The 72,089-nt window shown below is 40.0% G+C and overlaps 4 protein-coding genes, 1 long non-coding RNA gene and 2 pseudogenes across 5 annotated transcripts; 1 reads left to right on the top strand and 6 right to left on the bottom strand.

Moving 5' to 3' along the window:
- Positions 1-13,097: 13,097 nt before the first annotated feature.
- LOC107880752 (cocaine synthase-like) lies at positions 13,098-14,618 on the bottom strand. The gene has a single exon (XM_016792992.2). It carries the CDS (start codon positions 14,597-14,599, stop codon positions 13,286-13,288), a length of 1,314 nt encoding a protein of 437 aa, XP_016648478.2. The 5' UTR covers positions 14,600-14,618; the 3' UTR covers positions 13,098-13,285.
- Positions 14,619-23,759: 9,141 nt separating this feature from the next.
- On the bottom strand, positions 23,760-24,950 carry LOC148918708 (aspartate--tRNA ligase 2, cytoplasmic-like). Its single transcript, XM_089048683.1, has 6 exons — positions 24,945-24,950; positions 24,656-24,709; positions 24,438-24,517; positions 24,206-24,273; positions 23,986-24,100; positions 23,760-23,886 (listed from the first exon to the last, which is right to left on the bottom strand). The coding sequence occupies exons 1-6, from the start codon at positions 24,948-24,950 to the stop codon at positions 23,760-23,762; spliced, it is 450 nt and encodes a 149-aa protein (XP_088904809.1).
- LOC103325750 (aspartate--tRNA ligase 1, cytoplasmic-like) lies at positions 23,986-26,616 on the bottom strand. The gene is made up of 7 exons (XM_089048843.1): positions 25,949-26,616; positions 25,669-25,776; positions 25,424-25,537; positions 24,799-25,291; positions 24,656-24,709; positions 24,206-24,517; positions 23,986-24,100 (listed from the first exon to the last, which is right to left on the bottom strand). Exons 1-4 carry the CDS (start codon positions 26,099-26,101, stop codon positions 24,965-24,967), a joined length of 702 nt encoding a protein of 233 aa, XP_088904969.1. The 5' UTR covers positions 26,102-26,616; the 3' UTR covers positions 23,986-24,100; positions 24,206-24,517; positions 24,656-24,709; positions 24,799-24,964.
- Positions 26,617-27,802: 1,186 nt separating this feature from the next.
- On the top strand, positions 27,803-30,278 carry LOC148918707 (uncharacterized). Its single transcript, XR_016125407.1, has 3 exons — positions 27,803-28,547; positions 29,451-29,678; positions 29,757-30,278. It is a non-coding gene; the product is annotated as an uncharacterized LOC148918707 (long non-coding RNA).
- A 1,765-nt stretch (positions 30,279-32,043) lies between these two features.
- On the bottom strand, positions 32,044-33,407 carry LOC107880761 (akuammiline synthase 1 pseudogene; annotated as a pseudogene).
- A 13,127-nt stretch (positions 33,408-46,534) lies between these two features.
- LOC148918706 (akuammiline synthase 1 pseudogene) lies at positions 46,535-47,984 on the bottom strand (annotated as a pseudogene).
- A 9,924-nt stretch (positions 47,985-57,908) lies between these two features.
- Positions 57,909-59,474, bottom strand: LOC148918705 (akuammiline synthase 1-like). The gene has a single exon (XM_089048584.1). The coding sequence runs from the start codon at positions 59,463-59,465 to the stop codon at positions 58,116-58,118; it is 1,350 nt and encodes a 449-aa protein (XP_088904710.1). The 5' UTR covers positions 59,466-59,474; the 3' UTR covers positions 57,909-58,115.
- Positions 59,475-72,089: the final 12,615 nt, after the last annotated feature.

The raw sequence follows: 72,089 nt of genomic DNA, 5'->3' as shown, positions 1-72,089 counted from the left end.
AGTCCCAATCCCTGCATACTAGGTCGTATTATGTTTTTGGCCCCTATAGTTTGGGCAAAGTTCCACTTTAGTCTTATAGCTTACTATTTGCAATCCAATTTGTCTTAAATTTGCCTGCTGGATTGGAGGTTTTAGGTTTTTTGGACATGCGTAATTCTCTCCAGATCAAACAAATTTGTTTTTTTATTTGGTCACTAGAGATGTTGTACTCATATTTGACTTTGCGGCTATTCTGTACTTTTTATTGTGTTATCAATAAAATTACTATCTCTTATAATAAAAAAATTAGAACGTTTGGGACACATATGAGAGTAAAGACATTAATCACAATTAATTATTATAATGGATGCAATCTGAGCCATTGAATGTGCTTTAATCTAACAGCCTAAAATGTGTATGATAATGTGTATCAAAAATGTGTGTCCCCTGACCCTTACCCTATATATATTACTTCTAATTAAATGACAGTAATTCCGAGAAACATTGCTAGAAGCTTCTCATTGCTTTTAATTATTGCCATGTCTTCTTCTTTCAAAGTCATGGACGCTGCCTTCATTAAGAAAATAAAAATAAAAATAAATAAATAAAAAGGTCACGGGCGATTCTACGCCATCCCCATCTCTCAAATCCATCAACAGAACTGTATTCTTCACTGCATTACGAGTCTATGAGTACTCCCCAATCCACATTCGGTTCATCACTTTCCATGAGGTTACTAGACTCTTTAGCGGTTTGAAGTACATCCTTAGACCATCTCCAATCATGTTGGGGCTAAACTCAAATTTTCACCCTCCAAAATACAACTATTCATGTATTTTCAGGACTCAAAATGTTTTTTCCTCAAACCTTGTAGACTCATAATTTGAGTCCGCAACTTTATTAAATTGTTTAAGAATGATTAACTCCTAAATTTTATTTCTTGTTAATTTTTCTTGACATTATTTTTGTTTCAACACTCGTGATTTAATTTTCTAAACATTTTAACCTAAAAAAAATAAAATTCCAAAACATAATTGAATTTCACTTAAAAAATAAAAATAAGTACAATACCATACGTATGCCGGAATAATTCGAACTCTTCATTGAATTATGTAAGTGTGTTTAAATTATCTAAGCATTTTTAAATAAACGACAATCATTAAATTTTGCCGTTGAGATTGCTTAAAATTAATCATGATTATTGATTACAAATATAGTTGTTGGAATATTTAAAATAAAACAAAACAAAACAAAAAAAACAAAAACAAAAAAACAAACCAGCAATATCATATTTTGGGCACAAAGTTGCTGCCCAAACAGTGTAACCAAAACTGGGCCCAGCAAACATTGTGCAAAGCACATGGGCTTGATCGAAAAAAAAAATAAAAAAGCAGATTTTGGGCCTAAAATTATCAGTCAGAACAAAATGGACTGAAATTCCACCCAAGATTTGAGATTTCTCAAATTTCCACCCCCCAAAATACATGGGTTGGAGATGGTATTTGGAGGCTAAACTCAAAATTTGAGTTTCCACCCCAAGGGTTGGAGATGGTCTCACCAGTAACACCGTTCGGACTTTCCTTATATTCCTCAATGCCTTGCTGTTGATTTTTTTGGCCAAATTGGTACCCATAATATGGTGGGCTTTAAGTGAGTCATGTGAGCCCATGTTATGGGCTAGGTTTTCACCCACAATTTGGTGGCTTATTAAACACACCACTTTACTAGCTATATATACTAGAGGTGGTGTAATTTTTGTATGTTTTGGGTACACTAGCTGTCTGGTGCACCGTCCAATACACATGAAACATGTGAAAATATAGTCCAATACACATAGGATATAAAAATAAAATATTTTCAAATGAGTGTTGACACTACTTCAATGCGAGTTGGTTTGGCACCGTGGCACTAGCAGCTTTCTACTTGAGAGCAGTAATCTTTGAGGCGTCAAACACAAATCTTGGGGTGGGAAAAGAGAAGATGCACCACCAATTTCTACATGATCACTAGTACTTGCTGAGTCAAGTACAATTGTAGCCCAGCTTCTGATGAATGTTGTTTACACCATAATCAACCGAGCATATCCAGCATCAAAGCAACTAGCACCAAGAGCATCAACACCATGACACGTGTCACCACCACAACGACTTGCACAAAGTCCCACATCGGAAATCTACACAAACCTCCCACTTTCACCTCCCTATAAATAGGGACTTCTTCTCTCCACTTAGAGGAGGATCCGGGTCTCAAAGCTAGACCCTAGGGCCGGGGACTCTCTTCTAGATCCCTGACCTAGGCATCTCACTTGTCATCTTTATATTCGGGTCCAACCCAATGTACAAATGTAATCATACACTATTATAATGAGAACACATTTCTCCGTGGACGTAGCCCATTCATTAAGGGTGAACCACGTATATCTTGTCTTCTTTACATTTATCGCTTGCCCAAGTCTTTACATACATGCTTAAGGTCCTCACCTTCATCCATCATCCATCACACATCATCACTAAGTTGGACTCAATCTTGGCCCAACCATTTTGAGCATCAACAGTTTGGCGCCGTCTGTGGGAATTGATACAAAAGGCTTATGTCATTCTCCCCTTCCTCAGTGCCCTTCGGCACCCATACAATCTTCATCATATAACTTGTGCGATGCCTTGACCAGCCATCAATCAGCGCGCGCGATGCCTTAGGCACCCACCATCAACCGCGCTGCTGCTCGTGCCTAGCCACATCGCTTTGCGACATGCAAACTTTGTGTTGCCTTCAGCACCTTCGTGCCCAGCCACATTGCCTTGCGACATGCGAGCTTTGTGTTGCCTTCGGCACCCCTCGTGCCTAGCCACATCGCTTTGCGACATGCAAACTTTGTGTTGCCTTCAGCACCTTCGTGCCCAGCCACATTGCCTTGCGACATGCGAGCTTTGTATTGCCTTCGGCACCCCTCGTGCCTAGCCACATCGCTTTGCGACATGCAAACTTTGTGTTGCCTTCAGCACCTTCGTGCCCAGCCACATTGCCTTGCGACATGCGAGCTTTGTATTGCCTTCGGCACCCCTCGTGCCTAGCCACATCGCTGCGACATGCAAACTTTGTGTTGCCTTCAGCACCTTCGTGCCCAGCCACATTGCCTTGCGACATGCGAGCTTTGTGTTGCCTTCGGCACCCCTCGTGCCTAGCCACATCGCTTTGCGACATGCAAACTTTGTGTTGCCTTCAGCACCTTCGTGCCCAGCCACATTGCCTTGCGACATGCGAGCTTTGTGTTGCCTTCGGCACCCCTCTTGCCTAGCCACATCGCTTTGCGACATGCAAACTTTGTGTTGCCTTGGACCTTCGTGCTGACCACATCGTCTTACGACGCAAGCTTTATGCCTTCGGCACCCACGTGCTGGCCACATATTGTGTCACCTTCGCGACCCGGCAAACCTCTACGATATGAGCAATGCCCACGCACATCCTCACCGCAAGATAAGATTTTCTTCTTACATATAAATATCGCATACGAGCATGTGATATTTAAATAATTCATTGCACAATCCTATTCAACAATATGGTTCATGAATATTGCATATCAGTAAAGGCTGTCCGGGCCACTTTGAAGATGCTCCAATTTGGCAAGTGCCAAATATTCCAAGTCACCGACAGCATCACTTTGCAGGGCTAAGGAGGCCAACCACCATTTCAATCCAATGAGAAGCCCACGTGACAACTAGCTGAACGTCTGGGGCAATTTAGATGGCCGAGCCATACGGCACCCAGCCACTAAACTTATCAAAACACCCAAGGAACACATCAAGTTTAGCACATTGGCAAGGCCCATGAAAGCAATTTAAGGGCGACTTGCAAAAAGTCTTACGAAATAAAGGAGCCCACCTTCTACAGCGCTCCACGCTTGCGACGGTGCCCTCATGATCCAGCTTCAATGGCCTGGCCCCACAAAGTTATCAATGGCCGGCTACTTTAAAACGTTTAGCAGCGGGAAGGCCCGACTTTGATTCCCAATCTGCCGAACAGCCAGACCTCACTAATCTAGTAGCCCAGCCCTTGGATGAAGGCCAAGCCAGCTCACCTATCGAACGTGACCCAAGCTACACACCCGTGCACAAGAGGTCGGCTCGCTCAATCAACCAGCCTTGCCGACTCTCAAGGTCCAGGCTCAATATCACTCACCTCCGACTCTTAACAAGCACCCGACTCACAAAGTGAATACCACAAACAAAATTTTGAACTCACCCTTGCCCGGCAAGTGAGCAAAGAAAAAATGGCCTCAAAAATCTGATCAAGGCTTGCGAACAGCCCCAATGATAGCAAGGAGACCCGACTCCAAGTCTTCACGGCTTGCCAAAAGCAGGACCTAGCTACGAACTCAAAAACAAAGGACCATCTGCGAAGCGGAGCTCACGGAATTCGGTTCCGAGCCACGATATCAACTCGCCAAAGACCTAAGAAACCATCTTGAGTATACTCCAGATATATGGGAAGCTCACAACACAATAAAATCCTCAACCCACCCTTGCCGTTCGGCAAGGCTTGAGCAAGGACAAGGGGTGGGGATTCGGAAAAAACTTACCTAAGTACTTGCGAAATACCCGGCTCCAACTCTTCGCACGACTTGGTTCCAGACCACTCTGCGCGAAGAGAACTCGCCAAGCTTTAATGGCTCAAATCTCGAGCTCCGTGCCTACACAAAAGGCCCAAATGTGATGCAACCTCAAAGCTCACAATATACCTTCAGCATGCTTCTACCGATCAGCAAGACAATAGTAACATGCTCAGCTCCTCCTCCCGAACGCTGGCCATTTGATAACGGCCCAACCTTTGGAACCCGGCTCCAAATGCCTTACCAAAGCTCCATCAAGGCCTAGCTCCATGCAACCTTGCCGAAGCCAACTAGAGCCCAGCCCTTCATTTCGAAAGCCCCAATGGCCCAACCCCAATTACCAAAAGCATTGGAGGCCCATTGTGGCCAAGACCCTTGAATTCCAAGCCTAGCCTAAAGCTGTCTTGGCTTCCTTGCGAACGGCAACACCCATGAAACTTTTTGGGAAGGGTCACTTCTCCTCCAAAAAAACAAGAGGGCTTGGCTTCCTTGCCGAACGGCAAGGAGCATGAAAGTTTTGGGGAAGGCTCACGTAATTGCTAGGATACCTACCGAAGGTAACCATCATCAAGACCAAAAAAAAAAAACTTTGCATGGCTTGCATGGCTCACCACAATTCAAACTAGCCCAGCCTTGGCCAACCAAAAGCCCAGCTCCTTGTATAAAAATTCTGAGGCCTTAGGCTGCTCCAAACACTCCAACTTCTTATCTAAAACTTATGCAACCCGGCTCATACGGAGGACCCAGCTCACAGCTCCTGTGCCTCCACAAAAGGCCCAGCCTTTTTGACCCAGTCTTTGCCAATAACCAAAAACAACTTCCTAAGTCCCAGCTCCAGGCACAAGCTTAAAGAGCCCGGCTCCTTACTTTTCAAATGTTTCTCCCCAGCACACAAAACACCAGCCACCTATGGCTCAAAAACCACAGTAAGACCTCAAGCTCCAACCTCAATGCAAAAAGGCTCAAAGCACAACAGAAAACACCTTCAAAATTTATCAAGACACCCTTGTCGAGCGGCAAGGGTGGTGCTGAACCCGATCCCCACTTGGCTCAAGGGTGGTGCTGTTCGAGAATTCCAAACAGCCACAACACAACAAAGCGAAGACAAAAAAATTCGAATGGAACTGCTGAGCAGCGGCAGTTCCGTGAAATCAAGCGGAGGCTTCCCAAAAATCTCTCACCTTGTCCAAACTCCACGGTCTGGGTAAATCTTCCCAAAACTCCAAGCTCAATCAAGCTAAGACTCTGCCGAACCCAGCTCCACGGTTCCAGCTCCACTCTTGCCGAACCCGGCAGCTCTTTTTGCCCAAGCTCTCCAGCTACTTTTCCTAAGCCTCTTGCCAATCGGAAAAGGCCCCGCCAATTTTTTTGGTTTGAGACAACCAAACCTTGCCGAAACTCCGGCACCCGGTTCTGGACCAGCTCCAACTCCTAGCCAAACCGCCCCAATGGCAAGGAGAACCCAGCTCCAAGTCACGGCCAACTCACGAGATTCAGACCACCCAACTTTGGAAGCTCCAAAAATCCTTCAAACCACCCTTGCCGTTCGGCAAGGGCGCAAGGGTTGAGCGGAATGGAACGATGCCCAAAACAAATATATATATATATATATATATGCCTGCTTGCCGAAGGACCAGCTCAAGGTTACCTTTCTCCAAAGCTCAGATACCCAGCTTCTATTGACCCAGCCTTGCCGAATCTAGTTTGTGCAAAAGTTCAAATGCCTAGCCACCCTTGCCGAACGGCAGCGTTCAAAAACAAAAACTGAGACACACCCCTCTTTCTCAAAACCCTAGCCTTTATATCCAATCCTTGGACTCCTTACCGAAGGAGTAAAAGTCCTAGCTACAACAACACAAGGACTCAGCCCCAATGGCCTAGCTTTGTGACTCAGCCACTTACGCAGCTTCCTAGCCAAACCTCAGGCCCATATGGCTCAACTAAACCTGCCGAAGACCTAGCTCATGCCAAGTACCTGGTCCCTTTTGATTTCACCTTGCCGAACGGCAAGCATTGTGGGATTGTTTTTATACTCCCCTCAGTACCTAGCAACTTACTTGGTCAAGAAAGACTTGCGAAGCCCAGTCATTTTAAGCTAAACTTACGGCCCAGCTCTAACACCCAGCCACACTAATGTCTGCTGGAATAGAACCGGGCCCCATGCCATATTTTTCTTTTTCCTCCTTTAAACGCCCTTGCCAAAACTCATCGGGCCCAGACCCATGAGGCCTTGCCAAAGCCAATCCAGGGCCCAGCTCTTGCATACTGATTGGCCCAGGACACCATATGTACGGGGCTCATAAATTTCTCCAAAGCCCATACCACTTGGCCATTCACCAAAAAAAAAAAAAAAAAAGGGCCCGGAATGGCAAGGGGGCTAGGAAAATGGAAAAATGGAAGCCCATATTCTTTTCTCCTTCAAGCTTACTTTTCTTTTCAAGGTGCCCAGCTACCAACAATCACCGAGGCTAACACAGCTTTTATTATACCTTCCAAGTGTTAACGCAACTTCTAGCTTGACAACTTGGGGGACTAGGGACTGCCCTACGGCTCCCACTGAACCTGGAATGCTCGGTCATGATCACGCAAAAGCTTACAAGTTCTCAACCCAGAAGTCACTTCTTGACCGCGAACTTGGGGGACTACTGTTTACACCATAATCAACCGAGCATATCCAGCATCAAAGCAACTAGCACCAAGAGCATCAACACCATGACACGTGTCACCACCACAACGACTTGCACAAAGTCCCACATCGGAAATCTACACAAACCTCCCACTTTCACCTCCCTATAAATAGGGACTTCTTCTCTCCACTTAGAGGAGGATCCGGGTCTCAAAGCTAGACCCTAGGGCCGGGGACTCTCTTCTAGATCCCTGACCTAGGCATCTCACTTGTCATCTTTATATTCGGGTCCAACCCAATGTACAAATGTAATCATACACTATTATAATGAGAACACATTTCTCCGTGGACGTAGCCCATTCATTAAGGGTGAACCACGTATATCTTGTCTTCTTTACATTTATCGCTTGCCCAAGTCTTTACATACATGCTTAAGGTCCTCACCTTCATCCATCATCCATCACACATCATCACTAAGTTGGACTCAATCTTGGCCCAACCATTTTGAGCATCAACAAATGTACCAAGGGTAGAGGCATCGGTGACCTTATGTAGAAGTGTCTGATAGTGTGGATCCTATATCAGTTGGAAGCAATTGTTCTAGCCACCCAACATCTGGTTTGTCCAAAATCTTCGAGATGGGACAGTTGACATGGGCTTCAAGAAACGCAGCCCCAAGATCCTTGCAGGTGATCGAAACATTATATACGAATTCCAATGCAAAGAGGTAGAAATGAGTGAGAGCTTCAGATAATGATTTATTTAGAAGCTCGGAATTTTTCAACAAACAAAAAAAAATTAGGGGTTAGCATTATTACGAAAACCCGACCGAACCACCTAAACCGGACCGCCTAAGGTGGTTTGGTTCGTTTTACACTGAAAATTGAAGAACCGGTAAAAAACGGGCCGAACCGGCCATGAATCGGGTTGGACCGATTTTAATTGGCTACAAACCACCAAAAATCGGACCGGACCGAGTGTTTTAATTATATTATTAAAAAATAAGTAATACACGTGTCAAGTAATGATTCGTCGAGATTAAGCCATTTCCTATACTACGTTACACCGAATGGAGCGAAACCCTAAAACATTGCTTGATTTTTTTTTTTCCCATTTCGCCTCTTCTCCTCTCAGACTCACTCTCGCCGCTGCCTCTCTCAATCACTCTCTGCCTCTCTTAATCACTCTTGGCTCTGTCTTCTCTTCCTTCTCACCCGCTTTCTCTCTCTCTCTCTCTCTCAGCCGATTTTTCTCACCCGATATCTCAATCACTCTCTCTCTCACCCGCTCTGACTCTCGTCTCTCTCAACCACACACACACACACACTCTCTCTCTCTCTCTCTCTCTCTCTCTCTCTCTCTATTTGAGGGTTTGAGCTATTAATTAATATGTGTAAACCATAATTAAAAATGTTAGGGATTTGGCAATTTTTGTTAATTCTATTTATCTAATTTGACTCTGTTGTGATTTTTGGTGGACAGAATTGACTTTGGGATCATAGAAAATGATTGGCTTGCTCTAGGTAATTTCTCTTATCTGACTCTGTTGTTGTTTGATTTATTTCTGGTGTTGTTGTGATTTCTAGTAATATCTAGGATCATAGAATTGATTTTGGGATAGAAGTGATTTTTTGTTGCTGTTTGATTTATTTATGTTTTTCAGTTGTTGTTTTATTTGTTATTTTTGGTGGTAGTTTTATTTGTTATTTGTGATTTCATTTCGGATTTTGGAAAATTGCATAATTCAATAATGTGATTTGGCTGATATTGAGTAATAATTTAAGTTCTATGATTATTGTAATGTCACACTAAATTTGGCACCAATTCACATAGGCTAAAGGCATAAATAAGAGGGTAGAAAAGTGGAATTATTAAATAATGTGATATTTGTATTTTGGTTGCTGCTTTGGCAGATATGCAATATTGATTACATGCTTATTGTTTGGTTATTGAAGCACCAAATATTTGTATATTTGTAGCGGATTAATTTATATGTTTACTAACTGTTTTTTCTTTCTTTGTGCAGAGGTGCAAATTTGATTTGAATATGAAACAACTCATGGAATTGTATGTGTATATGTAATGGAAATTTATTTGTTTTTATTTGGATTTTATTTTGAACTTTGCAAATATGCAAATTGTGATTGAGATTACTCTCACAATTTGCTATGGACTGTAATAATAATTTCTGTATTTAGACATGTGTGGTGGATGATGATTTGCTATGGTTTTAAGGTTTTTTGAAGTATTTGTGACAAGACCCGCCTTTCCCTGAAACCGGGCGGACCCGTCTTAGTGCCGACATCACACCGATGTCGGGCCCACTACTAAAAATCCAAGACATCCTACCAAAATTTTGGCAGAGTCTCCCCTGTAAAATGCTCAAACCCAACAATATTCAACCTGCATAATTTACATAATATATATCCCAACTGCCAGCATGCTTTTAACATACAACAATCCAACATAAAATAACCTCCGGCCTCAAGTAGCAACCTAACACGGGCGATATCAGAGCATCTAACAGAATTTGTTTACAACAAACAGTTGAGTAGAAGGAATTTACAGACCCTATCTACGATGAAAAGTTTGGAGCTACATAACTTTTCGAACACTTCCAAAAGCAACTCTTGCTGGGGGTGCAGAACAGAAATATGTGAGTGGACAAAAATAAAGTTTGCATTTTAAATCAACATAATAACCCCACCATGTAAAAATAGTGCTCTAGCATGCAGTTTCACAATTCATAAACCAAATACTTAAAACACATTATCCCGAATCCAATAAATCTCCAAATCTCAAAACCACAACTCTACTCCCAAAGATATGCAACTCTCAACAACCCGTAATCACATATTTATATATATATAACTATAACTATAATATAATATATACTTCTCTCCATACTACTGTGGGGAAACAATCCAGGGGATTGTTAGGTGGTATGCAGGATTTCGAACACTAACCCGCGTCTAGGGATGAGTAGTCAGCAGGGACGGAACTCCATAACTCACTGCGCCGGCACGCCAATGACACGTGTAGCTCACAAATCTCATAACAAGTTCTACACGCGCAGATAGTATCATCACCCCACCGGCCTGCCAGCGGCGTGTGTGATAATACTTAAGCAATATACATACTCTTCCCATCGCCGGCACTGCCAGCGACACGTATGGGAAGTGTCTCCTACACACCGCACCTGCGACATGTGTGAGACCCGCAATCTCATGGCCTTCCCACCCCACCACTGCCAATGACGTGTGTGGGAAGCCTAGTAACTAGGGAATGGTACTCACCTAACATACTCGTACATCTCACAACCATCTCTCAAACTCATATCTTTCCACAATCTCACCACAACAACCTCTCATACACTATTCATAGACAATATAGATAGTCATCCCAAAATCCATATCAACATATTCATCATACTCAAATATATATATCCATACTCAAAATATATTGCCAATACGTATAAGAATATTCAAATCCATCAACCAGATAATTATTAAATCAAAATCACCATTTAAAATATATGCACAAATCTTTTATCAATAAAACCATGCATATGCTTAAAACAAAGTACACTCACAAATAATCCCAAATTGACCCGAGAGATCTGCTGCGAATGGTCGATCGAAGTACCTATTTCGTGATACGAACCCTTGATTAATATAACGCACTTCCAAAATAAAATTCACAAAAGGAAATACTTAAATCCCCAAGTTCCCGGTGCGTGTACGTCAGAAGGAATATCCTAAGGTCGGTTACTGATTTGGGAATCGCTTTCGATCGTACGGTTATCGCGATTTTCCTAAACTTCAAATTATTGAATCGGAACATCCGGGGCTCCGATTCACGATCCGCAAATTCCTATAGGTTTCTAAGAGTACCTAGATCAACATACTTTAGTTTGGAAATGATCCAAAGGTTAGAACTTATCGAACCGGATAACGCACAATATGCGAAATCCGTTCGATAGTCAAACGACATCCAAATTGAGATCCGTAAAATCCTGCGCACTCGTGACAACCTAAGGATCTCATCAAGATAAAAAGCAACTTCACCAGCCTTGCCCGCGCCGCCACCGCGGCAGCGCGTGGGTGTGTAGAGAAATTTCCGGCGACAGAAAATCTCCAAATCACGAGCCACCCTTCCAATCCTAGATACTACTCGACAAATGGAGCATCTTTTTCAACTACGGCCAAGTCCAATTCAGACGGCAAGTGGCCGGAATTTCACATTGAAAACCGGCCAAAACCTAACTTCCAAATTTGTGAATCTAAACTGCAAATCGATCAATTCCTATGCAATAGCCAGCTAGAACTCAGAAAATGGATGAGAAACCTCACCTTACCCATCGGAAATGGTGGTGGAGGAGAGAGATCGGCGGTGGAAGTTCTGTCAATTCGGCAGCGTTTACTGCGTTTTCCGGTGGGTTCGACGGTTCCGGGTGTCTTTGGCGGGAAAGAGAGAGAGGAGGTGGCGGTTCGAGTGGACCCTTCCGTCGGACGGGGTGGTCGGAAGTGATGGCAGCGTGGTGGTTTCTGTTCAATGAAGCGATGGAGGAAATCGCGGAGGGAGGAGAAGGCGGGAGAGAGAGAGAGAGAGAGAGAGAGAAAATGAAAAATCGATCTTTTTACCAAACTCTTGAAATATTTACTGTTCCATACGAACTTTTGATCTCAAAACCGTTAAAATTCCGATTCAAGCCTACTCTGTCTACGGTTTCGTCTTAGTACCACCTACATAGCCTTAAACCACTCGTGGTCCCAAAATCTTCCCGGATAAGGAATTGACCAAAATTACCCTTAACCCAAGAGTAAATTAATAATTTCTCTTAATTTAATTAAAATAGGAAATAATTGGAGTCGGGGTGTTACAATTTGAATGATGAAAACTTTAGATATGCAGAGTTGGAGAAACTGGAAAAACTATACAGGAACTGTCAAAACTTGAATTGTTGAAATCTGACCAAAAAACAGAATGGGCCTGAAAAACTTAAAATTAAAATAAAAAAAACCTTCAATTGTTGCTTTTGTTGGGCCTCGGCAAATACCCGAACCGAACCAACCCGGCCCGCCTCATTCGGGTTTCGACCTAACTCGAAAATGGGCCTAAAAAAGAGGTCCATGGTTTAGCATTTGGGCCTGTCGACAAGGCCCGGTTCGGTGTGCGGTTTGGGGCCATAACTGGCTCGACCCAACCCGTGTGCAGCCCTACAAAAAATGGGTGATCAATGTTGAAACATATAAAACACTACCAAAAAAAAAAAAAAGTGGCAACAGTTACCATTATTTAGTGACATTTGATGACTGTTGTGGGTTAGTCACCAAAAAAAGTAAAAAATGTGACTAAATGCCTTCTTATTCACCAAAAAAGTAAAAAAAGGTGATTAATGTCTTTCTTCAAGGCCACAAATGTCACCAAGTAATGGTGACTGTTGCCACTATTTTTACTAGCGAAAAAACATAGATGTTGGCATTTCTAAGGTGGTGAGGAGCAGGGGAGGATGGTTGGATTGTTTTTTTTGTTTTTGTTTTTTTTTGTGAATCACTTCAACCTTGATTTCTGAAACCATCTCTTCCTCAACAGTCCAAACTTGAGTTTCATAAAAAAGACCCTCCCTATTATAAAAAGACCCAGATGTTGATTTCTGGAAGTCAACTTCATTAATTTATTGTATTGTCCATATCTAGTACTATTGTATTATTTTTCTCAAAGCTTATTGTATGTGGTTAGAGCATTAAAGAAGTATGTGATTGGATCTGGCTAACCTCTTGCAATTCAATCAAAATGGAATGCCAACCAGAATTAAAGCGTACCTAGCTAATAATAATTTATTAGTTACAAATGAGGTTTTTAGGATTTGGTTGACGAGTTCGGTACGTTATGATTAATTCACGCTCAAGGGGTGAAACAAATCTCAACATTCATATTTTTTTGAAGTACATAATTGAAAGGGGAAAAATGCAATGAAAGCACAAACAATACAAGCATACAAACTATTATAAGTGATTATCGTCAGAGATCCGCCTTAGCATTCATCTAAGAAGCACAAGAGGAGAGACTAATTAAACCAGAGAAGCATAGGCAAGCAGCTCCTCATTGCTTTCAATTAGGGCCATGTCTTCTTCTTTGAAAGCCAAGTAGACTTCTATGCCTACGCCATCACTCATGTCCATTAACATAATTGTGTTCTTGAATTTGATACCATGGATACTCACCCATGACGGCTTTCCCCAACCAAAATTGGCTTCGTAGAAGGGAAACCTGCACCAACTGCTGCAACTGTAGGTTTCTACATGATCCTTCAGCAAGAGGTTCCCAGACTCTTTGATGAATTGAAATGCATCATCCCCAGTAACTCCATTAGGATACTTTTCTTTATATTCCTCAATGCCCTTCCTGAACTTAGCAACCAAGCTTTTAATGTCTAATTCACTCTCTACGGTCGTTGCAGCGAAGTACCACACAAAATTCCCCAATATGTTTTCTGTCGAGGACAGTCCTGATCTTGTCCTCATGTTCACCACTTGAGACCACACCGATGGTTTTATATAACCCAAGTTTGATCTTGATGCTTGCATTGCGCTTTTCCAAATGAGTGCCGACACTGCTTCAACTCGCGTGGGATTTGGCACGGTGTCACTGGTAGATTTGGATTTGAGAGCAGCAATCTTTGGGGCATCCAACACAAATCTCTTTGTTACACAATTTTCTATAACGAATTCCACAGTTGGTTGGCGTGAGTTGAAAAAATCTTGTGGTGGGAAGAGAGTAGATGCAACACCGAACTCTGTAGGAAGCAGAACATGATCAGTAGTACTGGCTGAGCCAAGGGCAATTGCAGCCCAGCTTTTGATGAATGTGCTCAGTGTAGAGGCATCGGCGACCTTATGTGAAATGCTGATCCCAATTGTCATTCCGCCACATTCAAACAAGTTGACTTGGACTAGAAGAAGATGGCCAGCCTCAGCTTGTTTGGATTCTGTTGCAGTTGGAATCAACTGTTTCAGGATCCCGAAATCGGGTTTGTCCAAAACCTTCGATATGGGACAGTAGACTTGGGATTCAATAAATCCAGCCCCATGGTCATTGCAGCTGATTGAGACATTATATTCAAATTCCCCTGCAAAGACATAGAAGTGACTGAGGGCTTCAGATAATGATGTTTTTAGAAGGCGTGATCTTTCAGAAAACAAAGAATGGTGATCAGCCTCATCATCACTATTGTTGCTGGGATAGAAGAGAAGTAGTGGGACATAAATTTCAGGAGTTATCTGATCAAAAATAGAGAGCTTGGATTTTGCAAGATGGTGAGGAGTTGGAGAGGATGGCTTAATTGTTTCCTTGTGGATGATTTCAACCTTGATCTCTGAAGCCATCTTTTGCTCCACACTTAGATTTTCGCAACAAGACCTTCCATATTAAGATGCAGAGTCAACGGCAGCTCCTCTGTATGAAAGTCGGATACATCTGTATTTTTTCGAATTTTTATCTAATGCACGCTACGGATCTCTTTTATATTTTGTTTGATAATAGGCCGTTGATGTCTTAGATATATACTCTAACTGGCACAACTTCAAAGCATGTGCTTTTCTTGCTGGACATTATTATCTAATAACAATAATATTAGAAATATCGGACCATTATCATAATTGTCTAATTGTCCTCTTTGGAAAATGACTGGCTGAAAGTGCAACATTCATCATGTCTACAGGGACGCTAGTTTTTTTTTTTTTTTTTTGGGTAGGTGGATAATTGTTGAGGCCCAAAATTCGAGGTTAGCCAAATAAATTCTTGGCAAGTCACGACAATTGAAAAGACCCCTACATAAATTGGCGACTCTGCTGGGGATTAGGCCATTTTCTTCACCGATGCCTCCAAAGAATAAGACCAGAAGCAATTCCATGGCTTCCCAAGACGTGCCAGACCATGGTGACTCGAAATCAAGGCAAAATACCTCTCCTAGAGAGGAAGAACATGCAAGTGATGGAGCTTTCACCCTCACAGACCACGTTGTAGCCATCCATGCTATGAGGGAAACCCGATGGCAGACATAATCAAAGAGCTAAAAAGCTCAGTCTCCAAGCCAAGCGAAGAAAACAAAATACCTCCCCAAGAGGAGTCATTTGCTGCGGAAAAGTTCGAACAAAAGGAGCCATCTTTTGTCACTCACGAAGATGTCATTGTTATGTTGGAGAAGAAACTAAGCCGAAGCCAGGAGGATTGGAAGTATGTCCCTCAACCACCATATCCATCAAGCCTACTCCAGCAACCATACCCTAATGGCTATAAAACACCAAGCTTTGTCCTTTTCGACGAAAGGAATGGAAGCCCGAAGGAGCATGTCAACCGCTCCATTGATGTTTTGGGACCACATGCTGGTGATCATAATCTGTCTCCGGGAGTTTTCAAAAAGCCTTACCGATCGTGCTTATACGTGATACACAACATTAACATCATGCTCTATTAGCTATTGGGAGGATTTAGCAAGCAGGTTCTGTAAGAAATGCTTCCAGCGTTTGGAAAGAGTTACTACCACTCAACTCAACAACATTCGCCAAAAATATGAAGAGGATCCCGTGGACTTTGTGTGCAGGCTCTGGGACCTGGCTCTGGACTGCTATGATGAGAATGATGAAGAAGCGCTTGTGGAAATTTGTATCAGCAACATCGTGGCAGATTACAGAGTCTATCTGGAGAATATTGGCATCAGCCAATTTTCTCGGTTGCTGGAAATAGTAAGAAAAACAAGTATGTCGGTCAAGCTAACTGGGCAGGAAGCTTGGAAGAGTGAAGAGGAAGAATCATGCCAGACATTAGATGAGATATAGCGAGGACCCACAACTGTTGTTCGGTCTAATCCGAATATGCCAATCAAGGATGCTTCGTCCTCTTCTCCTTCTTTCTTGCTAAATAACCAGACTCAACCGAACGGAAACTTCGGTGAAAGCAGGTTGCAAAGGCTCCCGCTTCTTGCTCCAACTCGTGCCCAAGCTCACCAAAAGCCCAAGCACAAGGGGACTTCAAGAAATCCTCATCCCACCCTTGCCGAACGGCAAGGGTTATGCTGAAGCAAAGAGACAAGTCAATGGACTAACGGAAGAAAAAGCACGGAAGACTTCCTCCAATCACCTGTGCCAAACGGCAATCGGTATGCAGAAGGGATATGGATGCTTGCAACCTTTGTGGACTTTGCCGAACCCCCAATAGCATAGCTCCACTACTTCCATAATGAATACCGTACGGGAGCTGGTCGTCTTCCCCATCATGAGCTACGCTCTTGACACCCGTCATCTTATCGTTCAGGAAGTCGACGACCGAGCTTGCAAGAGCCCCTAAATCACCTATATCAGATTTGCGATTCACTTACCATTCGGTAGGAAAGCAAAGCGCGACATGCAACGGCAAGCCACAATCAAGCTGTTAGCCTCCCACCATGGTTTCCGATCGGCAACGTCGGATAGTCATAAGCTAGAGGAGCTACTTCTCACCGGAATGTTAACCTGCCGTTCGGTAGGAAATAGCTTCCTTTTGCAGAAGCATCACAAAGCCATACTCTTGTGCAGAATGAAAGCCCCTGGCTATGCACACCATGCCAATAAATTACTCAAGACACCCAAGCAGAATGGATTCATCATCGGAAAGCCCAGCTGCCTCTCGGCACCGCCCATTCTCAAACAACCACATCCTAATAGCCAATGGCCAAGCGGCATGTGGTACCGTTAAACGGCAAGTCGAATAATGGGCCAAGAGCCACGGAAAGACCACTATCACAACAAGGAATATGCCAGGGACCCACGGCTGCTTTGTTTGGCAGCTCTTTTCTCCCAAGCGCAGGGATTGTTTCCACTATCATCAAAGCCACAAATCGTCACGGTACCAAGTGCATCGCCCTTGCATCCTTCAGCAGGACATCATAATTCAATACAACAGTGTTACTATTGGCACCTCTTTTGAAAAGTAAAGAGATGAGGAATCACAAGGTACAAAATATGGGAGAAGCAAACCAAGGTTCTGAAGGTTCACGCACACCCAAGGCCACCACAGGCTGTGGCGAACGGCACAACCTCATAGTTCACTTCTGCAGCGCATCGCGTGCAACATGCCCTTGGCACCACTCAATCCCTCCTTTCGGCAGCTAGCGACATGCTCATGGCATTTAGCATATATACGCCTTGGCGAATATTGCGATTACTCACAAAGTGACCAAGCGGTACAACTCATACCATCATTGCCTTGGCACTGTCATCATCCGGCGAGAGCGATGCCTTGGCACCCGTCATCATTTGACAAGAGAGATACCTTGGCACCTGTCATTATTTGATAAAGTGATGCCTTCGGCACCTGTTATCATCCAGAGGCGGCGCCTTGGCACCTGTCATCATTTGACAAGAGAGATGCCTTGACACCTGTCATCATCGGCGAGCGATGCCTTGGCACTCTGTTATCATTTGACAAGAGATGCATTCGGCACCTGTCATTATTTGATAAGCGATTCTTTGGCACCTGTCATCATCGCGAGCGGCGCCTTGACACCCGTCATCATTTGACAAGAGAGATGTCTTGGCATCTGTCATCATCCGGCGAGCGATGCCTTGGCACTCTGTCATCATTTGACAAGAGAGATGCCCGGCACCTATCATTATTTGATGAAGCGATGCCTTGGCACCTGTCATCATCCGGCGAGCGCTGCCTTCGGCACCGTCATTCGACAAGAGAGATGCCTTGGCACCTGTCATTATTTGATAAGCGATGCCTTTGGCACTCTGTCATCATCGGCGAGCGAAGCCTTGACACTCCGTCATCATTTGACAGAGAGATGCCTTGGCACCTGTCATCATCAGGCGAGCGATGCCTTGGCACCGTCATCATCAACGAGAGCGATGCCTTCGGCACCGTCATCATTTGACACGAGAGATGCCTTGGCACCTGTCATCATCCGGCGGAAGCGGCGCGCCGTCATCATTTGATAAAAGCAATGCCTTCGGCACCCTGTCATCATCCGACAAGAGCGATGCCTTCGGCACCCCGTCATCATTCGGCACCATCGACACTACACTACTTGGAAGAAGACTAAGATGTTGCTCGGTCAATGCACTGAAAATTGCAAGTCCTCAACCAAGGAGTACCTCCTTGCTTGAGAACTTAGGGGACTTCTGTTTATACCATATTTGACCAAGCAACTAGAAGCTACTTTAGGCAAAGCAAAGAGTCCCACATTGGAATATTACAAGAAGTGAAGGCTCCCCCTCACCTATAAAAGGAGACCACTCTCCCCTTAGAAAAGGATCATTTGGGCTGAGCTTGATCTTTAGTCATGACCTTCCCCTTTCTTACATTTGAGTTTGGGCCCAACTCCATGTACAAATGTAAATACACAATATTATAATAATAAGAATATACTTCTCCGTGGACGTAGCTCATTCATTAAGGGTGAACCACGTATATCTTGTCTTTTGTATGTTTATCACTTGCTCAAATCCTCACACGCTTGGTGAAGGTCCTCACCTTCACTCATCATCAATTACACCTCATCACCAAGTTGGCTCAAAAGTGCCAAACCATTTTTGAGCGTCAACACCCATGAAGGCTTTCCCCATCCGAAATCGGCCTCGTAGAAGGGAAACCCGCACCAACTGCTATAACTAGAAGTTTCTATGTCATCCCTCATTAAGAGCTTCCCAAAATCTTTTTTAAAAATCACATGCTTAGCGTATTTTATTTTAAACCCTTCAATGCCTTTCCTCAATTTAGCAACCATTGTTTAGTATACCACACTACTACATTTTACACTTTGAGCAACGAAGAGAATTTCGTCGCAAAATACATTAATGGTAGCACAAATTTTAGTGCAACAACTTTGTCATGTAGAATCAGTCGCACAAAATCATGAAGAAAGACTTTGCTTGAAGTTTTTCATTAGTCGCATAAGCGACGAAAAATATTGGTCGCGCAAAGTTTTGCGATGAAAAACTTTTTAAAAATTCCTCGTCCCATTTTGGTACCGCCCAAATTTTTAGAGTTTTGCGCGACGAATACTAATGTCGCACAAATATTTGCGCGACGAAATATTTTGGTTTTTGACTTTTTGTTTTATTATTTCTTTAATAATAATTATATTAATTATTTCAAATTTTTACTTTTTAAATTTAATTTAATTGTATGACTTTTTTCGTTACTTTAATTTAAATTGATATTAATTTATTCAAATTTTTACTTTTTAAATTAAATTTAATTGTATGATATTTTTTAATTACTTTAATTTAAATTGACATATTCAAAATAAAATTACATATGAAAAATAGTGATCAAATTCCCTAAAAAAAAAAAGGTCAAATAACAAAAAAAAAAGAAAAAAAAAAGGAATAATCTCCCCTAAAATTGTTATACCACAAATCCAACCCAAACTCCAATCCTTCCCCTTTACTCAAACTCAAACCCCACACAAACTCAAAACTAACTCCTAAAACACATATTAATGAAACAAATTTAAAATTTAGAGAGAATATACCTTTTGGCAAGATTGAGAGTGAGTGAGAATGAGAGAGAGAAGTGAGTATGAGAGAATTAGAGAAGATAGTGATAGAAAGATGAGAGAGTGAGTGAGAGTGAGAGATAGTGAAAAGAGATATGAGAGAGTGAGTGAGAGTGAGAGATAGTGAAGAGAGAGATTATGAGAGATTAAGTAAGAGGAGTGAGTGTGAGAGAAATGGTGGGATTTGGGGAGAGGGAAAGAGAGAGGAGAGGTAAGAGTAGAAAAGACATTGAGAAAATGGTGGAGGAGTTATTTTCATTTTAAAAACCGTATCACTTTGTGACGAAAAATATTGGAGTATTAGTCGCATAAAGTTTTCTTGAGACGAAATATATTAGTCGCAAAGTCAAAAAAAAAAAAATCGGGTCCCATTTTTGTTACCCTCCCAAATTTTAAAAATTTTGTACGAAAAATACATATTAGTCGCGCAAAGTCTAAAAAATTATATAAAAAATTCAGCGTCCCATTTTTGGTACCCGCCCAAATTTTTGCGTGACGAAAAATATATATTGGTCGTGCAAAGTTTTGAGTGACACAAAATATTGGTCGTGCAAAGTCTAAATTTTTTTTTATAAAAAAATCAGCGTCCCATTTTTGGTACCCGCCCAAATTTTTGTGAGACGAAAAATATATATTGGTCACGCAAAGTTTTGAGCGACACAAAATATTGGTCGTGCAAAGTCTAAAATATATATTTTTTAAATCCCGCGTCCCATTTTTGGTACCCGCCTAAATTTTTAGAGTTTTGCGTGACGTATTGGTCGCGCAAACTTTTGAGAGATGAAAAATTGGTTCGTAGCACGATATTTATAAAAATAATTGCTATGAATAATAAATAATAAAATTATTTTATTTTACGATTTAAAATATAAATAAGGTTAAAGCTACTTAATAAATGTATATACTATTCAATTTCTTATTTGTTATACGTACAAAATAAATAAATTTAAAGCTACTTAATAAGTAAATAAATATATATATATATATACACACACACCATTCAACGATCCAACCGTCAGACTTGTTTGTATATACTTCAAGATCGTATACCCCAAAAATCGTAAAAAATAAACATTCAGAGACCTAGTAACGGGACAAAAAATTTCAACGGTTATAAATGAAAAATCAAGATTTAACGGTTATTTTAACTCTGATTTTGATGATTTTTTACAGCTACACTCCTTGACCCTATATGAATACAATGAACTAATTCGATCGTCAATTTAAAATATTTACACTAGTGGATACCACAAAATCTTTTGTTATATTTAACAAAAGTATAAATAAACTCTTAATTGTTAGTGAATATATTGTTTTGATGGCATACGCATTCTACGAAACTAGTTTCAACGATCCAACCGTCAAACTTGTTTATTTATATTTTGAGATCATATACGCCAAAAATCGGAAAAATAAACGTTCAGAGATCAAGTAACGGGACAAAACTTTTCGACGGTTATAAATGAAAAATCATGATTTAATGGTTATTTTAACTCCGATTTTGATGATTTTTTACCACTACACTCCTTTACCTATATGAATACAATGACTATATTTGATCTTCAATTTAAAATATTTACACTAGTGGATACCACAAAATCTTATGTTATATTTAACAAAAGTATAAATAAACTCTTAATTGTTAGTGAATATATTGTTTTGATGGCATACGCATTCTATGAAACTAGTTTCAATGATCCAACCGTCAAACTTGTTTGTTTATACTTCGAGATCATATACGCCAAAAATCGAAAAAATAAGCATTCAGAGATCAAGTAATGGGACAAAACTTTTCGACGGTTATAAATGAAAAATCACGATTTAACGGTTATTTTAACTCCGATCTTGATGATTTATTACAGCTACACTCTTTGACCCTATATGAATACAATGAACTAATTCGATCGTCAATTTAAAAAATATATTTTCTAACAAAAACCCAATCCGAACAACAATAATATATTTTTCTAACAAAAATCCGATCCGATCTAAAATAATAAATTTAAAGCTCCTTGATAAAAATATATATACCGTTTATTAGACCCAAAGCTTGTTCCAAAGGTTCCACTTCGCTTTAAAGGATAGGGGGAGAAGCGTACTAAGCCCTACTCCTCTAACAGTAATTTCTTAAGTGTTATGCATACAAAATAAAAAAGAAAAATAAATTGGTTTAGGCGGCGAAATGTTTGGATTGCGCCATGCAAAGATTTTAAAAACAAATTTTTATTTTATTTATTTTATAAGGACTTTGCGCGACGAAGTTTATTGTTTCTTTGCACGATAAACTTTTGCGTGACGGCAATACATTGTCGCGCAAAAGTCTTCTGTGACCAAATTTTGCGCGACGAAAAACTATTCGTCGAGCAAAATTTTGTCGCGGGTTTTGACAATGACGAAGTTTTGAGTTTCGTTGCACAAAGTGACTTTGAATGCGACGAATAATTTTTCGTCGCGCAAAATTTGGTCGCGCAAGTGTGATTTTTTACTAGTGCCATATGTCACTCGTGGAAAGGAAAAATATTAGAGGACTTTTGAAAGTTGGATCCATCTGTATTTTTTGAAACTTTCGACGACACAGGTCTATGCCGGCAAAGTTTGCGAAGAGATCTCTCCTGACAAAAACTCGCCGGAGGTACATTTCATCGGGAGAGGTCTAATCCGGCAAATATTTGATGGTATAGACATGTGCGGACGAAATTTCATTGGAGGACGTTTTCCTTTTTTTACTATTTTGAAAATATAAAATTAGTGTAGCCGCACGGCTTTGCACTTTTTAACCACCAGTATAGCCGCGTGGCTTTACTTTTTTGACACGTGGCCTAAGCGGTGGGTCCTTTTATATATTTTTAAATTTTTTTTTAAGAAATAGTATCGCCGCACGGCTATATTCGTTTTACCAATTTTTATTTAAAAAAAATAGTGTAGCCGCATGGCTTCACACGTGGCGCCTAGTTGCTGGGTGGGTCCTTTTATAAAAAAAATGTATATATATATAGTACAGCCGGCCGGCTATACTAGATTTTTTAAATTTTGTTTAAGAAATAGTATAGCCGCCCGGCTATACCCTACTAATATGGCAAATTTCCCCCGTATAGACCTATGCCGACGCAATTTCTTTAGGAGAGTGTGTTTTTCCTTTAATTTTGAAAATATAAAATTAGTTTCTTTACTTTTGCTATTAAAAAAAAGTACTAAAAAATAAAAGGGAGTAAGAAAATCAGTATCCTAAAAAAATATTTTTTTTATTTAATCCACGTGGCAATACCACATCAACAATTTAATAGAGTTCTGGATGTAACCGAATGGCAGAGACTACTTGCGAGCACACATGTTAACCTTGAGGACCAGAATTGAAAAAAAAGAAAAAGAAAAAAAGAAAGACACAACCTCATAATTTCATGATAGCCGTAATAGTTCGGGGTAATATTCAGCAGTTACCCTTAAAATTTTAATGACTGAGCACCCAAAAAATTAAAAAGAATTGTCACAAAGTATTCAGGAACCCATCAAGGAAACCTCTCTTGCTTGGAGACCATTTCTGCTGAATCATTGAAGGCAATTAAAGTAACTAGAAATAGTTGCACCAAAACTGAGAAGCTTTCATTTTACAAGAACCCAAGTGGTGCACCAACAGTTAAGCCACATAATCCTTAAATATCCCTCTCTCAAACATTTGTAGCAAGATTCAAACCACAACTTTTATCATGCTTGCAGTAGCAATGAACAAATTGGAAAATACTCGCTGTCCATTTGGAATGACTTCAAAATGTGGATAGCTCGTTTGATATGAAATCTATACATTGTTAGGTTTTGGAGCATCTTTAGCCTTGAAACTAAATCAAAATGGTCTAGAAATGAGGATTCCATCTACAATCTACTTCCCATATAGATATATAACAGATTTCTTCTAACCCATCCATCCATTCACTTCAAATCGTATATTACCTAAAGACTCTAAAGATCAAATTCTGCCAAAATTTCAAAAAACATGCCGCTTGAATATACTAGGGGGCAAGCCTACGTGGATCGCGAGGGAACAGAGAAGTTTTGCGAATGTTGTCCAAACCAAGGAAAAGCATGACAGCACGCTCCAGCCCTGCCCCGAACCCACCGTGCAGAGTTACACCATTTCTGTAAGAGCCATCACAAGGGTTAACAAGAGCCCGAGCAGAAGAAACTCATGCTAAACAATATAACAACAATAACTAGGGAAGAAAAAATTAACAATACCTAATAGCATCTATATATGTTGAAATTGTTTTCAATTCAATCCCACATGCTTGTGCTCTTTTCTCAAGTAACTCTGGTCTGTGCTCACGCTGGGCGCCAGAAATTATCTCCTCACCTAATGGATGGAAAATAGATAATTAGATTTTCATTGATATATAAATCCAAAATCATTCAGGATATAAATGTAACAACGATGCTGATACAACCATTGATGATTTACCTCGAATAAAAACATCAAATGAATTACTGTAGGCAGGATTATCGTGGCAAGGCATCGTATAGAATGGCCTAACAGCCAAAGGATACCGGTGCAGTATGTTAAACTCAGTGCCGTACCAATGATCAAGTAAAATCCAGTACAAACATTTATAATAACAACAGAATTTAAATTAAGCAAGAACAAATTAAAACATATACTTATGAAGATATAGAGCAAGCAAATAAAAAATTACTTCCCCAGAACTAGTTGCCCTAGTTTTCTCTCAGCCTTAGTGTTAAGGTCCCCCATAGGATCCACTTCAACGCCAGCATCCTGTACAAGGAGGTCAAACTTAAAATAAAAAGAGAAAATTCTGAAACTGAAAGCAGGTCGTTGTGCATGTTTAGCATTCCATGCATGAAAAAAAAAAAAAAAACATATATGTAAGTAAATAAACATAATATTCCTGACCTTAAGCATTTGAACACCTTCTTCAAACGTAAGTCGTAGAGTTTCCGGCAAATACTGCAAATTTATGAAATGTCAATAATCAGAATCAAATAGGCAACATTACAAATATCAAGTCCAAAAAAAAAAAAAAAAAGGATTATTACCTTCAATGGTTTGAAGGGATATTGCCTCCTACTGCTTCAAGCTCCTTCTGACAAGTTTTGTTCAAAGTGCCAAATATTGTAACAAATAAACGGGCAACAATATCCCTCACTTGTAAAAACAAGCATTTAACTGCTCAATAACTCACATCCATGATCATGTTGGCTGCTAGGGATAAGAAGACCTTTGACATTCAAATTCTACCTCAGAATAGTGCAAGTCGATCTCCATTTCAACATCAAGACCAGTAAATTCACACAAATGCCTATGGGTATTTGAGTCCTCGCCTCTATAAACAGGACCAATCTCAAAAACCCCGCGAAATTCAGCACAGATGGCCATCTGTTTGTGAAGCTGGGGTGATTGGGCTAGGCAGGCAGGTTGACCCTTGTAGTCGAGTGCAAACACAGCAGCACCACCTTCACTTGAACCCGCATTCAGTTTTGGCGTGTGGATTTCACGAAAGCCTTCAGATAACAAGAAACCCCTAAAGATCTACACAATAAGACAACCAATTACATACAGAACTAAACTGTAACAACAAACATTCTTCAACGTTACGAAGAGAAACAAACACAATTAATAAACACAAAGCATATATCTGCAAATGGTACAAACAAAACTTACATTTCCAACTTCACTCTGGATGCTGAATATCCCCTGATTTGCCTGTGTCCGCAAGTCAAGAACTCTATTATTCAAGCGGGTGTCCTGATTAACACGGACAAGTTTTTCTCCAGCCTAAGAACACACCAAACGATGCAATAAATACACAAAATTAAAAACAAAACGAACCAAATACTTGATAAAAAATTTCAAGAATCCAATTCATAAAAAACCTCTCATCTTACTCTCTTAAATGGTCATTGTACCTGCAAAGCTTTTTCGATTTCAGCATCACTTCGAGCAGCATCCTCAATGTTAAAAGATAGCACAGGAGCCCTACTCACACAATACAATTTCCTCACTTGAACCTCCACCTAATTAAAACCAATAGTTCAAATTACTAACCTCTTTCAAACGGATCAGCATTCCTTAAATACTGCTCGTTCAAAAAATTGGGCTCAAAACCCTTCTTTTTTATAATTTAAGTGACAACTTAAGGAAGAAAAAAAAAAGGGAGTATAATTACAATTATAAAAAAAAATATACCTGCTGTGTGGTGCCTTTTATCTCAACACTAGGAACAGACACGAGACCTTCAACATCAATAACCGATTCGCGGCTCAAACCAGCAACGTACTTAACCATCTGGCGGCTCACAGTATCAGGCTGGACCGTCACCACACCTGTACGGTGAACCATCTCTCTCTGACGACCACAAACGCCATGTTCTTCCCAACGACTCGGATCATATGAACTTTGCCTCGAATCCGCACCGAGCAGTTCTCTAATGCGTTGGTCAGAGCGGCAACCTGGGTCCGTCGGCTGACGTTCTCCACTGTCTTCAATTGTAGCGGAAACTCTCCGTAGTTGGCTGCGAGCTGGTCCAGCTCGTCGTCAACGGCAAGAGAGCGAGATGCGGCGGCCAGGGCTTGTTTCTCTAGGCGCTGGCGAAGCTTCTCTTGCTTCATGGCGGCCTTTTTGCTGACGGAGGGTGAGTCTTCGTTGATCGGAGTTTGTTCCATATTTGATATTTAAACCCTAAAAACTGCAAGCATCACAATTAACGTAATTATAAAAAGTAAAAAAATAAAAAAATAAACCATTGAAATACTTGAATCCAAGAAAAAACAGCAACAAAGCACTTAACATAATCCAAAAAAATCATTGAAAACAAAAACAAAAATCTTATGTCAAGTGATGGGCTCTGCTGCAGACAAAAATAAATACATGAACCAGAGACACTACAAAAAATGAAAGCATTAGTCACCTTTTTATAGCAACAAAATAGTTTTGGTGACATTTGAGTGGGTGGTCAATGACTTTGGTTACTAGTCATCATTATTTGTGACTAATTACCTCACACTTTAAAGAATTGGTGAGTATTGATTTAATTATAATAAATGTAAACCAACTGACACATGAACAGTAATTTGTTGAATATAATATTTGAGAATAATCTTCCTTGAGAGTAGTAATCCAATTAAATATGTATAGAACACAGCAAAAAAGAAATACGTATACAAAAACAATTAAATATTACAATGGTTAACCAATAAAGTATTGCAAATTTATCCAGATTCAAAGAAAACAATTTATTACAATTTAAATTAACTTTCCAATACTTCCAGCAAAACAGAAAAACACTCCAATAAAATTACAATTCACAGTTGCTTCTAATTGGTAATAAAGAATACAACTTCTTCTCGCATCCATCCTTCCCTGCGATTATTTGAGATCAAATCCATTCCCAGCGGCAGCTCCATTGCCAACGCTCTTGAAGAACACAGTTTGTTCTTGCCTGGCCAAGTGGTTTCTTCCAGGACTGTCTTCTTACTCCTACTCCAGAGCGGCGGTTGAATTTCTAAAGGCGCCTCTATCCCCGATCCGAGGTTCTACCTCCTTATTTTTGTATGTTGTTTTATCAATCATAAAATCTTAATCCTTACTTTTTAGGGCTTGTAGATTCTTAATTTGATTTTCATGTATTATTTGGATCTTAAATGGTTAATATTTACATCATCAAATTTGAGTCCTCCTTGCCTTCTTGATAAATTTGATACTATCTGTTTAATATTGGTATTTGACCATGTGGGGTTGCCTTGATTAAATTTGCATTTATGAACTTTTTGCCTGATGGGGTTGCCTTGATTAAATTTTTATCTTGTGATTGTTTCCAGTTGTTATGGATAAATCTTGGGTTAAATTAGAGAGGGCAGGTGAAGAATATAAGATGTGTCTGCAACAATTTATTGATGATTCATTGCTTGTTGCATCTCACGATGGGATGCTCAAATGTCCTTGCAAGAAGTGTTATAATCGGTTTTGGCGTGAACCAAATCTTGTTTGGGCACACTTATTATATGAAGGGATGGATCCACATTATGAAGATCAAGTCTAGGTTTTTCATGGTGAACATTTACCTGACCCTACCTTCATGGAGGAGGTAGAAGAACAACAATTGTGTGAACCCACAGTTAATGAAATCCACAATGTCTTGTATGATGTTTTTGGGAGCGATAGCTTTGCGAATGATTGCCATGTTGATACAAAGGGTCAACTACTAATGTGCGAGCCGAGTATGCAGAAAAGTTCTTCGACTTAGTCAATGATGCAAACACACACTTGTACCCTGGTTCAACGAAGATGAAGAAGTTAGAGTTTCTTGTTAAACTGTACCAAGCCAAATGCTTGTCAGGTTCGACTGATAAGGGAATGGATATCATGTTAAAGTTGGTGAAAAGTATTCTTCCAGATGGGGAGACATTATCGAACAGCTTCTACGATGTAAAGCAGTTAATTAAGGATCTTGGTTTGACATAACAAAAAATTGATGCGTGTCTGAATGATTGTATGCTATACTGGAAAGAATTTATACTTGATGATTCTTGTAAGCATTGTGGGCAAAGTAGGTACCAAAAACAAGATGTGGAGGAGAATGGTGATACCAGAAAAGTCCCGGCTAAAGTGCTTAGATACTTTCCACTAACTTGCAGCGCTTATATTTGTCAAGGTATACAGCCGATCACATGTCGTGGCATGCAAAGGACTAATGGTTGTGGACCAAGGTTTGTTTCCAATTGACGTACAAGATTGGAAACGTTTTGAACATGGAACGACATTAGGCGATGCATGGAAACTAATCAAGGTAAAAGCATTTTGTGAGTTGGATTTGTTTATAAATAATTTTGTGTACACAATATTCTACTGGTATTATCTGTTTGTATCACATGTGTTAATATGTAAAGGCTTTTTATCAGGGGCCACGTTGACCCCTGGGATGATGGAAAACACCATTTCAGTTGGTATCTTGACCCATTGATTGGTTGAGTGGCTGGGCAAGCACGGCCACCACTTTTTTATGGAAAGCCCTGACTAAAACGAATCAAAGCAGCTTCCAGCTTCTGCTGCCTTGTTCATTATAATCCACGACATGTTCATCTATATATAATTCATAGCTTGTATATGATTCATTCTTATATCTTGTATGGATCTGCCACTACTTCATATCTTCTATACGATTCATTCTTATAATGTATTCTCATAGGCATTATAGGCATCTTGTATGCATTCTACAGATGAATACAACTCAATAACCTCAATTATCTTGAGCTCTACCAATCATGATATGTAACGTATAGGGTCGTGGTTAGCCACTAGGTTATAGATTGCCCTTTAGTCAATGCTTTTATGAATCTGGTATTCCATTTTAGATTAGTATGTTTCGTTTTTACTTGTTTTGATAATCTGGTCATATGTTCTTTTTATGTAAGGGTCATCACCATGCATATTGGACTTACATCACATAGCAGCAATACATTTATGTGTATTAATAAGGTTAAAACCAACAGGAAGTAACAGGTGACGCAAAAGTATAATAAGCAATGAGAACAGGAATGTAACATTTCAATGGAAGTTAAAAGGTTTCTTGCACTTTAAGAGTAGTGAATTGTCAGCGCTGTTGGTCTTCGTGTTTCAGTTGAATACTCTGATTAACTTATACATGTCAAACCACTAAAATGTTAATGTATATAGTTGAATATGAATGTAGAGGACAATTGATTGGTCTGATCCGGAAACGAGAAAGAAGGCACCCAAAATACGGGCTATGGCTGAGCAGAAACTCAATCATCTTTGGAAGAAACACAAGGCCAATCTAAAAAAGAATTGGTATGATCCTTTTTTGAATTCAGAGGAGCGATGGAATTGCATTGATGACGGGGTTAGCAAAGAACAATGGAGGTTATTGGTGCAATATTGGGAGACTAGTCCAGCGCAGGTAAAACATGAAATATGTCTTTGGTTTTTGTTTTTTAAAATGGTCAATTGTTTGACGCTGTATAAAATATTCATACAGAAATGATCGATCACAAATAAATGTAATCGTGCGAAGCGCAGGATGCACCACACAACAAGGACAAAATCATATGCTCAAGTGAGGAATCAATATGTAAGTGTCACAGTTTTTCTAGTCAATTAATGTGGAGCATGTTATCATATTGTATGTCTGCTTATGCAAGTTCTCATAATGTTTTGATAGTATATAAATGATAAAAACATAGAACAGCTGGTATATACTTTCAATTTTTTAATTAATGGGCCACGAGCAAGTGATTTTGTGGATGGTTTAAGAAAAACTTCTTTTAGGTACTCATGCTATGATTTAAAATAATATTTGATATGTGAACTGCATGGTGGATTTTAGAAGGTGAATCACAGGGGTGTCTCCCCTGACAGATGCAAAATGTTTGAACTATGCCACCTAAGAAAGAATGGAACACCTGTGAATGAGACAGCTGCAAAAGCTATGGTGAGGCTGAATTTGATTGTATTTTAGGATCTGTTGTCTTGTGCTGTTTGTTACAAAGGCATCCATGTAATAGAATGCATAGTTAACATATATATATATATATATATATTCTTTGTGATTACTTCATGCAGGAATGTAGGCCCTTCAAAGTTTGAAAAATATGGTTCCAAATTATGGTATGTGGACCATGCAGTACCAGTATGCATTTTGTTAACATCATGCTTATCAATATATATGTGTTTTGGTATTATGAAATTCATAATACCAAAATACATGTTAGTTTGGTATTTTGATCATAATTGCTTCATTGGTACTAGGGTATGCCATTTCCTTGTTGAAGACCAAGCTCAAGTGGGTTGAAATTAGTTATTTTGAAAGTAGATCCCAAATGATTGTATATTTAGTTACTAGTGACTTAATATTTTGGGAGGTTTAATCCTCCATATGTGTAAATTGTAATGAAAATTATGAAATCAAAGTTAATATGTTTGTGAAATGTTTACTGTACTAGAGGAAATTGCAATGAAAGTCAATATCTTTATTAAATTGTTTATTGAATTTTAATGAAATTACAATAAACACCATACATTAATAAAAACAATAATTTTATTAATTAATTATTAAAAATTGATGTACAAATAGAAATTGTTATTTTTTTTTAATAATTCTAATACACAGATATAGATTTAAGTAACAAAAATGTATTGTCAATTTGTTGAATTTGATGGGCCCCATTGTACTTAAATATTATTAGCAATCAAATACGTAATATGAAGTTGATTGGATAGTCAAATAAGTAATAAAATATTGTAAATTAAAGTTGATTGGAAAGATAATGGGCCCCACATGCTGTTAAGAGTCAATTTCCACAATGTCACGAATGTTGTTATATCGGTGACAATAGCCTTTAGTAACATCTTCATATGTAATGAAGCCCACAATTGTAACTATATGATGATTATTACTTTTACTCACTAAAAAAGGTGACTAAAGATGTCAACAGTCACCAATAAAATGGTAACCATTGTTGATTTTTTTTGTAGTAGGAGTGCAAAGCCTCACCTGGATAACAGTTGGTGAATCGCAAGCATGAACCAGAGGCAAATATGAATGGGATACTGTGGGTTTACGAATGAGGAGGGAGAGAAGAAAAGCATGAACCGGAGACTGGGTTTACGAATGAGATGGCTGAAGCAAAAATCCTACCTCAAAAAGCAAAAGTCCTAACTCAAATAAATTAGGAAACTAAAAACCTAACCCAAATAAATTAGGAAACTAAAAACCTAACCCAAATAAATTAAGAAACTAAAAACCTAACCCAAATAAATTAGGAAATTAAAATTTTTTAAAAACATGGGCGTATTCAATTTGGATGAAATCGTAACTCTTTGTTTTCTTTAAAATTGCACCAAAAAATTTCATACTTCGGACAGTCAAACCATTAAACTGGATGAGTATGAAGTAGCATTAGACAAAAATCCTAACTCAAATAAACTAGGAAACTAAAAACCTAACCCAAATAAATTAGGAAACTAAAAACCCCTTCTTTTCATACCTTTTTTTCTATCAAGGAGAGAACTATACGCTAAGGAGTTGGCATATATTAAATTGTAATTATATCCCAAGTCTTCTGTTTTATAGTATCCAGGCTTTCTTTTTGTCCTGGATAGGATTGAGACTGACTATACCAACAAAGGAAAAGAAAGAACAATGTATTGAAAGCACCCGAATTTAAATTTTATTTTTCGTACAAACTTAAGTGAACAAATACGAAAACAATGAAAAGATCATCAAGGCTCCAGCAATAATGTTCATCTAAGAATCACAAGAGGAGGCCTTTTGTTATTTAATTTTCCTTTTTGGTACTAATTAAATGACAGACGGATTCAGAGAAGCATATGCAAGCAGTTCCTTATTGCTTTCAAATATAGCCATGACTTCTTCATTCAAAGTCAAGGACGCTTCTACGCCATCCCCATCTCTTGTATCTGTCAACACAATCATATTCTTGAATTCCATACACTGAGTCACCCACAATGGCTTTCCCCATCCGAAATCGACTGTGTAGAAAGGAAACCTGCACCAACTGCTGCAACTGTAGGCGTCCCCATCACTCCCATCCATGAGGCTCCCAAACTCTTGGAAGAATTCACATGGATCATCCCCGCTAACACCATTAGAATATCTCACTTTAAACTCCTCAATGCCTTTTCTGAGTTTAGCAGCCAACCTTTGAACATCTTCATCATTATCATCTTCACTTACTTCGGTTTTTGCTGCGAAGACGCCGAAAAAATTCCCCTCAAATTTTTCTGCTAAGGGCTGCACCAATACTTTCCGCATGTTCACGAATGGAAGCCACGCTGATGGCCTTATAGAACCCAATTTGGATCGTGATGATTCAGTGGCACACTTCCAAATGAGCGCGGACAATACTTCAACACGTGTAGGCTTTGGCAGGATGGCAGTGGCAGCTTTACACTTGAGAGCAGCAATCTTTGAGGCATCAAACACAATTCTTCTTGTTGTCCACTTTTCTTTAGCAAATTCCACTGTGGGTAGAGGTGAGTTGAGAAAACCTAGTGGTGGGAGAAGAGAAGCTGCAGCACCAAAATCTGCTGCAGGAATTACTACTTGATCAGTAGTACTGACTGAGCCCAGGGAAGCTGCAGCCCAGCTAGTAATGAATTTGCTGATCGTAGACGCATCAGCAACCTTATGACTAATGCAGACTCCGATTGCCATTCCACCACATTCGAAGAAGTTGGCCTGGACTTGTACAAGATAGCTTGGGTCTGCTAGTCTGGATCCCATATCAGCTGGAAGCAATTGTTTTAGCATCCCAAAATCTGGTTTCTCCAAAATCTTTGACATGGGCCAGTTGACTTGGGCCTCAAGAAATGCAGCCCCGTGGTCATTGCAACGGATTGAATCATTGCATTGGTACTTTCCTGCAAAGGGATAGAAGTGAGTGAGGGTTTCAAATAATGATGTTTTTAGAAGCTCACATATTTCATCAATATCATGGTCACTATTAGTATTGTTGGGATAGAAGAGAAGTATTGGGACATAAACATCTGGAATAAGCTGATCAAAGACAGAGAGGTTTGTAGTTTTGAGGTGTTGGGGAGTTGGAGAGGAAGGTGGAATTTTTTCCTTGTGAAGTACTTCAACCCTAATCCCTAAACCCATCTTGCTCCACACTTGTGTTTCATAACAATCACCATCACCTCCATATATAAAGACACATTACAAGATTCCCCGATGCAATGTGAAACTGAAGTAGTTTATTATATGCCCCACATGATACATACATATGGGACAATAAAGAAACATATAATCCATATCCTCAACGTTGCAACTTGAGTTCCACACTTGTGTATTTTTAGTTTATCATATATGCCATATGCTACAAAGATGACATTAACTTAAGAAACACATCAAATTGAATCCTCTGTGTTCTGTGCATATATCAACTTTGAAAACCATTAAACATTCATGATCCAAGTCATGCTAACGTGTACAGTAGATTGGATTAATGGGCAGATAATGCCTTGTACTTAGATTTCTTCAGTTGAACGAGTAGGAGGGATGCATATATTTAATAATAATATAATAATAATAAAGTAACGTGCTATTGCTAATAATTAAACAAGCCCTCTAGATTGATTATGATCCCATTTTGAAATAACCAGGCCAATTGAAAATTTCAAAGCTCATTTCAGAACAAAAGATTCTAATTTTTTATCAGTAATAATAACAATAATAACAATACAAGACAAGAAATATAATTTCAAGGCTCATTTGGGATTGCTTCTAAAGTAAGCACTCCGGCTCATAAGCTCTAAAAAAGGACTCTTGAAGAAGCACTGGCAAATGAGCCCTGAAATTATAGGTTGTACCAATAGTGATTTGTTGGCGTGACTTGTGAATATTGACTTACTTTCCTTACACACCAAGAATTCCTATTACAATTGTAATTGATTTACTTTAATTCATGATTTCCTACTATAAATATGACAGGACCAGCCCTGGAATTTCCCCCAAACAGGCGGACTCCGTCTTTGGTGCCAACATCTCCCGATCTGGGCCCACTTACTAAAACCCGAGACATCCTACCAAAATTTTGCAGAGTCTCCTGTAAAATGCTCAAACCCAACAACATTCAACCTGCATAATTTACATCATATAAATCCCAACTGCACAGCATGCTTTCAACATACAACAATTCAAACTAAAGTGGCCTCCGGCCTCAAGTAACAACCTAACATGGGCGATAGAGCATCTAATAGAATTAGTTTACAACAGACAGTTGAGTAGAAGGAATTTACACAAGTCCTATCTACAGGATGGAATGTTTTGAGCTCGTACTCTGCTTGAACGCTTCAAGAGCAACTCTATGCAGGCGAAAAGAAATATGTGAGTGGACAAAAATAAAGTTTGCATTTAAAACAACATAATAACCCCACTGTGTAAAAATAATGCTCAAGCATGCAGTTTCACAATCCATAAACCAAATACGCAAAACATATAATCTCAAAGTCCGATAAATCTCAAAATCTCAAACCACAACTCCATTCCCAAAGATATGCAACTCTCACCAACCCATATATATATAAATATATAACTATAATATAACATATACTTCTCTCCATACTAATGTACCGGAAACAATATAACTGATTGTTTGGCTGATGCAGGATTTCAGGTACTAACCTGCGTCCGGATGAGTAGTCCAGCGGGACGGACTCCATAGCTCACACGCGTGCCCAGCGGCACGTGTAGCTCACATATCTCATAACAAGTCCTATGCATGGATTATCATCACCCGAACTTGCCAAGGATATGTGTGATAATACTAAGCAATATACATACTCTTCCCATACGCCACATAACGATTACGTGATGGGAAGTGTCTCACACACCAGCATTGCCAACGACATGTGTGAGACCCACAATCTCATGGCCTTCCCACCCCACCGGCATCGCTAACGACGTGTGTGGGAAGCCTTTAGCAACCAGGGAATGGTACTCACCTAACATACTCATACATCTCACAACCATCCCTCAAACTCATATCTTTCCACAATCTCAAAACAACAACTCCTCGTACTCTATACATAGGCAATATAGACAGATATCCCAAAATTCATATAAACATATCCATAATACTCAAATATAGCCATACCCAAAATATATTGCCAATACGTATATGAATATCCAAATCCATCAACCAAATACTTAATAAATCACATTTACCATTTAAAAACATATGCACAAATCTTTTATCAATAAAATCATGCGAATGCTTGAAAACAAAGTTCACTCACAGGTAATCCCAAGCTGCCCTATTGGCCAGAAGGTCACTGCTTCGCGTATGATCAACCGAAATACCTATTTTGAGATACGAACCCTTGATTAATATAATGCACTTCAAAATGGAAATTCACAAAAGAGAATACTTCAATCCCCAAGTTCCCGGTGCGTATCGTCCCAATGGATATCCTAAGGTTGATTACAGGTTTGGGAATCGCCCAATCGTACGACGTTATCGCTAATCCCCAAACTTTGAATTATTGAATCGGAACATCCGGGCTCCGATTCACGATCCGCGAATTCCTATAGGATTCTAAGAGTACCTAGATCAACATACTTCAATTTGGAAATGATCCAACCGTTAGAACCTATCGAACCTGGATAACGCACACTATGCGAAAATCCGTTCGATAGTCAAACGACATCCGAATTGAGATCCATAAAATCCTACGCACTCATGACAACCTAAGGATCTCATCAGGATAAAATGCAGCTCCACTACCCTTGCCTACGCGCCGCCACACGCGCCGGCAGTGCGTGGAGTGTGTAGAAATTTACCGGTGACGGAAAATCTCCAAATCACAAGCCACCATTCCAATCTGGTCGACGAATGGAGCATCTTTTCCAACTACCACAAGGTCCAATTTGCGGGAACTGGCGAATTTCAAATTAAAACCGGCCAAAACCTAGCTTCCAAAATCAACTTCCAAACTTCAAAATCGTTCCAATCCTAAGCGAATCGGCTAGAACACGTAAAAGAGGAAGAAAACCCATCAATTTTACGAAATGGGCCCGGTGGAGCAGCGGCGCAACGATCGGAAACTTCGGTTGAAGCGATCGATACCATCGGCGATTCTCTGAGCTTTCCAAGGAAATTAGGGTGGGGCTTGATCGGGACTTCACGGCGAGTCGAACGGACCGTTCTCGAGGTTTGAGGTGGCGGACGTGGCGGTGTGAGGGGTTTTCCGGTTCGGTGAAGTAAAGAAACATGGGGAAGGGTTTACGCAGAGAGGGAAAATCGGGAGAGAGAGAGTACGTGTGTGTGTGTGGAGTAAAAGTGAAAAATCTGATTTTTACCAAACTTTTTGAAATAATTACGGTTCCGCCATCGAACTTAATTTGCTTGCCAAAACTTCATTACAACTCCAATTCAAGCTTACCGCATGTCTACAGATTCGTCTCAGTACCACCTACGCAACCAAACCACTCGTGGTCCAAAATCTTTCTGGATAAGAAAATGACTAAAATTACCCTTAATCCAAGGGTAAATTCATAATTCACTTAATTTAATTAAAATAGGAATAAATTGGAGTCGGGGTGTTACAAATAGATTTAGGAATTTATTATTTACTTGCCCATTCAGGTTTCGTTGTATTATAAATATGACCTTCTACAAGGAGCAGAATACACAGAAAATTCCCACAAACAAATATTCTCTCATAGTTTTCATATTTTAGCATGGTATCAGAGCGGCAATTTTGGAATTGCTGACTTTAGTTTCAAACCCCCACCGCCGTTATGGAGGTTGATGATTTTCAAAGGTAGCACCACCTCCTTCTCTCCTTCTCAACCAACCATAAGCTAAGTTGAGTGCCCATATGGCTCAAATCCTATGATCGGGCGCACTTTGGCTCAATCCGATCTGAATCAGGATCCTATTTTGATGACCAACCCGATCCGGAATCGGGATCCTATTTTGACGACTCTACGAACCCGACCGGACTATGATGATGACGACCCGACCTCGACTCACGAAGGCGACCCGAACCCTACTCCGATGATGACCCTAACCTTTGTCTCCGATTCAGGACCCCACCCGATTTCGACTCGACTCGTGCTGATCCCGATCCAATTCCTACTCAACTCAGATCCTATGCATCTTCCGCGCATAGATTATGACTTCTCGACTAATGACTCGACATGGACCAGATTGCGCATATTATGCTGATCCGAGACACACTCTTGAAACTTGTTTTAAATTGCATGGCTACCCCGATTGGTGAGCTACTTTTAAAGAGCGAAGACACTGCAATATGACCAGTAATGGTACTGGTTATAGATTCCATACTTCCGATAAGATTGATTCCAAAAGCTGGATAATTGATTCTGGTGCAACTGATCATATGACGTTTGATCCTGATGATTTTCTGAATACTACACAACCTTGATGAACCTGTATTGCAAATGCCAATGGCGTTACTTATCCTGTGACGGGGCTGCATCTGCACTCTCATCCTCTCTCACATTATCTAATACTTTACTTGTTCCATCTTTACCCACTAAATTGTTGTCAGTTAGTTAGCTTACTAAACAATTGAATTGTTGTGTACTCATTTACCCGAGTTTTTGTTTGCTTCAGGATATTCACACTAAGGAGAATTTTGGTCGTGGTACTAAGAGAGAGGGGCTATATTATGTCGATGACTTCAATCCCGATGTGGCTAACAGTGTGACGCATCCCTTTGATAGCAAACAAAAACAAATATGGTTGTGGCACCATCGATTGGGACATCCGTCTTTTAGTTATATAAAGCATCTTATACTCGATTTATTCTCAGGTTTCAAGGACTGACTTCACATGTGATACTTGTATTTTGGCCAAGAGTCACCGTGTGCTCTAACCGTTGAATACGAACAAGTGTACTACTCCATTTACGTTAATTCACTCTGATGTCTGGGGACCTTCCCCTATCACTACTCCTTCTGGTGTTTGATTGTTTTTCACATTCATAGATGATTGTACACGAATGACATGGCTTTATTTGCTAAAGAATAAAAACGAAGTGTTTTCCCATTTTCAGTCCTTCCACAAACAGATGAAAACTCAGTTTAATGCTCAAATCTAGAATCTTCGCTCGGACAATGGTGGAGAATTTGTCAATCATGACTTTCAGACTTACTTTAAACAACATGGAATTATCTATGAGACGACTTGTCCTTGACATCTTCTTGAAACCGCCCGAGCACTTTTGATTGGCGCTCATGTTCTCGCCATCACCGATGATGCTATTGTCACCGCAGATTCACTGATCAACCGCATTCAAGGGGATGAAGAGCGATGACAGTCTTGGTGCCGACATCACATCGATGCGGGCCCATTTACTAAAAGTCCGAGACATCCTACCAAAATTTTGGCAGAGTCTCCCCTGTAAAATGCCCAAACCAACAATAAACAACCTGCAATAATTTACATCAATAGACAACCCAACTGCGCATGCTTTTACAAACTACAATCCAACACAAAATGGCCTCCGGCCTCAAGTAGTAGCCTAACATGGGCAATAACAGAGCGTCTACAAAATTTGTTTACAACAAACAGGGGAGTAGAAAGAATTTATACAGACCCTATCAAGCATTTACAAGTTCGAGCTCGTGACTTGCTCGAATGCCTCTGGAGCAACTCATGCAGGGGCGCAAAGAAAGATGTGAGTGGATGAAATAAAGTTTCACTTTAAATCAACATAGTAACCCCACCATGTAAAAATAATGCTCTAGCATGCAGTTTCACAATTCAGAAACCAAAAACTCAAACACAAAATCCCAAAGTCCAAAACATCTCCACATCTCAAGCCCACAACTCATTTCCCAAAATATATGCAACTCTCAACAACCCGTACATACCCATATATAAATATATATATATATATATAAATAGGACTCTAATATAAAATATACTCCTCTCCATACTAATGTACCGGGGAGACAATCCAACTGGGGGATTGTTGCTGGTACGCAGGATTTCCGAACACTAACCCGCGTCCGAGGATGAGTAGTCCAACCGGGGGACGGAACTCCATAGCTCACACGCTGCAGATCGCCAACGACACGTGTAGCTCACAAATCTCATATCAAGTCCTACGCGCGCAGACAGTATCATCACCCCACCGGCACTGCCAACGACGTGTGTGATGATACTCAAGCAATATACATACTCTCCCCATACGCAATCGCACCGCCCTAGCGGCCACGTATGGAAAGTGTCTCACACCAAGCACCTAACGCCATGTGTGAGACCAGATCTCATGCCTTCCCACCCCACCGGACCGCCAACGACGTGTGTGGGAAGCCTAGTAACTAGGGAATGGTACTCACCTACCATACTCATACATCTCACAACCATCCATCAAACTCCTATCTTTCCACAATCTCACCACAACAACCTCTCATACTCTATACATAGACAATATAGATAGTCATCCCAAAATCCATATCAACATAATCATCATACTCAAATATATAAGTCTATACTCAAAATATATAGCCAAGATATATAAACATATTCAAATCCATCAACCAAAGACTTATTAAATCAAAGTCACCATCATTTAAAGTATATGCACAAAACTTTCATAATTAAAAACCATGCATATGCTTAAAACAAAGTCCACTTACAAGTAATCCTGCTGCCCGCCTACTATGAGGGTCCCGCCTACTGCGAGTGATCAACCGAAGTACCTATTCCAAGATACAATTCCTTGATTAACATCACGATTTCCAAACGGAAATTCACGAAAGGAAATACTTAAATCCCTAAGTTCCCTGGCATGGCCTACGCCCAAAGGAACATCCTAAGGTCCTACATGATTGATTCGCTTCCCAATCGCACTGATCGCGATTTCTAAACTTCACATTATTGAATCGAACATCCGGCTCCAATTCACGATCCGCAATTCACAGGTTTCTAAGAGTACCTAGATCAACATACTTCAATTTGGAAACGATCCAACGGTCGAACTTATCGAACCCGATAACGCACAATATGCGAAATCTGCTCGATAGTCAAACGATATCCAAATTGAGATCCGCGAACTTACGACTCGGGACAACCTAAGGATCTCATCAGACGAAAAACAACTCACCCACCTTGCCCACGCTGCCGCCACACGCGCCGCAAATACGGTGTAGAGAGATTTCAAGCGACGGAAAATCTCCAAACCAACGCTCACCCTTCCAATCTTAGATACTACTCAAGAATGGAGTAATCTTTTCAATTAATCTACGGTAACGCTCAATTCGACGAGTATGGAATTTCAAATTGAAATCTCACAAAACCTAGGTTTCAATCTCGATTCCAAACTTCAAATTCGATCTAATCCTAACCCAAAATCAGCTAGAGTACAGAAATGGAGAAGAAACCTCACCGTTCACCGATTGACGTATGGGAGACGACGCACAACGCCGCGTGAAAATTCGACTTGAACCACCGGATAACACGATTTCGCTTTCCTGGCTTCGGATAATCGTGGTGATCGTGGCGCCGAGGGGAGTCGAACGGAACTTCAACGGTGGCCGCCTTTCGCGCGAATCGAGAACCAAGAGAGAGAAAGAGAGGGTGGGGAGAGAGAAACGAGAGAGAGAGAGGTGTACGCTGGAGGGAGAGAGAGTGAGGGGTAAATGTGAAAACTTCAGATTTTACCCCAAACTTACTTCAAATAATTACTATCATTTCACCAACAAGTTTTGATCGCCAAAACTTCAAGTCGTTCGTGCCTACCGTCCACTGCTTGCCCTCAAGACACTACACAAATCCATCACCACTCACTGTCCCAAAATCTTCCCTGATAAGAAAGTGACTAAAATCACCCTAACTCAGAGTAATTTAATATTTTCCTTAATAAATTAAATAGGAAAATAAACTAGAGCTGGTACGCTATATGAATTGGAGCAACTTGGAAAACGAAGAAATTCTCCTCTGCATGTAAATGATCGATCGTCCTAGTCCGAGCACGAGATTACTCTATGCCGAAAAGCTTATCAATCGCCCATTCATAGAGATCAATTACCTAACCCACCTGATCCATGTGAAGATATTTCTGATCTGAGTCTCACACCTATAGACAATACAGAACAACAAGATGAAGACCCCCTTCTAACTCAACAAAGACCAACTAATTAATCCTGAGAATATCTTGAGGTAATTACTCCTACTAGACTTGTGCATTTAGTGTAACGACTCGGTCCTATATAATTTGGGGAATATTAATTTATTCAAATAAAAGGACCATTTTGCCCCTAGAATATTTTATGAGGTTTAAAGTTAACTTTTTGACCGGGAAGGAATTTGGAAATTTCGGTAGTATCGCTATGTAGAGCATGGTGAGATGAGTTCAGAGACACGCGGGTAGACTTGAATCGGAGTTGTAACGAGAGAGATTCGATCAAAATACCCTTGGTGGCATAACCAAATATTGCGAAAAGGGTTTGATAAAACTGACTTCTCTCTCTCTCTCTCCCGCCTCCCTCTCTCTCTCCTTTGTTACGATACCACCACACTGCCATATTTTGGCCGGCCGCTCGCTTCATCCGCCACCAAAGTCGACAGGCCGGTACCAAATGACCGCCGCTGCCCTCTTCCTACCCCACCAGACTCCACACCCCGAGATTTCACCGAAAATGAAGAGAAAAGCTCCTTTCACCAAACTTCACGGCTGTCCGTCCGACACCATTTTTCCGATCCAGTATGGAAATCTATCATTTCTCATGATCTATCCGATGGATGGGTAGGATTTCATTAATTTTGAGCCTAGATTATCTGATTTTTGAGTTAGGGTTCGACCGGTTTTGAGATAGCGATTCCGGCCACTTCCGATAAGTTTTTGGGGTATGCCCAAGAACAAAAGTGACTCCAAATAGGTGTTTTACCTAGGGTAGGAGTCTTGAGCCATGATTTTGGGTTTTTCCGCGATGGGTTATCGCTTGACACCCACGCCACTACGCGCATGTGGCTGCGAGTGGAACGAGAAAAGGGCTTTGGGTCCCGGCGTGATCTCTGGTTTTCATGAGCGCGGTTCTTCCGGATTCCACCTGCTGACGCTTGAACCCGAACGGATTACGCATATTGTGGGTTATCCGGCTACGATAGGTTCGGACCGTTGGATTGACTCCAATTTAATATATGTTGATCTAGGTATTCGTAGAATCGTGCAGGATTCTACGGATCGAGAAACGGAGTCCCGGATACTCTGAAATGCCAACCCTAGGGCTAGGGTTTCAAAGGATCGTCCGATCGCGCGATCGTGAGCGATCCGACGGTCCAATCTGGACCAAACTTGCAGGACATGTATCCTAGACCCTGTAGAACCTATAGGAACTTTCATATCGAAATTTGGAGGTCGTGGGCCCGTTTGACCTAGGGTGGGTAGTTTGACCCCGGGATTGACCGTGAGACTTCCTAGGTAGTGTTACCTTCCTAGGAAGATTAAAATGACCGTAGTGACGGGTCTTGATTGTATGTTGGTTATGTGGGATTAGAATATTAATTCATTGATTTAAATTCGGGGACTATCGAATGCTATATTGGGGTTGAGGTACAATATTAGAAATTTATAAATATTTATGTGTATATTTAAAGGTATAAAAGAGTATAGAATGTCAGTTTGGAGTGCTATACGCACTACCCTATGTACCTCCCCGATGTTGACAGACTCATACATGGCCGGGTGCATCCCGACGATGAAGGGAGATATGATTGTGTTGAGGTCACACGTGTCGAGGAGTAGTCGGCGTGGTTGACAGACCCCATACGTGGCGGTAAAGGCCCCGACGTATAAGGGTGATATGTGATATTGTGAGGTCACACGGGTCGTAAGAGTAGCCGCGAATGTGGATGCACTCTCATATGGCCGGGTGCGTCCCGACGATGAGGGGTGATATGTGATATTGTGTGAGGTCACACGGTCGAGGAGTAGCCGGGCGTGATGACAGACTCCATACGCGGGCCGGTATGTCCCGACGATGAGGGGTGATATGTGATTGTGTTGAGGTCGCACGGTCGTAGGAGTAGCCGTGTGTTGATAGACCCCATACGTGGGCCGGGTGCGCTCTCGACGATGAGGGGTGATATGTGACATTGTGTGAGGTCGCACGTGTCGAGGAGTAGCCAGCGTGTTTAAGGCACTCCATACGTGGTCAGGTGCATCCCGACGATGAGGGGTGATATGTGATATTATGTGAGGTCACACGTGCAGGAGTAGCCGGCATGTTGATACGCGGCCGGGCGCCCCGACGTATGAGGGGTGATATGTAATATGTGAGGTCACACGGTCATAGGAGTAGCCGGCGTGTTGATGCACTCTACACGGACCGGTGCGCCCCGACTTATGAGGGAGATTTGTGACTGTTGAGGTCGACGTGTCGTAGGAGTAGCCGGCGTGGTTGACAGACTCCACGTGGCCTGCGCGCCGAGGTATAAGGGGAGATATGTGATTGTGTTGAGGTCACACGGTTGTAGGAGTAGCCGCGTGTTGACACCTCACATGGCCGGTGCGCCCCGACGATAAGGGAGATATGTGGTATTGTGATGAGGTCCCACGATCGTAGGTTTATCCGCGCAGACAGGCCCCATACGTGACTTTGGATGTTCCGGCGTATGGGGAGGTTTTGTTGAGTTGTGTTTTAGGGAAAAAGATTTTAGAGAAAGAACTATGTGTGGCTTGATCCTCAAGCAGGGCATGAGGGCCTGGTTACTAGGTGCAGCAGGGCTAAACTTTAGCCTCGTGATATAGAGATTTGTTCGGACCTCGTTGTTGGTCCGGGAACTTGGTTGAATTGAGGCTTGTTCGGTGGACTAAGTGAGCGGATTAGATTTAGTTAGGTTTAAAATCCTTGTCGGATTGTTGCACAGTTTAGGCTGAGGCCCCAAACTATTTGTGATAGTGATAGGAGGTTAAAACCCCGCGTGTTGGATGCTTAAAGTTATTTTATGTTGATTGCGTGGTTGGTAGTTTGCTTTGGATTATCAGAAGGCCAGAGGCCATTTATGTGAACTGCATGTTGTTATCTTATGCATGCTGCCCGTTCGGATATTAAAATGTGAATTTTGTGCAGAAAGTTGAAAGTTGGGGAATGTTCAATTTATAGGAGACTCACAAATTTTGGCAGAAAGTCTCAGGCTCTACTCTTTTGAAAAGGAGGTTACAAATTTTGAGTGGGCTCAACATCGGGTGATATCGGTGTTTCAACAGATTCGCTCGGTTCCGGGAAATTTGGGCGTCCCGCCATTTAGAGGATAAAACTATTGGATATCAATTACCTTTCACCGTGCAAAATCGTGGGAAGCCACCAAACCATTATTCACCTAATATTGGCAAGACATTCAAGTATCCAATTGCAAATCATGTATCCACTGAGAAGCTGTCTAAACCACTCAAGGCTTTTGTGCACCAGTTGTCTGCTATCCATATTCCAACCAAGACCTCTGAAGCATTGAAAGATCCTAAGTGGGTCCAAGCTATAAAAGAGGAGATGAAAGCTCTTGAGAAAAATCAGACTTGGACATTGGAGACTATACCACGAGGAAAAAAGACTATCGGATGTAGATGAGTGTTTACTATAAACACAATGCAGATGGATCTATCGAGCGATACAAGGCAAGACTTAGGCAAAAGGGTATACAGACCTATGGTATAGACTATGAAGAAACATTTGCTCCAGCTTGCAAAGTAAACACCGTCAGAGTCTTATTGTTCCTTGCAGCTAATTTGGATTGGCCACTACACCAGTTTGATGTAAAGAATGTTTTTCTACATGGCGAACTCACGGAGGAGGTGTACATGGACATCCCTCATGAATATAATACTACTCATACTGGAACAATTTGTAGGTTGCAAAAAGCATTGTATGGGTTGAAACACTCACCACGTGCATGGTTTGGACGGTTCACCATGGCAATGAAGAACAATGGTTTCAAACAGTGCAACTCAGATCATACTCTGTTCTTGAAACATTGAAAGGGAAGGTAACAACATTAATAATTCATGTTGATGATATGATTATTACTGGGAATGATAAACATGAAATATCACAACTACAAGACTATTTGGCTACAGAGTTTGAGATGAAGGATCTAGGTGGACTCAAGTATTTCTTGGAAATTGAGGTGGCTCGATTTCAGCAAGGCATATTTCTCTCTCAAATGAAATATGTCTTGACTTGTTGATGCATTACAAGAATGCTAAATTGCAAACTCATGACACTCCTATTATTCAGAATCATCATCTTGGAGAATATCCGGATCAAGTTCCAACTAACAAAGAAAGATACCAAAGGTTAGTGGGAAGATTAATCTATTTGTCACATACTTGACCAAACATTGCTTATGCGGTGATCGTTGTCAGTCAATTTATGCACTCTCCAAGTAAAGACCACATGAATGCAGTTCTTCGGATACTTAGATATTTGAAGTCTGCACCTGGAAAAGGACTTATGTTCTCAAAGCATGGTCATCTAAATATTGATGGTTATTCAGATGCAGATTGGGCAGGTAATGTAACAGATAGAAAATCCACATCGGGTTGCTTCACATTCGTGGGAGGTAATTTGGTGACATGGAGGAGTAAGAAACAGAATGTAGTAGCTTTATTCAGTGCAGAAGCCAAGTTTATAGGCATGACTAAAGGGATTTGTGAACTTCTTTGGTTAAGAAAGTTGCTTACTGAACTTGGGTATAAACCTACATCCACAATTAATCTCTTTTGTGACAACAAGGCTGCTATAGCCATTGCATAGAATCCGGTTCAGCATGATCATACTAAACATGTTGAGGTGGATCGACACTTCATCAAACAGAAGCTTGAGGCTAAAGTGTTTCAGTTTCCATTTGTGAAATCCGAGGATCAATTGGAGGATATTTTGACAAAGGTGACATCTATACACCAACGTGAGGGGGACTATTGGCGTGACTTGTGGATATTGACTTACTTTCCTTACACACCAAGAATTCCTATTATAATTGTAATTGATTTACTTTAATTCCTGATTTCCTACTGTAAATAGATTTAGGAATTTATTATTTACTTGCCCATTCAGGTTTCGTTGTATTATAAATATGACCTCCTACAAGGAGAAGAATACACAGAAAATTCCCACAAACAAATATTCTCTCATAGTTTTCATATTTTAGCAAAGGACTAAGTCGGGTTTCTTCTTCACTGCCGACAATTTAGTGACCAAACTAATGACATGCTTTTTGTAATTTATGAAAGCACACGTCTTAAATTTATTTTTGGTACAAACTAATACAAGCATCAAACATTGAGAGATCATCGAAGGTACAGCAATATTCATCTAAAGTAAGCAAACTAAACTAAAGTTGGATTTAAAGCTGCATATTCAAGCAACTCCTTGTCTACTTCAAATATGGCCATTTCTTCTTCATCGAGAGTCAAGCATGCCTCTATGCCATCCCCATCTCTTGTATCCATCAACACAATCAGATTCCTGTATTCCATTCTCTGGCTCACCCATGATGGCCTTCCCCATCCGAAATTGACGGCATAGAAAGGAAATCTGCACCAACTGCTGCAAGTATAGGTGTCTACATCATCCTGATCGGTGAGTTTCCAATAATCTTTGAAGAATTCACATACATCTTCCCCACTGACATCATTAGCATATTTTACTTTAAACTCCTTAAAGCATTTCCTGAGTTTAGCAACCAAGCTTTGAACATCACCATCTACTTTACTTCCATGAGTCTTTGCTGAAACCAGCGCCAATGCATTCCCCGCTACGTTTTCTGCCGATGGCTGCACCAATATTTTTCGCATGTTCACAAATTGAAACCACTCTGATGGCCTTACAGAACCCAGGTTTGATCTTGATGCTTCAAAGGCACACTTCCAAATGAGCGCTGACACAACTTCAACACGAGTTGGGTTTGGCACAGTGGCAGTGGCAACTTTGGACTTGAGAGCAGCGATCTTTGAGGCATCAAACACAAATCTCCTTGTGATCAAGTTTTCTTTATCATACTCCATGGGGGGTTGGGGTGTGTTTAGGATATCTAGTGGTGGGAAGAGAGAAGATGCAACACCAAATTCTGCAGGAAGCACCAAAGGAGTAGTGCTATTGGAGCCAAAGGAAATTGCAGCCCAGCTACTAATGAATTTGCTGATTGTAGATGCATCAGATACCTTATGCGAAATGCATACTCCAATTGCCATTCCACCACAGCCAAAGAAGTTGGCCTGGACTTGTACCAGATAGCTTGCGCCTTCTTGTCTGGATTCTGTATCAGCTGGAAGCAACTGTTTTAGCATCACGAAATCGGGTTTTCCCAAAATCTTCGATATGGGACAGTTGACTTGGGTTTCAAGAAATGCAGCCCCATGGTCATTGCAACATATTGAATCATTATATTGAAACTTTCCTGCAAAGGGATAGAAATGAGTGAGGGTCTCAGATAATGATGTTTTTAGAAGCTTGGATCTCTCAGCTACCAAATTATTGACCTCTTCACAATTATTGTTGGGATAGAAGAGAAGGATTGGGACATAAATATCTGGAAGAAACTGATCAAAAACAGAGAGGTTGGAATTTTTAAGGTGGTGAGGAGTTGGAGATGATGGTTGAATTGTTTCCTTGTGAATGACTTCAACCTTGATCCCTAAACCCATCTTGCTCAACACTAGAGTTTCATAACAAACACCACAACCTTGACCCCTTCATATAAAGACGCATAGAAATTCCCCCACAACTACACATCCTTTGCAATGTGAAGTTCAGGTAATTTATTCAGCTAATTGCCCGAATATATTATATGGCGCCATATGGCATTAAAGAAACGTATGAAATACAATCTTCTATAATTAGATAATGATGGAATACAAGACAGTAACGGCCGGCATACAATAAACATCGAGAGAAAGCTGATAAAGAAACTGACAAGTTGATAGTTTCAAGACTCTACTTCAATTTATAATTAGCCAATTTTGAAAGCCACTTGCACTTTACTTTTTTTTTCTTCCATTTTTCACTATACATTTTCATATGCGAAAACGACATAAAAATTGGGTAGAACATACATTTTGTGTTCTGATATTCTTTTTCAATTGAGTTCTTATAATAGTTTCAGTTTTTCTTCCAATCCAATCCTATAATTAGTTTTGTTTCGTCATCAAGTTCTTGGTTAACTACTAATTTCGTGAGTAGAAATGTTGTATACAAACGTTGTTGCCAAGAATTTATCCTATACATTGGGATTTTCCTTTGCTTAGTAAAAAGGGTTTTTCTTATAGATGTGTTTGTGTGACTATTTCTATATGTTCAAAACTCCTCATTCAGGGGTCTCAAACATTAGTAAAATTCCATGATAAAACTTTCTTCTTCATTGTCAACTAGCTACAACTTAAGCTTGGCTGCACAGCGGTTGAGCACAGGGACAAATAAGGGAAAAAGTACATAACATAATGAAAGCACCCATTTCAATTTGTTTTTTTTTTTTTTGGGTAAAATATTGCCAATGTAGCTGTACCATATTACCACATAGTGTTATCGATCCATAACGGACATTTTCTTTATTAACAAAATGTACATGGCAATTATATAACAACCAGATCCACACAAACATACGCAAGCAACTTCTCATTGGTTTCAAATAAGGTGTTAGATATGTGTATCTCTTGTGGGAATGGCTGTGGAAGATGAAAGATATGAAAGGTTGCTTCAAGGCACGTAGATGCTATCTTTTAGACTTTATTTGGCCCCAAAACTTGGGTGCAAAGGGATATGCAAATAAGTCTTGTGGATACAATGAAGCACTGGCGGACCAAGTACATGCCTACTGTGGGCAGCTGCCCACACTTAGATGGTTTCTTCACCCATCTAGCCAAACACTTTGCCAATAAAAATTAGACACTTGGCTAATATTTTGCATGCAAAATCCCCACTCAGCGCCCTAAATAAGTAAAGCCTTCAAGGCTTTAGCCCAAAACCTCTTCTATATTGAAAATATCAAGGCCCAAGACTTAATAAACATATGGTCCAATGTATAAAGGCTTAGATTTTGGCCCAAAATCATATATAAAACCTATTTCATTGATATTGGATTGTGTTTGTGTGTCCATTAGCTTATGGAAACAATTCTCATACACATTTACTTAAGAATTTTTGGCCAAACCCCAATGGGCTTCCAATTTTTTACAGGACCCGAATACCTCAGAAACGGGGACGGATCCCGTCTTGTTACCGACATCACCCCGATGCTGGGCCCACTTACTAAAAACCAAGAGTCTCTATCAAAATTTGGTAGAGTCTCCCCTATAAAATGCACAAACCCAACAAAATTCAACCTGCATAAAAAACATAATAATCCCAACTAGCAGCATGGTTTCAACATTCAACAATACATACTATAATGGCCTCCGGCCTCAAGTAAAAACCTAACATGGGCAATAACAGAGCATCTAACAGATTTAGTTTACAACAACAGTTAAGTAGAAAGAAATTACTCAATACTAACTACTGAAGTCACAGTTCAAGCCTCGTACACAGCTTGCAACCTTCCCGAGCGACTATCGTCTGGGGGGAAAACAGAAAACATGTGAGTAGACAAAAACAAAGTTTGCATTTAAAATAATAACCCCACCGTGTAAAAATAATGCTCAAGACATGGAAGTTTATACTTCAAAATCAAATGTTCAAAAACATTAATCTCTGAAACCCATTGAACCCAAAAATCACTCAAACCACAAACTTCATTCCCAAAATTATATTGCTCTTACCAACCCACTACATATACTCTAATTGCTTTACACTCACACCCATATATATATAAATATATAAATATAAGTATATCATATACTTCTCACACTACCTAGGTATCGGGGAAACAATCCAACCGGGGGATTGTTTGGCTAGCCTGCAGGATTTACAGGTGCTATCCTGCATTTAGGGATGAGTGGGCCAACCGGGGGACGAAACTCTATAGCTCACACGCCGGAACTTCCAACGCCACGTGTAGCTCCAATACTAAGTCCTACGCGCGTAGACTACATCATCACACACCGAAACTAACAACGCCATGTGTGATGATTCCAAGCAATAAACATACTCTTCTCATACGCCGAACTACCAACGCCACGTGTGGAAAGCCTAGTAACAAGGGGATGGTACTTACAAAGTGTAATCATGCAACTTCTCTCAACAACTCCTCATACTCAAATCCTTCCACAATCTCACCTCAACAACCTAACACATAGACAATATAGCTAGAATTTCCCAAAATCCATATAAACATACTCACGATACTCAAATATATCACCACCCAAAACATATTGCCACAGCTTATAAGAACATCAAATTCAACAACCAAATATATATTATATCTCATATACCATTTAAAACATATCCATAAATCTTTTATCAATAAAACCATGTGTATGATTGAAAACAAAGTCCACTCACAGATAATCCTAAGCTGCCTGGGTTCAAGGGGTCCCAGATCCTGTGTGAGATCGACGGAGCACCTAATTCGATATACGAGCCCTTAATTAATATAACGTCACTTCAAAACGGAAATCACAAATTAAATACTTAAATCCCCAAGTTCCCGGTGCATGTACGTAGAACGAGATATCCTAAGGTCCGACTACGGGTTAGGAATTACATCTTGCAGGTGTGGTCCGAAAGGGATGGTCAGAAACCACATTTCGAATTATTGAATTGGAACATTCAGGGCTCCAATTCACGATCCGCGAAATCCTACACGATTCTAGAACTACCTAGATCAACATATTTTAATTTGGAAACGATCCAAAGGTCAGAACCTATCGAACCCGGATAATAATGCACAATATGCGAAATCTGTTCAATAGTCAAATGACATCCGAATTGAAATCCAAGCACACCTACGCGCTTGTGACAACACAATGATTATAACAGGATAGGAATGCGACCTCCCCACCTTTCCCACGCACCGACAGCGCGTGGGTTGTGTAGAGTAATTTCTGGCGATGGAAAATACTCCACATCACCGTTCACCCTTCCTATCCTATATACTTCTCGAGGTAAGGATCACATTAGTCAACTACGAGAATGTCCAATTTGGATGGCAACTGGTCGGAATTTCACCTTGAAATTCGGCCAAAACCTAGGTTTCAAAATCGATATCCTATACTCAAAATCGATCCAATCCTATGCAACAGCCAGCTAGAATTCTGAACATGGATGAGAAACCATACCTCACTCGTCGGAATTGGTGGCTGGAGGAGAGAGATCGAGCGTGAGAAATTCTATCAAACCGCCTGCTTGATTAATTTCATAAGCACAAAGGGATGTGATGGTTTAGATCCGTCGGGAAAGAACGAGGAGAGGTGGCGGTTCAACGACCGGTCTCGAGGCCAATCTTTTGACTGTGGCAGCGCGTAGTCTTGGAGGGTGACGGCCGTGAGAAAACGAAGGGGAAGGGGCTGTTGGCGACAGTGGAGAGAGAGAGAGAGAGAGAGAGATATATATATATATATATATATATATATATATATAGAGGTGTCAAATGGCCATGGGCCGGCCCCCCATTTAAACTCTGTGCTTTAACGCTGTGTTTTTGCCGGGCCGCCCATTTAGTAAAATCATTAATCCCAGCCCACCCAAAGCCCATGTCCACATTGAAACAGGCCGGGCAAAGGCTCGTGTCATACTCGGGCCCAAGAACCAACCCATTTAATTTAAAGTTTTTTCACTTGATTCATTTTTTTTACTTGATAATTCAAATTATAAACATTAAAAATATAATTAGAGGCAAAAAATGATGAATTATTTGAAAAAATTAATCAATCAAACATCCAAACAATATAAAGGTGGAGGGCAAAAAGTGTACAACTCCCCAAAGTCCACTTCAACTTTTTATCCTTAAACAACTTTTTATTTTATATGCGAAGAAATGTCTTACTTTGATTATAAGATAAACGTATATGTCATATGTACTGATTAGATATCAAGTCTAATGTTGTTAAATTAATTTGTAGTTTATATATTTAATTAATTAAGGATCCAAGAAATTTCCCTAAATGAAAGAGATCAAATATATGTTTATAATTATAAAAAATTAAATAAAAAAAACATATAAACAATGATATTAGATGTCAAATTTTTGCATTTTGACTTTTGAGAAAGAAAAAGTTAAGTGGGCTGTGCTTGTCGTGCCTGCCTCGTGCTATGGGCCGCCCGATCCATTGACCTCATTTTTATCCCTACCACCTAAGCTCAGATCGTACGAGCACGCCCATTACTATTTGTGCTCATGCCGCGCGCTACCATTTAAATGGATCGGCTCGTCGTACGGGCCGCCCATCCCGCTTGACACTCTAGTTTGAAAGTGAAAAAATCAAATTTTACTCTTTTCGAAATAATTACAAGTTTGCCACTAAAGTTACTTTGATCACCAAATCTTCATTACAACTCCGATTCAAGTTTACTGCATGTCTACGGATTTGTCTCAGCACGACCAACCCAAAATTCCAATCACTCCCTAAACTCTTCCCGAATAAGAAAATGACCAAAATACCCCTACCCCAAGGGTAAATTCGTAATTTCACTTAAATAAATTAAAATAGGAATTAAATTTGGAGTCGGGGTGTTACAATTTTGGGCCTTGTGACACTTAAATCATAATATTTAGGTGACAGGACCTACCTGTATTCTTCAAAACCCAGGATGAATACTGTGGAATTCCTGACATCACACCGATGTGGGGCCCATTCACTAAAACTATAACCTCCTTTGCTAAAAAGGAATAAAGGCACGACACTTCTCAGCAAATTTCGGTAGAGTCTCCCCTGTAATTTGAATATTTTCCAGAATTTCAACCTGCATAAAACACATTTAATATCCTCAACCGGTAGCATGCACAAGATAATTTCATGCAATTCACAAAGTCGGCCTCCGTCCTTCAAATAATCCTTAACCAAACTACCAACAAGATCCTTAAGCCAAATAGTACCTTAAACAAGGCAAATATAAATTCAAACACACTTATGAATGCCAAATGCAATTTCCATAATCTAACTTCCCAAATATCCAACATACGAAGTTTTAACCTCCTAACACAATCACGAGTAGTTTAAGGCGTCAGCCCCAAATTGTATAACAATCCAAATGGGTCTTGCCCCTAATTTGACCACAACATACTAACACTACCCTCCCGTAGTCAAGCGGGAGAATGAACAATTATCTAATCGCTCCTCCATTTCAAACAAGTTTCAGGACCAATGCCAAGGTCAGAACCAAACTCGATAAAACGACATGAGTAAATTTTAGTCAGCAGCTGACCTGGTGGGACCCAAGCTACCTACGTATCCTTACTGAGGGATCAAGCCATACATGGTTCTTCCTACAAACATCCGAGTCCCAATAACATATAATCAATTACAGTAATACGAAATGATAGACTCTAGAATTTATCCATTTCCCTTTTCTTTAAATCCCAACTCACCAAACACAATCTTTTTCAAACATCTTTCTTTCCCAACTTAGTATAAAAATCCTTAATTCATCTCCCTAATAATCACATAATCTCCTCATACGCCAGAAAATCCAACCCCACGTATGGGGTCTGTCTCACATGCCGGAAGAATCCCACACCACGTGTGAGACCTAATAATCACATAATCTCCCCATACGCAGGAAAATCCAACGCCACGTACGGGGTCTGTCAACACGCTGGAAAATCCAATGCCACGTGAGACCTAACCTTTACATAATCTCCCATACGCCGGAAAATCTAATGTCACGTGAGACCTAACCATCACATAACTCCCCATACCCCGAAAAATCCAACGCCATGTATAGGGTCTGTCAACACGCTAGAAAATCCAATGTCATGTGTGACCTAACCATCACATAATCTCCTCATACCCCGGAAAATCCAACGCCACGTATAGTCTGTCAACACGCCGGAAAATCCAACGTCACATATGGGGTCTGTCAACAAGCTGAAAAATCCAACGCCATGTGTGACCTAACCATCACATAATCTCCCCATACGCTAGAAAATCCAACGCCACTTATAGGGTCTGTCAACATGCCAGAAAATCCAATGTCACGTGTGACCTAACCATCACATAATCTCCTCATACGTCGGAAAATCCAACACCACGTGTGACTTAACCATCACATAATCTCCCCATAAGCCGGAAAATCCAACGGTTCAAACCTATCAAAGCACTCGTGAGAACCTGAGGATCACATCGGGACACAATGCCCTTTTTCTATAGAGCCCACGCGCCGGCAATGCATGGGTGTCCAAAGCGATAACCTTTCACCGGAAAAACTCCAAATCACAACTCAAGACTCCTATCTTAGGTGTAACACCTTATTTGGAACCACTTTTGTTCACCTACCTCAAAAAACTGACTGGAAATGGCCGGAATCGAGATCCTAAACCGCCAATTCCACTTCGAAAATCAAACTGCCTACGCTCAAAATTAATGTAATCCTACCCAACCATCAGCTAGATTATGAAGAATTGATGAATTTCTATAACCTGATCGCCAAAAATGGTTGTCGGAGTAGAGATCGTGAGCCGGCAAACTTCGAGCGAAAATTGGTCTAAAAACCACATTTTTCATCTACAAGCAAATACCAATGTCGGAAATAGAGAGAGAGAAAGGTGCTGCCGTTAGGGAGAGAGAGAGAGAGTCTGTAGGAGGAGAGAGGGAGAGAGATAGAAAAATCAGATTTTTATCAAACCCTTTTCACAAAAATTACGATTATGCCACTGATGATATTTTGCTCGTAACTTCTTCGTTACAACTCCGTTTCAAGCCCACTACATGTCTACGGACTCATCTCGCCATGCTCTAAGCAACAACATAGTCGAAATTCCGAAATTCCTTCCTGGTCAAAAAGTCAACTTTAAACCTAATAAAATATTCTTGGGCAAAATGGTCTTTTATCTTAATAAATTAATATTTTCCAATTTATTTAGGACCGGGTCGTTACATTAGGTGTCTTAAGCCCTTGGGCTTGATACCCAACCATTTGGGCTTCCCGTTAACTATTACTATGGCCCAAATACAATTTTACACATAGTAAATCCTCCATAAAATCAATCAAATTGATTTCCTCTTTCTGATTTGTATTACTCAAAGTTAACCATTTAAGATGTGCGATCTATTAGGTTCTAATTAGCAAGGCAGTGGGAAAATATTAGAACTCTTTCTAATCAACTGGAATTAAAACCCCCTTTTAATTCTTCCTTTGTATGAATTGATCACAATCAATCCTAGGACTTCCACGAGCCAAGAGTGACATCTAGCAATATATCAAGGCTACCCAAGCTAACCCGAACATATGAAGAACCTATTAAGTTGGAATTGCAATGCAATACAATCCTTTTCTTATATAATGTTTCAAATCATATTATTAGGATAAGGATTGATTATGTCAAACCCATAACCACATGTGATTCAAAAGAACATGATTAAGAACAACATTCTAAATCAAGCTCAAAATACTTTGGCCAAAGTTTGTTGAATCACATCTTGAAATATTCTCCTTCTTTCTCGAAGATAGAGATTCATTTTGTACATTCACGTTTGACATAATCTAAGAACTAATTTGCATTATTGCAACTATGAGTTCTCGTCTGACATGTCGATAAAACTCCATAGGAGAACTACAGTTGATCGTGTTCAAAGTACTCATTCACTAATGAGCACCTATATACTTGTATTAGTGTCAACTACACAAATGGTTTGAGACTAACCATCCTTCTTATTGAGCATACATAATATGTTCTAATCTTGATTGTTTATCAATGCCCATTTGATAACCCTATGATCTCTTAATTGTTGGATGAGTGCTTTGGTGGAAGAAACAAGATTCATGGAATTTATGATATCTTGGGATTGACATTGTAAAGCTTGACAAAGATCATTAGTGATCTCCATAGTTCTTTCATAAGATGTAAGATAAAGACAAATTCATATGAAGTCATTGCCTCATAAGCTGCATCAGCATCTCCTCGTTGAGAATAAGTAGTTCTGTTATCAATTATATTAGTTAGAACTGTGCATGTTGCACTAAACATATTTACCAAGCTATTGATTTCAAATGAGAACCCCAACGAGTATCACCAGCACATTGTAAGGTGCCAATTTGGTTCATCAATTGCAATCATGTGCTCAATTTCAGCAGCTTAAGCATTTTTTAGTTCATCATTACGCTTTCATGAAGCACCAACAATATTGACAATATAAGTCAATTTAGTGAAAAAGTGGTGAACATGAATAACTTCTCTTGATGATGCAATTAATGCCAATTGTAATCGATGTGCTAAACAATGAACATAGTAAGCATATGAGCAATCATTCAAAATCAAAGCTTGTAACCCATTTCATTCACCTCGCATGTTACTTGCACCATCGTATCCTTGTCCTCTAATATTTTGAATATTTAGTGAATTTTGAGACAATATAGAGTAGATACCTTTTTTCAGAGTTAATGCCTCAGTGTTTGACACATGAACAAGCCCAAAAAAGAGCCCCTAAATAAGACATTCTTTGTCAACAAATCGCAACACTATAGCCATTTGCTCTCTTTGGATTCATCACGCGCTTCATCAACAATTATACAAAACTTTGATTCCCCAATTTCTTCACAGATTGCTTTCTTCACTTTAGTTGAAAAAACATGTAAAATTTCTTTTTGGGTCCTGTGGTGATGTGTAAGAGGCATTTTTGGGAGCTTTATCTAAGATAACATCAGCAACTTTTTCATTATATGTAGCCAATATTTCTAACATTTGAAGAAAATTTCCACGATTGATTGAATTATTTTTTTCATCATGGCCTCTAAAAGCACATCCTTGGAATGCAAGCCACCTGACTACTTCAATTGTTGCCTTAAGTTGTAGTCGTTTGTCTGCAATTTGTTGGGAAGAATAATTCTCAACGACTTTCTGTATATGCTAGGATTGATTCATCAAATCCAAACATGATATTTCTGCAATCTTGTGAGGGGAGTTAGGATCTTTCCCCTCGTGATTTAGAAAAGAACAATTTTTTCCATCTCTAACTTTCTTCCAACTTTGAAATCCATCAAAAGTGTAAGCATTTTCCCCAGAATGTCCAGATGGTTTGTTAAAAAGATAGCACGGTAGACAAAATGCTGCATTTTTCTCTACGTAGGTCCATTCGAATACGGCCATGACTTTTGTCATCAATCGAGTCAAGGACGCTTCTACGCCATCCCCATATCTGATAATTAGCTTTTGTCATCAATCGAGTTCTTGGTTATTAACTAATTCGTCAATCAAGTTTGAGGTTGTGGTTATCTGAGACTGCAAGCGGCTCCATATTGCTTTCAATTATGGCCATTATGTCTTCTTCTCTCAAAGCAGATAGCGTTGCATGCAAGTATTTGGTGCTGGCGTGGTCTCTACTTTGTCAATAGAAAACGTTGCGTACAAAAGTTGTAGCCAGACTTCTTCTACATTGGGATTTACTTATATATGTGTTTGTGTAACTATTTCTGCATCGTTTTCAATCTCATTCAGGGTCTCGAGCATTAATCTAATGCCATGATAACAATCAGTCTGGCACTAGGTACAACTTAAGCTTGGCGGCACAGCGGTTGAGCACAGGACCAAATAAGGGAAAAAAAACATTTAACTTAATGAAAGGCACTCGTTTTCAATTTTATTTTTGGTACAATGGGATCATCGAAGATCCATTATTAAGAAAGACAAAAAAATTCAGTATGACCGTAACTCTGCTACATGGTGTTATCAATACACCCATATTATAACAAGTTTTTATTTATTAATACTATACCTTAAAATATACACCCGTCTTTTTCTTTTGCATGTAGCAATTAATAAATGACAGTCGGATTCACAGAAGCATACGCAAGCAGCTCCTTATTGGTTTCGAATACGGCCATGGTTTCTTCCTTGAAAGTCAAGGACACTTCGATCCCAACCCCATCTCTTGTATCCATCAATACAATTAGATTCTTCAGTCCTGTACTCTGGCACACCCACAATGGCTTTCCCCATCCGAAGTTGGTTTCATAGAAAGGAAACCTGCCCCAACTGCTGCATTTATAGTTGTCTACATCCCTTGTCATGAGGTTCCCAAACTCTCTAAAGAATTGACATGCTTTCTCCCCACTAACTCCATTTCCATATTTTATTTTAAATTCCTCAACCCCTTTCCTCAATTTGGCAACCAAGCTTTGAACATCAATGTCTACTACTTCACTTGCCACGGTTCTCACTGAAATGAGCCCCACAAGATTTCCCATTAAGTCATATGCCAATGGCTGCTGCAACAATATTTTCCGTATGTTCACCACGGAAGACCACTCGGATGCTCTTACAACACCCGAGTTTGATAATCGAGATGTTTCCATGGCACACTTCCAAATGAGCGCTGACACTGCTTCAACGCGCGTTGGATTTGGCGCGGTGGCACTGGCAGCTCTGGACTTTAGAGCAGCAATCTTTGAGGCATGAAACACAAATCTCTTTGTTATGCACTTTTCTTCAGCAAACTCCAACGCAGGTTGAGGTGAGTTCAAGAAATCCAGTTGTGGGAAAAGAGTAGCTGCAGCACCAAATTTCTTGGGAAGCAGAGCATGATGATCAGTAGTAGTGGAGCCCATTAGGGCAATATCAGCCCAGCTTTTAATGAATCTGCTGAGTGTGTAGGCATCGGTGATGATATGTGAACTGCTGACACCAATTGCCAACCCACCGCATTCAAAGAAGTTGGCCTGGACTAGTAGAAGAAAGCCTGTGTCTGCTTGTGTAGATCCTATACCAGTTGGAAGCAATTTTCTAAGGATCCCAAAATCAGGTTCGTCTAAAATCGTTGATATGGGACAGTTCACTCGAGCTTCAAAAAATGCAGCCCCATGATCATTGCAAGAAATTGAAACATTATATTCGAATTCGCCTGCAAAGGGGTAGAAGTGAGTTAGTGTTTCAGATAATGATGTCTTCAGAATCTTGGATCTTTCCGCAATGGAAGAATGGTGATCAATATTGTTGGCCTCATCATCTCTACTATTTTTGGGGTAGAAGAGAAGTAGTGGTATATAAACATCAGGAGAAAGCTGATCAAAAACAGAGAGGTTGGTAGTTTGAAGATCTGAAGGAGTTGGAGAGGATGGTTTAATTGTTTCCTTGTGAGTGACTTCAACCTTCATCTCTGAAACCATGATGTTGTTCCAGGCTTGAGTTTCTTAACGAACACCTATCACCTTCATATATATTATCTAAATTGCATGTGGTATGCCATGCATATGCGCTACCATCCGACATTAAAGAAACTTCCTGTAGAAATCTTCAAGGATATATAATACTAATTAGTCAACTTTGAAAGCCACAAAAGCTTAATATAAGGACAACAACATGTTCTGCACAGCTCCTGTGAAATCAAGTCAATTTGTCATTAATTTATATGTTTATTGATATATTAATAATTAGCTAAACTAGGAAAAGCATGCTGTGCTTCTGAAGTCAGCCAATTGCACCTACCCAATGTGCATTTCTTTGCGATGACCTAGATGAATTTAGTATATGAACTAGCAAAGGCGCCCGCGCTCCCGCGCGATGCTGCTGGTTTTGAAATTGCTTCAAACGTGTATGAAGTCGTAAAAATATGTAGGAAACATGGCTTTGTCAAATCTGCGCTGCTTGTTGTGTTAAAATACTGGCCCTATTTATATATACATTGAGATCTAAGTAGTGCCATCATGCTTAGTTTGGCAAGCTTAAGTTGTAAAAAATAAACTAACATGTTTTATATGCTGCTTGTTATGTTAAAATATTATGCATATTTTAATATATCAAGCAGCTATTAAAACATCAAAATATGAGCAGCCTTGAGCTGCATATTGTTCAAAAAACTTGTACAGGCGTTTATCTAAATTTGAATGGGTGGTAGACATGGATTTTTCTTTTTTGATGTTTCTTGCAAGGGTAGCTGTTGCTGCATTTGCTGTGTAGCTGGCTTATGTTCCTTCTTCTCCATTCAAGAGGTTTTAACTCTGTTGGTATAAAGTCGGAAAATGGCAAGCGTTAATTATTATGATAGAATTAAGTTAAAAAAGTAAACCAGAGAAATAACAATTTACATACATCAAGCATTCTATTAATCTGATGGATAAAAGCATAAGTTCAATTTATTGAATCCATTGAAAATAAACTGAAAACAATTGTGACAATTTTAATAGAATCAAATCAAGGAGTGTTGACTTTGTTGGCATAAACTTGGTAAACGGTCGGTGTCAATGTCGACAAATGAGAAAATTTGAGCAAAGACAATGGCTATTGTTATAGAATTAAGGCCAACAACAAAAACCGCACAAACCGCAATTTAAATGATCTAAAAATACCTAATAACCTATAAACAGAAATAAGATGATCTAGTGACCTAATGAGCAAATTTGTTACTGAAATAAGATAATCTAAATTGCATGTGGACGGCTCACCTTCATATATATTATCTAAATTGCATGTGGTATGCCATGCATATGCGCTACCATCCGACATTAAAGAAACTTCCTGTAGAAATCTTCAAGGATATATAATACTAATTAGTCAACTTTGAAAGCCACAAAAGCTTAATATAAGGACAACAACATGTTCTGTACAGCTCCTGTGGAATCAAGTCATTTGTCATTAATTTATATGTTTATTGATATATTAATAATTAGCTAAACTAGGAAAAGCATGCTGGTGCTTCTGAAGTCAGCCAATTGCACCTACCCAATGTACATTTATTTGCGATGACCTAGATGAATTTAGTATATGAATTTGTTATAAAGTTGAATTCATTTAGTTTTCTGGGGCATTATTTTGATTCTTGGATTTCGATTTTGGTCTCTCTCTTTTTTGTTAGGTACATTACTGTGAAATATATACATATATAATGTACCTATTAATAATATATCTACAGTATTGTAGCTATGTGTATATTCATGATACTATATCTAATTAAATGACCAAATTCAAAGTCCAATCTAAGGCAAAATCATCAATTCTAAAGATGATATTCTAAGCAAAGGACCTACTAGTGTAGTGGATTGGAGCAATTGCTTCTCCGGAAAGGTCCTGGGTTTGAGTTCTAGCATCTGCGTGTAGTGTGTGTAAGTTTATTATTTTATCGCCATTTTCAACAGGAAAGGTCCTAAAAAAGAAGAAGATATTCTAATTTTCTTTTCATTTTTTATTCAACGAATTCATGTAGTTTATTCATTTCTTTTCCTCGTAGTCATTTACAATCTTAGTATACTTATTAACATCCTTCACATCTCAAATTGGAAGTCATGCAATATTTCAAAGTAGAAAATGTCATGCGGGATGTCGAAATAGAAAAAGTCATGCCATACTTAAAAAAAAAAAGACACTCCATATTTCAACATAGAAAAGTCATCCCATTCCAAATAATTTGGATCTTCAAATGCTTTTGAAAAGATTAATTAGATATATCCAACGATCCCCCATTTCAATGCCCGTGACAGAGTAATTTAGCTCGCATTAATTGGTTATTTTGTTTCGGCTCCTACCAATTTCTTCACCTTATGCATGATGCATGCATTGTTTGTGTGTGTCAAAATTGTACCAATAGTCATACAAAGAAAATATATATAAGATCAAAATCACAACACAACGTTCATGTGACTCACCTTGACGATTAGAGGGTAAGGGAGATTCACCATTATACCCAATATATGGACCCAATTTATAAAAAAATCATACATGAAATTAGTGGCGGATCCAGGATTTAAAAGTCAGGTAAGCTAAACTTACCTTAAAAACTCGACGGTACGAGTGAATTTTATTGATAATAATAAAAAGATACACCTAGTCAGGGGGGACGTAATGAGCCTTACCCTCAAATATGCATATCTATACATAAATAAAAGCTTAACAAAAAAAACAAGAAGTAAATGCAATGCAACACAAAAACTAAACTATTTTAATCTAAAATTGTACTCTACGAGGCTTAGAAATCTTAAATTCTTCAATTATCTCTTCATTATCGATACTATTAGCAAACTCTCTTTCAATGTGGAGAATCATGCAATCAGCAAGGAATTCATCAGCTATGGTGCTTCGAAGTCTATTCTTAATAATTCTCATACATGAAAAGCTCGTTCCGTTGTTGTAGAAACAGAAGAGTCAACACCAACCAATCAATCTTAGAAGCAAATGGTAGTTTTCAGCCAAAGTTGTTTCCACCAATTGTTGACATAACTGAGGAAGAGTGGTGAGGTCCTTAAAGCAGGGAAGGCGATGCATATCATTTTGAAAATACCTCAACTCAATTTCCAAACCTTTTAAGTCACTTGGACTGGCATATTTGAAGACGTAATCCCGGATCACGCTCAAGATAATTGATATTAAAATCTTGACCACTATCAACTCTTTGAGTCTCAACTCTTTCAACTTGAGGCTCGACAATGGGAGAGGAGAGAAGATTTGGCTCATCACAAATGGGAGGCATTCTAGAAGATGATGACCCATCGCTCTTTTCTTAAAAAAGAGAACAAATTCTTTGTTTTCTTGGGGTTTCGATTAGATCCGACATAATAAAAGATAACCTATTTAATCAAATATCTTTACAAAAATCAAACAATTTCTCATAATAGCATCAATGAATTTAGTCAAACATTAACATACCAACAACAAATCAAACATCTCAACAATGCCAACATCAAATCAAACATCTCAACAAAATTCTTAAAATCAAAGACCTAATTAATTTCAACAAAATCCCCAAATTATATTTCATTCCTAATTAAACCCTAGAAAACTCAATTTCAAATTAAAATTAAAACTAAGATGCATACATTTATTTTAGGAATAATCCAATAGAAGAAGATAATTAAAGAGAAGAGATTAAGAAGAATACTTGTTTCCTTGTATATGAGAAGAGAAGAGAAGAGGTCGTCCAATGTCCACGATTGCACACAAGACAGCCAAGACTTATGCTTGAGAATTAAGCTTTCCGACTGTCTGAATTGCATTGCACACCACTATTTGGCTGCTAAGTTATATTCTTCTTTATTAAAGTTTGACTGAGCCATTCATAACATGGGCTAAGAATAATTTTTTTCAGTTTAAAGTTTGAGTGAGCTTGTGCCGTGGGTTTTATATGGATTGTGTAGGCAAGAGTGTATACCAACACATGGAATGGATATCAATTACATAGCTTATATATAGGTTTTTTTTTTAGTGAAATGTAACACTGACCCCCAATTTATCCCATGTTTAATTAATTTAAGTGGAATTGAGAAATTACCTGGGATAAGGGTATTTTGGTCATTTACCCGAAGGAATTTGGGAATTCGCTGTACCAAGCATGTAGAGCACAGTGAGATGAGTTCGTAGACACGAGTGGGCTCGAATCGGAGTTGTAACGAGAGAGATATGATCAAATGAAGCTCAGTGGCATAATCGTAAATATTTGGAAAATGGGTTTTGGTTAAAAGACGGAACTGCCCTCGTGCCTCTCTCTCTCTCCTGGTCTTCTCCTTCACACACTCCCCAAGCACTGCTCACCGACGGCTTGTTTTGGCCACCGCCGCCATTTGCACCACCGCCACCGCATCGTCGGCTAAGTCGAACTGGCCATTACCCCAAAGAACCTTTCCGGACCATCCTCGACGGCAGCAACCGCCGAATCCACCGGAAAAAGCTCGAATCGCGCCGGTTTGACAGAAACTTCGCCGGCCCGCTCGCCGCCATCCGCCACCATTTCCGACGCATCCGTATGGATCTTGAACCTCTCGAGCTGCTTCTTGCTGCCTGGGTTAGATTCGAGATTGCGCGCTTTTGGAGATCGATAAGAGAGGAAGTTTGGCCGTTTTCGCCTCCGATTCCGCCACTTACCCGGTCAGTTTTGGGGTATGTCCAAGAACAAAAGTGACTTCAAATTAGGTGTATTACCTAGGTAGGAGTCTTGGCTCACGATTTGGAGGATTTCCGCGATGCGATATCGCTTAGACACCCACACGCTGCACGGCGCACGGTGGCGCTGTGGCAAGCACAAGGCAATGTAGCTGAGGGCATTTCTGTCCCATTGTGATCCTCGATGTCACGAGCGCCAGAGGTGTGCTCGGATCTCATTTTGGATACTGTTAGAGTTCCAACGGATATCGATATCGCGATTTTCCGGTTCGCTAGGTTTGGACCGCTGGATGGTCCTGAAATTATAACATGTTGATCTAGGTATTACAGGATCATGTAGGATTTGACGGATCGTAAATGGAGTCCCTGATACTCCGGAAATGCCAACCCTAGGGTTAGGTTTTAGCGACCGTCCGATCGTGCGATCGTGAGCGATCCGACCGTCCGATCCGACCAAACTTGCACATGTGTCCTAGACCTTGTAGAACCTATAGGAACTTTCGGATCATAATTTGAGGTCGGGCCCCAAGGGCCTGTTTGACCGAAGCTGGGTAGTTTGACCCTGGGTTGACCTCTAGACTTTCGTTGTAATTCTACCATCCTAGGAGGGTTAGAATGACCTTAGTGACAGGTCTTGAGTGTTGTTGAGTTAAATGCATAGTGTGGGTTTAGGATATAAATTAGTGGATAATTGGGAGAGTTTTTGGTATGCTTTATTTGTTGAGGTTTATATAAGATTAGAAATTATATTTTATATAATTAATTGCGTGGATGTATAAAGGTAAATAAAGCGATTGAATGTTAGCTTATGCATACACGACTACCCCACGACTTCCATATTGTGATCATGTTGAGGGTCAGTGAGAATGTAGCCGTGCCCAGTAGGAGGTAGCACGCGCCTTGGATTAGCCTGCGAGTTGATAGACTCTACACGTGGCTTGCAAAGGGTCCCCAACGATGAGGAGATATGGTTGTGTGAGGGCTGTGAGAATGTAGCCAGCCAGCAGGAGGTCGCACGCTTTGGATTAGCCGGCAGAGTTGACAGACTCCATACGTGGCTCGGAAGGCCCCGACGATGAGGGAGATGTGATTGTGTGATGGTCGGGTGAGAATGTAGCCGTGCCAAAGGCCGGTGAGAATGTAGCTGCCCAGGCAGAGGTCGCACGCGCCTTTGGATTAGCCGGCACAGTTGATGTGCCCTACACGTGGCTTCCAAAGGCCCCGACGATGAGGGAGATGTGATTGTGTGATAATGGTGGTGAGAATGTAGCCAGCCAGCTGGTGGCTGGTGAGAATGTAGCCAGTGCCTAGCAGGAGGTCGCACGCCGCCTTGGATTAGCCGGGCGAGTTGATGCACCCCATACGTGAATACCGGGTGCGCTCTGACGATGAGGAGATGTGATTGTGTGATGGCTGGTGAGAATGTAGCCGTTCCCAAGATGAGGTCGCACGCGCCTTTGGATTAGCCGGCTACATGATGGGTGCCCATACGAGGTCAAAAGGCCCTGGCCGTCAGATGAAGGGTGATATTGTGATTGTGGTTGGTGAGTTGTGATGGATAAAGCTTAGAATATATGAATTTGTATGGCCGTAATGATTTATTTGATATTAGGAGCCAGGATAGATAGATACGAAAGAGCTACGTGTGGCTTGATCCCTTAGTAGGGTACGTAGGCAGCCTGAAGTTACTAGGTGCAGCCACAGATTAGACCCCACTTAGGTGGTCTTATTGGGTTTGGTTTGGACCTCGTTGTTGGTCCCAAAACTTGGTTGAATTGAGGCTTGTTCTGGGGACTAAGTGAGTGAAGGTGCGCGTGAGTAGATTTTGAAATTGTTATATGCATGTTTGATGCTTTAAGTTATTTTAAAACTTTGTGGGCAGCTCTGCTAGAATCATTTGAAGGCCGGAAGCCATTTATGTAAATTGCATGAGATTATATTGTACATGCTGCCGGTTGGGTTATCAATGTGTTTTATGGTGGAAATTTTGGGGAAATGTCTGGTTAGGAGACTCACAAATTTCGCAAAGTCTCGGCCCTTAATCCTCTATGGTAAACGAGACGAGATTTAAGGAGTGAACCCGACATGGGTGTGATGCCGGTCTCCAGGGTTCGCCCTCTGTTCCGAGAAATTCGGACGGTCCTCGTAAATATTTTGGGTAGGCTATCCCTGCTTAAGATCCGCCCCTACATGAAATAGACTTTAGAAATACATCCAAAACACATTTACAACATAAAAAAGAGGCTTTGAAATTTCTATAAATTACAAAACTAAAATCGATTTCTTAAAACAAGCCCAACCCCAAAACTTCATATTAAAAAACCCCAAAACACTTTATACGGCATCAAAATAATTTAATAATCAAAATTAAGGGTCAGCTATCATTTTTTTGATTTTTTTGTTTGTTTATAAAAATAAAATGGTGTATAGTTTATCTATACTAGTACTAAAAATGGGTATATAACTAAATATATCTAAAGGGTAATTATTCGTTTACTTTTTTTTAATTAATTAGAATATAAATTGGGCTCTTGTAATAGAAAAGAGGCAGAAATCTCAAAAAATCCAGTCGAACACTTACAAAAAGGCCCTTTTTGTTCTCTTATTTTTTGGCCTTACTCATAGGAAGCCCTTTATTCTTGGCGCCCTACGCAACTCTGTCCTGCTTGATCCTGATGCGTTTGATGCCATTATCATGTCATGACCAAGAAAATGATTGTTCATAAATAAGGCTCTCTACAATCTTTGGAGCATCAATCAAACACAAATCCTGATGCGCTAGTTATAACAGTTTTCTTTGATACCGAATTACAAGCGCCACGGCAGTTGGTGGTGTGTTTAGGAAATCTACTGGAGGGAAAGGAGAAGCTGCAAAACCAAATTCTACAAGAGGCACCACATGCCATATTTAAAAATAAAAGGTCACGCCATATTTCAAAATTGAAAAGTCATATCCCATTCAAAATCATTTTGGATATTCAATGCTTTTGAAAAGGTTAATTTGACATATCCAAATATGCTACATTTCAATGGCCTGACAAAGTAATTTAGCTCCCATTGGTTATTTTGTTTCGTCTCCTGCTACTTTCCTCACACCTTCGTTTGTGTGTTTATGTCAAAACTGTGCCAATATAGTCAAACAAGAAAAATATAATATCAAAATCACATACACAACAACACACTTCATATGATTCACCTTAAATTGAGTTAAGCAGGATAAAGTTGCGTCAAGTTTTCACATATGTTTTACAATAATAACAAGAAACCCATATTGGGTGACGTGGAAGCACATATGGTCAAGTGGCCCAACATGAAGCTTTCATATAATAGGCGAAGGAAGTCAGATTCCACCCCAAACCACTATAGGAGGAGTAACCCAACCTTATATTTAAGCTTAGGCCCTTAATTTTTCAATGTGGGACAAACACTCTTAACATGCTAGTTTTAGTTCAAAACCAACATTTGGATCCAAAGAAGCAAGCATTGTAAGCAAAGCAACATATTTATGGAAATTTGAGGGCGGCAATTGAGACTAAGAAAAGTCAGCAATCCAATTAAAGGTCTCCTTTTAGTTGAGCAAGGTGCAATTATTTAGAAAAGTTGAAGCACTCTGACTTTCCTTTTCTTTTTTTATCAAATAGAAAGATTCATTCAACCGTAGCACCAACCAACGATAACAATTTACAAACGAATTGAGAGAGTTAGTATGGCCTCATTAAAATCTTGCCATCCAAAACCCCCAATGGGGAAAACTGCCAAGGAAAAAGAGTACCACCACATCTCAAAAAACAAACAATGAACTACACCATAGCTATATGCTTATCTAAAAGAATGCTTAACCATGGAGGAGCACGGTCTTTCCAAAAAAAGTTGAGATCTCACTCTCAACCCATGTTGGGCTAGTAGACCATGTGCCACCCCATTACCTTTCCGGTGTTGGTAGAACACTCCAGCCACCTCTCGATCAACCATTAACCGATGAACATCCTCCACCACATTACAAATATTACTCCACCAATCCAACCCATCTTTAAGAATAGAAACAGCTTCTTGAGAATCAATACCAATGGTAAACCGAGTAAAACCCATGTATCCCATCATCAATAAACCTTCTCGGACAGCCACCAACTCAGTGCCCTAAACCTATAAAAAAAAATTAATTTTAATTTAAGTAGAAAGTGAGTAAACAAGCATCAAAAGAATGAGAGATCATCAATGGCCCAGCAACATTCATCTAAGTAAGCTCAAGAGGACCTTTTAAAAATAAAAATTATGGGGCTACTAAAATACAGTCGGATTCAAAGTTGCATATTGACGCAGAGCTCCTCATTGCTTGCAAATATGGCCAGGTCTTCTTCCTTGAAAGTTAAGGAGGCTTCACTTCCATGGCCATCTCTTGCATCCAGCGATACAGTAAGGTTCTTCTGATCTGTACTAGGGATGAAGACCCATGCTGGCTTTCCCCATCCAAAATTCGATCATATAACGGAAATCTGCACCAACTGCTGCAAGTATAGCTGTCTATATCATCTCTCTTCATAAGGTTCACATTCTCCATGAAGTCTTGACAAAAATCCCCCCCATTAGATCCATTACTATACCTTTCTTTGAACTCCTCAAGTCCCTTCCTCAATTTAGTAACCAAGCTTTGAAGATCATGATGATTATCTGCTTCACTTTCTTTTGTCTGTGCTCGTGATGGTTCTGTTGCAAAACCATGTGCCGGGGTTGCAGGTTAGGCATGAGAATGAGTGGCTGGATGTGAAGTCTGTGCCTGGTGGTTTGATCATTAACGTTGGAGATTTTCTTCAAGTAAATTCAACTCTAAATCTAATATTTTGATTAGATTTTAATTGATAGTCTAACAACATAACATCCATAACATTTCAAACTCTAATACACCGATGCGGCATGTGGATCTAGTGTGGGGTTATAATTTGGTTGGATTCAATAGATATGCATTGTCATTTCGTACGTACGGTATAGGATACACACCATTATTTTATTTTATTTTATTTTTTTCCTGTTTTTCCTTTTTTGAAAATAATTTGATATGCAAGTTAGGTGGAGGATCGATAGTCGACATTACAGAATAATAACAAGCGGTCTCTTTCTTATTGAAAGTAACAATAATAAACGTTCAAACTTTTGTTTTGTTCTGTTATTTCAATAAAACATAAAGGTAGGTGAAGGTGAAGGGAGTATCTTGAGACCAAATCTTACCTTGTTGTTAAAATAATAAGTAAAATTAGACTCTGTGTGTTTGTGGTGAGACTGCAGATAATCTCAAATGGGGAGTATAAAAGTGTGCAGTCTTCAGTCTCAGATGTTGGGAGCAGTTGGAACTAGTAAGAAACCAGCTCTTCATCGGACATTCAAATTGAGAAAATGGATTATAATACCACTTAATGACGACCACCAAAGAGAAAACATTTCCTTTTCAATTAGGTAGGTTATTGACATTGGAAATTTAACAATGCCATCACACAAAGCTAGCTGCATTCACATCACACAAAGCTCGACCGAAAGGAAAATTCAAGCAGCATCTGGAAACCAGATAACAAGGCAAATATAAACCAAGAGACCAAAATTATCCCAAAATTCATATATCTTAATATAAACTGCACTTGTTTAACTCCGTATCCCAGGATCCGTATGCCCAGCTATTGATGAATTGGGAGATTGTGGAAGCATCCCCTACCTTATGCGGAAAGTGGAATCCGATTGCCAATCCACCGCATTTAAAAAAACTTGCCTGAACTAGTAGAAGATAGCCTACATAATGAGTTGGACTTGGAAGCAATTGCCACAGCAACCCAAGATCTGGTTTGACCAAAATCTTCGATATGGGACAGTTTACTTGGGCTTCAAGATATGTAGCGCCCTCGTCATTGCAAGAGATTGAAATATTATTTTGGAACGTTCCCGCTAAGGGATAGAACTGAGTGAGGGCTTCAGATAAGGATGCTTTTTCAGAAGCTTGGATCTCTCAGAAATTAAAGAATGAAGATCAATCTTATTATTGAGCACATCATCAGTAATATTGTTGCTGGGATAGAAGAAAAGTTGCGGGACATAAGCATCTGGAATAATCTGATCAACAACAGAAAGCTTGGTAGTTTGAAGGTGGTGAGGAGTTGGAGAGGATGATATAAGTTTTTCTTCCCCAGTGACTTCAACTTTCAACTCCGAAGCCATGATTTTTGCTCCACGCTTGTCTTGTGTATCATAACAACACAACAAATCTTCCATAAAATACACAGATTCACCTACAACAACAGCTCATGTGCAATTCAAGTCAGTTTATTAGTCAACATTCTTATAAATGCATATACTAATTATCAAAACTCAGGGAAACACGTGGGTTAAGAATCAAATCTTGGCCAAGAATCAAATAGAAAATATGAGATCAAAATCCAAGCCAGAACACGAAATACTTATGTCGTTGGGTTTGTTGGGTTTAGAATAAGGGAGTTTCACTAAAACACCCAAAATGGGGCCTAAATATAAAAAAACCTAACACCCAAAACACTTTATAAACACACCCAAAACCCATCATTACACACACTCAAAACCCATTTATAAACACACCCAAAAAATATACAATTGTTGATTTTGGGGTTGATTTTGGGTGTGTTTCTATGTTTAAATAGTGTTTGAGTTTTTTTATAAATACATATCTAGAATTGAGTTTATTTATAAATTTGTATTAGAATAAATCAATTAGATCGCAGAATGTGGACCAATTATATCCAATGCACAATGTGAAGGATAGATTGATACTGAAAACCCAAAATTGAGTCATGCAAGGTGGTGGTTGAGAAAGACCCAATTGTCTAGGTGGACCCAAATACAATGTAATATTTGGGCCGCAATGTAAGTCCATGACAGGACCCGTCCCGAATTTCCCGGAACTCGAGATTTAACCTCATGGAGACCCCGCATCACACCCACGCCGAAGTTTATTCTTAAATCTACGCCTCAATTACCATAGAGGATTATGGCATTTAGACTTTCGCCGGTATTCGGCAGAGTCTCCCGTAAATTGAACATTTCCCCAAAATTTCCACCTGCACAAAACACATTTTATAACCCATCCGGCAGCACGCACAATATAATCTCATGCAATTTATACAAATGGCCTCCGGCCTTCAAACGATTCTAGCAGAACTACCTACAAAGTTTTTACAATAATTTAATGCATCAAACATGCATATAGCAATTTCAAAATCTACTCACGCGCACCTTCACTCACTTAGTCCTCAGGACAAGCCTCAATTCAACCAAGTTTTGGGACCAACAACAAGGTCCGAACCAATCTCAATAAGACCACCTAAGTGGGGTCTAATCTGTGGCTGCACCTAGTAACTTCAGCCGCCTCTCCGCATTCTCATTGAGGGATCAAGCCACACGTAGCTCTTTCATATCTATCCTGGCTCCTAATATCAAATAAACCATTAACACCACACAAATACATACATTCTAATATTTATCCATCACAACCCATCAAACACAAACACAATATCACCCCTCATACGACGGGACGCACCCTACTGTATGGGCCTCAACACGCCTACTAATCCAAAGACGCCGCGACTCTCACACCGGGCCGCTACATTCTCACCAGCCTGGCCCGCTACATTCTCACCAGCCATCACACAATCACATCTCCCCTCATACGTCGGGACGCACCCGGCCACGTATGGGGTCTGTCAACACGCCGGCTAATCCAAAGACGCTGCGGCGACTCACACCGCCTGGCTACATTCTCACCACCGCTCGCCATTTCACCACATGCCATCACACAATCACATCTCTCATACGTCGGGACGACCCGCCACGAGGGTCTGCAACACGCCGCTAATCCAAAGACGCACGATTCTTCACACTGGCCTCTACATTCACCCCACCCCAACATGATCACA

Source organism: Prunus mume, linkage group LG3 (genome assembly GCF_029339155.1).
Source record: "Prunus mume cultivar Tortuosa linkage group LG3, ASM2933915v1, whole genome shotgun sequence".
NCBI lineage: Eukaryota > Viridiplantae > Streptophyta > Magnoliopsida > Rosales > Rosaceae > Prunus > Prunus mume.
This window is presented reverse-complemented; position numbering and strand designations above follow the sequence as displayed.

Bases quoted from the DNA above. Each gene is read 5' to 3' on its own strand.
- LOC107880752 (XM_016792992.2), bottom strand. From the start codon at position 14,599: ATGGCTTCAGAGATCAAGGTTGAAATCATCCACAAGGAAACAATTAAG.
- LOC148918708 (XM_089048683.1), bottom strand. The intron at 24,518-24,655 runs GTCAGGAATATT...CTCCTTGTACAG, and splicing joins AAGGTGTTCAAATGCTTAAG to GATGCTGGCGTTGAAGTGGA. The intron at 24,101-24,205 runs GTAAATCATCAA...TCCATCCATTAG, and splicing joins ATTTGATGTTTTTATTCGAG to GTGAGGAGATAATTTCTGGC.
- LOC103325750 (XM_089048843.1), bottom strand. From the start codon at position 26,101: ATGGTTCACCGTACAGGTGTGGTGACGGTCCAGCCTGATACTGTGAGC. The intron at 25,538-25,668 runs GTACAATGACCA...GTGTGTTCTTAG, and splicing joins AAATCGAAAAAGCTTTGCAG to GCTGGAGAAAAACTTGTCCG. The intron at 25,292-25,423 runs GTAAGTTTTGTT...CTTATTGTGTAG, and splicing joins TCCAGAGTGAAGTTGGAAAT to ATCTTTAGGGGTTTCTTGTT.
- LOC148918705 (XM_089048584.1), bottom strand. From the start codon at position 59,465: ATGGTTTCAGAGATGAAGGTTGAAGTCACTCACAAGGAAACAATTAAA.